Genomic DNA, 72089 nt, shown 5'->3' with positions numbered 1-72089 from the left:
CAAATTATCAGAAGCAACTCTTAACTAGGAAAGTGGGGCAATTCGATGATGAAGAGGAATCTACAGCATGTAAAACCAACAATAGAATGTCAAAAACATACGCAAAAAATGTCAACATGGTCCCACAAGTGATAGTCACACTCCGAGGACATGATATTCCTAGAGTCCTACTAGATGGAGTAAACATCGTCTTGGAATAGTAAAAGAGCTGGGTCTATAAATTGGCAAGTAGCACCATTCAACATAAGAATGGCTAATCGCAGAATAGTAAGAGCCCTCAACACAATAAAAAATCAAGACGGTGCTGAAGATGGAGTCAATTCAATGCTCATATCCCATGATTTTGGGTAAACCGTGGCTACGGCATGGCAAGATCAAACAAAATTGGAACAGGGACACCATATTCATTAAAGGGAAAAAAAGAAGATAAAAATTTGTACAAAGGGACACATTGAATCAAGCAAATGGTGTGACTACATGTAAAAGGACTAAATTTGAGGACAGAATAGATGACAATGAGGAAGAAAGAATCATAAGGGAAAACTTTCATCTAGTCCCACTGTTCATGGTGGATGTGGAAAAAATAACAACTCAATACACCACACCACGACACAAAGAAGTCTACAGAAGACAGTTAGTGTAAGATTCCTCCCCTAGCCCCTCAAGATGTCCAGTTTCTTCCCCTGTAATCAATCCCCTTTTTCAGAATAATAACAGATCTTCTTTCTATCTGTTTTGGCCTAGAGAGAGAAAATATTCTAGAGAGAGGTAATTCAGTTTCTAGATATCTTTGGATGAAAAAATATCCCTTCTTATTATTAAAATGATTTCCCCTAAAACAGAAATTCAAAAAGAACTTTCCAGTGTGCAATTGGAATAAATTGAAAATAGGTAAAAAGGACCTTAGCCTGAGGGTCCAGTTTTTCTAAAAATTTTGGATTAAGGTTCCTATGGACCAATAAGATTAATCCAAATGTAGGGAGGAGATAAATTGAAGAATAAAAGAAAAATCCCTCAAAAATTAGTAAATACTCACATAAGATGAAGAGTTGACTATAAGGACAAGGTTTATTAGTTAAAAAAGAAGAGATATTTAGAGAAAATGATGTATTTTTGACACATTAGTGTGGGGAATTCCCCTCATGAAGGAGGCGCCTATTTCACATGTGTGGATGAGTTTTAAACTCACAAATAATGAGATATTTTCATCTCTCCTCTCTCCTGTTTCAACTAGATCCAAAAAGTAAGCTAAACTGACCTAAAAATCGTCAAAAAGTGACCAAACTGATCTAGAAAATTCTAGAATCAGTTTGCTTGGTTAGAGGCTCATTTTTTGATAATTCAATTGTTTTTTCCTAAATCTTCTCCAAAAGAACTGATGGCCACTCTTGTTGCAAACAAGAGTAGAACCCTCAATCCCTCAAGCCGCCAAAGGAAAGCTTACAAGTTCCATGTAAGCTTAATTCTTACCTATTGTGAATTTTAAATCTATGGTTTTCTTAAATTTTATGCTTTGTAAATGTTTGAATTAAAATCTGATGCTATGCCTTGATGGAAAGGCCACCCCCTTCTCTTGTTTACAATTCAGCCCTTCTTAATCCTAGAAAGTTTAATTAAAAGATTAATTAAACTCTTTTCATTGTTTACTCTCTTGATTTTTAGAAAATGGAGTAGTTTAGAGATATTAGAATTCAAATTGGATTAATTCAAGTCATAAATTGAATGTTAAAATTGAGAAATGGTCAGCCATACAAAGGAGGTTATGGCAAAATTTTCTTAAATTTTTTGGAACTAAAGTTTATCATTAGGTTATTCTAAAAGAGTAATTCCTTCCGGTTGTGCATTCTAAAAGATTTATTTTTATTTCAAAAGTGTCATTCCCATTAAAATTGAATTTATGCATAGAAAGATGCATAAAAGAATTATTATTTTTATTTCAAAAGTGTTATTCCCATTAAAATTAAATTTATGCATAGAAAGATGCATAAAAGAATTATTTTTTTATTTTAAAAGTGTTATTCCCATTAAAATTGAATTTATGCATAGAAAGATGCATAAAAGAATTATTTTTATTTCAAAAGTGTTATTCCCATTAAAATTGAATTTATGTATAGAAAGATGCATAAAGGAATTTATTTTTATTTCAAAAGATTTACTCTTATTAATTTTGATTTTATGCATAAAAAATTGCATAAAGGAATTTATTTTTGAGTTATTCTCATTAATTTTGATTTTATGCATAGAAAGATGCATAAAGGAATTTATTTTTATTTCAAAAGAGTTATTCTCATTAATTTTGATTTTATGCATAGAAAGATGCATAAAGGAATTTATTTTTATTTCAAAAGAGTTATTCTCATTTATTTTGATTTTATGCATAGAAAGATGCATAAAGGAATTCATTTTTATTTCAAAAGAGTTATTCTCATTAATTTTGATTTTATGCATAGAAAGATGCATAAAAGATTTATTTTTATTCCAAAAGTGTTATTTTCATTAAAATTGATTTTATGCATAGAAAGATGCATAAAGGATTTATTTTTATTCCAAAAGTGTTAATTTCATTAAAATTGATTTTATGCATAGAAAGATGCATAAAGGAATTATTTTTATTTTAAAAGTGTTATTTTTCTTAAAATTAAATTTATGCATAAATAGATGCATAAAAGGATTTTGTTAAAATTGTTATTCCCACTGAAGTTGATTTTATGCATAAATAGATGCGTAAAGAATCTTTATATAAAAAATGAAAATTCTCTTAAATTCTATGTTTAAACGAATGTGATGAGATGAGATGAGATGAGATGAGATGTGATGTGATGAGAATCAGATAGATGTGAATGAATGGATGGATGGATGTGATATGAATAGAAGTGATGAGAATGTGATGTGGATAGATGTGATGAGATGTGATGAGAATGTGATGTGGATAGATGTGATGAGATGTGATATGAATCAGATAGATGGGAATGAATGGATGGATGGATGTGATATGAATAGAAGTGATGAGAATGTGATGTGGATAGATGTGATGAGATGTGATGTGAATCAAATAGATGGGAATGGATGGATGGATGGATGTGATGTGAATAGAGTTGATGAGATGCGATGTGAATCAGATAAATGTGAATGAATGGATGAGATGTGATGTTATGTGAATCAGAATGTAAATGAATATGGGATGTGAGTGAATATATGTGATGATAATGAATGTGAATGTGTATATGAGGAATGGATGTGACTGAGTATGTGAAAGAATGGATAAGGATGTGAAAGAATGGATAAGGATGTGTATGAGAAGAATGGATGTGAATGTGTATGAGAAGAATGGATGTGAATGTGTATGAGAAGAATGGATGTGAATGTGTATGTGAAGAATGGATGTGAATGTATGTGAAAGAACGGATATAGATGTATGTGAAAGAATGGATGTGAATGAGTATGTGAAAGAATGGATGTGGATGTATGTGAAAGAACGGATATAGATGTGTATGTGAAAGAATATATGTGGATGTGAATGTGATGGATATGAATTGAATGTGATGTGATGAATGTGAATGGATGGAGGTGATGTGATGTAAAATGGATAGATGTGAATGGATGTGATGTCATGTGAATCGGGATGTGAATGAATGATATGAGATGTGAATGGATGTGATGTCATGTGAATCGGGATGTGAATGAATGATATGAGATGTGAATGGATGTGATGTCATGTAGCGTACTAGTGGAAGATATTTTACGGTGCTCGGGCTCTGGGTCACCGGGCTCTGGGTCACCGACGATACCCACACGTGCATTGTGGAAGATATTGGAACCAGAAGTAAGAGTTATTTTCTGAATTCGGGCATGGATCTGGTTGATTGACCTTGCTGGTCCTCAACGGATGAGTCCATGGCCCTTTTGTATGGATCCGTTGGTTGATCTTGCTGATTTTCAACGGAGTTTCCATTTTGATATGTGAATATATTACCGGTTACTATGAGCTAGGAACTATCGAAAAGACCCCTGAGTGGTCAGCAGAGCAGGTGGTGAGCGTTCTAGTTGCCAATGATGCCATAGATACACCGATGAAGGAATGATTGGAAATAAGGATTCAACCGGAGATTTTGAAGATTATGATCAGTGAGATAATAATTTCATTAAATGATTATTTTTAAAGTTGCATGATGCTGAGAAAAAGGCAATTTCATATTGTGGTGTGACTAGTTTTAAGTTGCATGATTATCTGGCTAGGGGGCCTGGGAACCTTTTTCCCTGGTACCCGGGACAAAACCTAACCAAATTCTTAATTGGATCCCATCACTACACTGGTTGGGTGGTTGGCTAACCCATGGGACTGGATGGGGTTAGATGGATCCCTAAATTGAGACTCAATTCTGTTATGGTACGATAGATGAAGTAAATCCCGGATAAAAATTATTCTATGGAAAAGAATCAACGAATGTGCCTCTCAATGAGGAAAAAAGTGTTGGTCTCTATGATCTAAGTGCAATCTTTTCCCTGATCTGACTATGGGACTTACGAGTTCGGTCAGATCAGTTCAGTTAGTTAAGGCTTTTGACTATGTTAGAAAAAAGTTATCTTGGAGTATGGAAAAGAATCAACGAATGTGCCTCTCAATGAGGAAAAAAGTGTTGGTCTCTATGATCTAAGTGCAATCTTTTCCCTGATCTGACTATGGGACTTACGAGTTCGGTCAGATCAGTTCAGTTAGTTAAGGCTTTTGACTATGTTAGAAAAAAGTTTTGGAGGAATCGCCCATGCTTTATGGGCAAGGGAAGTTTTTTCGGGTTCGATTTTGGAAGAACCGATGGATTAGTCTCTTGTCTGGATATCCGTGGGGCGAGGCCTCGACCCTGCCCTGCACAAGAAGTGCTACTTCTGCTGCTAGCACCCCTGAATTCGTTGCACGGTGGGGTCAGGGATCTCACAGTTGGTATCAGAGCAATTTGGCTAAAGTGGATCAACCGAGAAGCCAAAAATGTCATAAATTTATGAAGTAGTAGTAAAAGGTTGGAATTGTGTGATGAAACTCATACAAATTGATATTCAGAATGAAATTCTTAAATTGATAATTGGGTCTTCAGATGGAAGTATTGCAATTGTATGGAATCCCTGACTTGCTTGAGGCCTAGACATGATGGTATTTACCTTATAGTTCCAAGGACCGTGACTACCCGTATATACCAAGGGTATAACTGCAGCTCTTTACTAACAGTATATACGAGTAAATCTAAGATCTTAAAATTATAAGCTAAAATGCTATCCAGATGATGAATTCGAATGTGGTTGATATGATTTTAAAATTCTGGTTGAGAACTGATGAGTTGAATCGGATTCTGATTGAAAAATGATGATTCCTGAATTTTTGGTTGAAAAGCGATAAATTGAGCAAAACCACAATGAGGATGAATGGGACGGTCCCTGTGTTGATGTTCGTAACTGGAATGACGTTAATCACTTCAGCAAATCACTATGAGATTAGTGGATTGTGCTGACAGATTGCTACTGTTAACTCTTGACCCAGTGGATCAAGTTAAGGGATGACAAATTAAAAATCTATAAAATTGAAATCCCCCATGGAGGACTGTTCAGATGGAAATTTCGGTCTAATAGACCATTATTGTGTTAAAGATATGAATGATATGTTCTGAATGAATTGTTATCTGATAATGCGAATATCTTTATCCCACGATTTTGTGGGGAGCCAACCTATCTAAAGAACCCCAGAATCAGATGAATCAAAAATCAAAATTGAATCATAAATAAAGGGACTTAACAAGATTTTTCGTATTGATAAGAACATGGATCGAGGTCGTCTCGTGGTGGAAATGAAAACCCCCAACTCGATGAGGAAGAGCTCGACTTGGATGTTCGTAAAACTCTTCATAGTTCGCAGCCTAGACCTTTCAAGGGTGAAGGGGAAAACTTGGGCGAGGCTATGGAGAAGTGGATCGAAGCAATGGAAGGGTAATTTGATGTCATCGGGTACAATGAGAAGAGAAAAATGGCTCTTGCAAGGCTGAAGATAGTAGAAACAGCCAGAGTGGCATGGAAAAACCATTGCGAAACAAACCGTCTCGATCGGAATACCCAGACATGGAATGATCTCAAAATTTACTTAAGGACGAGGTTCTGTCCTCCCGGCTTTTTGGAAACAAAGATGAACGAATTCTTAAAGTTAACCCGGGGGAGCGAAACTATTGAAGTATATCAACAAACGTTCGCTCTCCTCCTCAAATACTCACCACCGCCGCTGAATGAAGAACAGCTGATGGCCAAGTTCATTCGGGGATTGAACGAACCTTTGAATATTTTGGTGAAGAACGCCAAGCCAATTTCCATGGCCGAAGCAGATGGCGAAGGATTTCTCCAAGGCCTTTGATGTCAAGGTCCCACCAAAGCCAGCACCATCACCTTTCAAAAGGTTTTTAGTTCCAGAAGGTGATTCTAACCTTCCACCACCTAAGAGATATCAGGGTCAAGCCCAAGATATGGGAAGTTTCATAATGGAAGAAATGTCCTTTTCTCGAAACTCAATCCCCTGGAATTCAACTTCAGAAGTTCCACCCTTGAACAAGGGAGTGAAATGCTATAACTGTCAAGGATTTGGACATCGCAGTATGGATTGTCCAACTTCTTTTGGATCAAGGTTTTCAGGGCAGGGAAATCAAGGATCAAGATTCCAGACTCCAGCTCCTTCCTTCCAGAGTAATCAGGTTTCTATCCGCCAAAATTTGAGAAATCCCAGAGGTAGACCCTCTAAAAACCCCGCAGTTTCAATCCAAAGTAATGCAAGACCTCTGCCTCAGAATAGGGGATGTCAAAGAGAGTTGTTCCCAAATCGGTCGTCCACTTCCAAGGCAGTAACGCTGGAAGTGATTGAAGAAGAAGAAGAAGATGAAAGAGAGTTGTTCCCAAATCGGTCGTCCACTTCCAAGGCAGTAACGCTGGAAGTGATTGAAGAAGAAGAAGAAGATGAAAGAGATCATACTCCACCTGCGCTGCTGCGAGATGAGGACATCTCACGTTTTTTAAGTGGGGTAAGATGTAAGATTCCTCCCCCAATCCCTCAAGATGTCTAGTTTCTCCCCCTGTAATCAGTCCCTCAAGATGTCTAGTTTCTCCCCCTGTAATCAGTCCCTCAAGATGTCCAGTTTCTCCCCCTGTAATCAATTCCCTTTTTCATAATAATAACAGATGTTCTTTCTATCTGTTTTAACCTAGAGAGAGAAAATATTCTAGAGAGAGATAATTCAATTTCTAGATATCTTTGGATGGAAAAATATCCCTTCTTATTAAAATGATTTCCCCTGAAACAGAAATTTAGAAAGAACTTTCCAGTGTGCAATTGGAATAAATTGAAAATAGGTAAAAAGGACCTTTAGCCTGAGGGTCCAGTTTTTCTGAAAATTTTGGATTAAGGTTCCTATGGACCAATAAGATTAATCCAAATGTAGGGAGGAGATAAATTGAAGAATAAAAGAAAAATCCCTCAAAAATGAGTAAATACTCACATAAGATGAAGAGTTGACTAAGGACAAGGTTTATTAGTTAAAAAAGAAGAGATATTTAGAGGAAATGATGCATTTTTGACACCTCAGTGTGGGGAATTCCCCTCATAAAGGAGGCGCCTATTTCACATGTGTGGATGAGTTTTAAACTCACAAATAATGAGATATTTTCATCTCTCCTCTCTCCTGTTTCAACTAGATCCAAAAAGTAAGCTAAACTCACCTAAAAATGGTCAAAAAGTGACCAAACTGATCTGAAAAATTCTAGAATCAGTTTGCTTGGTTAGAGGCTCAATTTTTCCTATAAATAGAAACCTCCCCCTTTGTAAAAGATTAATAGTGTTTATGCACTGTTACTCTACTCCTCCCCTGAGTCAAATACATTGAATTCAATTGATAATTCAATTGTTTTTTACTAAATCCTCTCCAAAAGAACTAATGGCCACTCTTGTTTTTTGCAAACAAGAGTAGAACCCTCAATCCCTCAAGCCAAAGGAAAGCTTACAAGTTCCATGTAAGCTTAATTCTTACCTATTATGAATTTTAAATCTATGGTTTTCTTAAATTTTATGCTTTGTAAATGTTTGAATTAAATTTTATGCTTTGTAAATGTTTGAATTAAATTTTATGCTTTGTAAATGTTTGAATTAAAATCTGATGCTATGCCTTGATGGAAAGGCCACCCCCTTCTCTTCTTTACAATTCAACCCTTCTAGTTAAGAACTGATGAGTTGAATTGGATTCTGATTGAAAAATGATGATTCTTGAATTTTTGGTTGAAAAGCGATAAACTGAGCAAAACCACAATGAGGTGAATGGGACGAGTCCCTGTGTTGATGTTCGTAACTGGAATGACGTTAATGATTTCAGTAAATCACTATGAGATTAGTGGATTGTGCTGACAGATTGCTATTGTTAACTCTTGACCCAGTGGATCAAGTTAAGGGATAACAAATTAAAAATCTATAAAATTGAAATCCCCCAAGGAGGACTGTTCAGATGGAAATTTCGGTCTAATAGACCATTGTGTTAAAGATATGAATGATATGTTCTGAATGAATTGTTATCTCATAATGCGAGTATCTTTATCCCACGATTTTGTGGGGAGCCGACCTATCTAAAGAACCCCAGAATCAGATAATTCAAAAATCGGAATTGAATCATAAATAAAGGGACTTAACAAGATTTTTTGTATTGATAGGAACATGGATCGAGGTCGTCTCTCGTGGTAGAAATGAAAACCCCCAACTCGATGAGGAAGAGCTCGACTTGGATGTTCGTAAAACTCTTCATAGTTCGCAACCTGGACCTTTCAAGGGTGAAGGGGAAAACTTGGGCGAGGCTATGGAGAAGTGGATCGAAGCAATGGAAGAGTACTTTGATGTCACCGGGTACAATGAGAAGAGAAAAATGGCTCTTGCAAGGCTAAAGATAGTAGAAACAGCCAGAGTGGCATGGAAAAACCACTGTGAGACAAACCGTCTCGATCGGAATACCCAGACATGGAATGATCTCAGAATTTACCTAAGGACGAGGTTTTGTCCTCCCGGCTTTTTGGAAACAAAGATGAACGAATTCTTAGAGTTATCCCGTGGGAGCGAAACTATTGAAGTATATCAACAAACGTTTGCTCTCCTCAAATACTCGCCACCGCTAAATGAAGAACAGGTGATGGCCAGGTTCATTCGAGGATTGAACGAACCTTTGAATATTTTGGTGAAGAACGCCAAGCCAATTTCCATGGCCGAAGCAGTGCCGCCAATGGCGAAGGATTTCTCCAAGGCCTTTAATATCAAGGCCTTTAATATCAAGGTCCCACCAAAGCCAGCACCATCACCTTTCAAAAGGTTTTTAGTTCCAGAAGGTGATTCCAACCTTCCACCGCCTAAGAGATATCAGGGTCAGCCCAAGATATGGGAAGTTTCATAATGGAAGAAATGTCCTTTTCCTGAAACTCAATCCCCTTGAATTCAACTTCAGAAGTTTCACCCTTGAACAAGGGAGTGAAATGCTATAACTGTCAAGGATTTGGACAACATTGCAGTATGGATTGTCCAACTCCTTTTGGATCAAGGTTTTCAGGGCAAGGAAATCAGGGATCAAGATTCCAGACTCGAGCTCCTTCCTTCCAGAGTAATCAGGTTTCTATCAGCCAAAATTCGAGAAATCCCAGAGGTAGACCCTCTAACCAACCCGCAGTTTCCATCCAAAGTAATGCAAGACCTCTACCTCAGAATAGGGGAAGTCAAAGAGAGTTGTTCCCAAATCGGCCGTCCACTTCCAAGGCAATAACGCTGGAAGTGATTGAAGAAGAAGAAGAAGATGAAAGAGATCATACTCCACCTGCTGCTGCGAGATGAGGACATCTCGCATTTTTTAAGTGGGGTAAGATGTAAGATTCCTCCCCCAGCCCCTCAAGATGTCCAGTTTCTCCCATCGACGATACCCACACGTGCGTCGTGGAAGATTTAAATCTAAGATCTTGAAATTATAAGCTAAAATGCTATCCAGATGATGAATTCGAATGTGGTTGATATGATTTTAAAATTATGGTTGAGAACTGATGAGTTGAATTGGATTCTGATTGAAAATTGATGATTCCTGAATTTTTGGTTGAAAAGCGATAAACTGAGCAAAACCACAATGAGGATGAATGGGACGAGTCCCTGTGTTGATGTTCGTAACTGGAATGACGTTAATGACTTCAGCAAATCACTATGAGATTAGTGGATTGTGCTGACAGATTGCTACTGTTAACTCTTGACCCAGTGGATCAAGTTAAGGGATGACAAATTAAAAATCTATAAAATTGAAATCCCCCATGGAGGACTGTTCAGATGGAAATTTCGGTCTAATAGACCATTATTGTGTTAAAGATATGAATGATATGTTCTGAATGAATTGTTATCTGATAATGCGAATATCTTTATCCCACGATTTTGTGGGGAGCCGACCTATCTAAAGAACCCCAGAATCAGATGAATCAAAAATCGAAATTGAATCATAAATAAAGAGACTTAACAAGATTTTTCGTATTGATAGGAACATGGATCGTCGTCTCGTGGTAGAAATAAAAACCCCCAACTCGATGAGGAAGAGCTCGACTTGGTTGTTCGTAAAACTCTTCATAGTTCGCAGCCTGGACCTTTCAAGGGTGAAGGGGAAAACTTGGGCGAGGCTGTGGAGAAGTGGATCGAAGCAATGGAAGAGTACTTTGATGTCACCGGGTATAATGAGAAGGGAAAAATGGCTCTTGCAAGGCTGAAGATAGTAGAAACAGCCAGAGTGGCATGGAAAAACCACTGCGAGACAAACCGTCTCGATCGGAATACCCAGACATGGAATGATCTCAAAATTTACATAAAGATGGACATAATAATGGGGAGAATCGTAAGAGCTCACCAAAGGATTTGTTGTACATCCATCAAGTAGCATCAAGCAGCCCCATCAGCACCATTAGGATAAAGCCGCAGGATCGTGGTGGGAACACTCAAAAATAACAAACTATAAGTGAAAGCCAAGCACTACAAGAGATGTTATAGCTGGGCACCACAGTGAGGGCGGAGCTTCCTTTGCGCCTTCTTTCGGCCATAGCCTTCATATGCTACAACCAGGCACCACAATGAGGGCATCCTCTATAGCCGCTTCGTCGAGAGAGAGAGAGAGAGAGAGAGAGAGAGAGAGAGAGAGAGAGAGAGGTGATGGGAGGGGTGTGCAGAGAGAAGGTTTTGATACTCTCTCTCTCTCTCTCTCTCTCTCTCTCTCTCTCTCATATAATGTGTTTTATTTTGCAAGGCCATAGAAAGTGACCAAAACTGATGAGGTGGCCACTCGGTGGGTGGCCAGAACTGTGTGCACAAGTAGATGCGGCGGTCAGCATGAGGTTGGCGGTGATTAGATAGGCGACACACGTAAAGTGGGTGCACAAAGGGCAAGAGTGGTGGCCGGGAAAGGTGGTTTGCATTAGGCAAACCACCTTAGGCAAAGGTGGTTTGCATTACGCAAAGGTCAGGTGCCATTACAACAACAATAACCACTTGGAGTGTGTCGAGATAGTGGACCGCCAGCAACAACAATTGGTGCGCAAAGATAATGTCACAATGCTGAAGGAGAGAGAGAAAGAGAGAGGGGGGAGGATTGAAGCGTGTACACACAGAAAAAGAGAGATAGCCTTAGCACATGGGGCGATCGGCCACCTCCGGTTGATTCCGGGAATATTCTCCGACTGGTCAGCTATCTTGAGCACATGTGCGCCAGCCGCGGCGCATAGTTCGGGTGTTGGAACAGGAGAGCAAGCTAACTCTAGGTGCAAAAAGGAAAGATGGCAAACATAATGAAATGGAAATGAAAGCAATGAACAAGTACTTACATGTAAACCAAGATAGCTTGATTTGATTGATGTGACACACAAGAAAGTACATCACTCTTACAGAGTGAACACACACACTCAAGTACCATATGCTTATGGGATAACTCCCAAAGTGACACATGGCACTCTCTCACACAAAGACTCATAAACTAGTTCCTAGTACACACTAGAACACACTCTTTGACTATGATTTCTCCAACATCCTCCCTCAGAGCAAAGAGTGTGAGACCCAATACGCAACGAGTAAATCGATCCCTCCTCCATCGTAATACTACAAAGAGCCAGTCCAACTGACCAACACCTCCCATGTGTTACTACTCAGTCAGCTTGCGCGACCGAGAGTGAGAACCATCACTCGTCACCCCCCACTTACTCTGAACTGGGTGTCAATACTTCATATCAAAGTAAAATAATACACATTTTTGGGGGACAACCCAGGGCAGAGGACCCTTATTGACCATCACACTGTTTATTTCATTCATTTTATGCATAATGCAAGGGTAGAGCACCCATACACACATAGAAGAAATCAGAAACAATAATCTTTGTCATTCTCATCGAGGGTGACAAGGGCAGAAAGTGCATGATCTTCGAGAAGCTATCCTAGTGGTTCATCAGCAACAAGATTAGCATGGTGTTGTTCTTGTTCTTTCTCCTTCTTCTTGAAGAAATTGGCTTCAATATGACCTTTCCGCTTACAGTATCTTTCTCATTGTTGGGAGGACGAGAGTGTAGCGTGCACTCAATTGTACCAAAACAAATCGTTCACCGCAATGTTAAGTGAACCTTGGGAGGGGCTTACGAATGAGACACAATCCCAAATACAAGAGGAACGCTCTCCCATGTTAGGCACCATAGGCATGAGTGGAAATGATGCTTAAACACCAGTACATGGTCAAGAGAGGGGGGCAAGAAAAACTAGTTAGGTTACAAAAAGGCCTCGAGCCACCGCCAGTCTCATGTGGGATGAGGTTTCAACATCAACACTACTAAAACTATATGAGGAGAGACAGTCCCATGTTAGAAAGGGGAAAGAAATACAAAAAGGAGAAGGCGAAAACATCTGAACAAGTGAACAAGTCTTAAATAGGCTCGACACACTTAGAAAGAAATACAAAAAGGAGAAGGCGAAAACATCTGAAATGGGAGGGGTGCGCTCTACTTGGGAGTACTTTGAGGTGATTGATTCATTATGGTCGACCACCCCAAGGTGTGTGGGAATACCAGGGGGTGTTGATAGTGGGTCGCCTCATGTCAAGACTGTTGAGGTTGAGGGAGATGAAGAAGGTGGTGAGCCTCGAGAGGCATGCAGCTGGGGCAGTGACTTGCTGGGACGTTCAGCGCGACCTTGCTTGTCATATTTCTTCAAGCTAATTGCAACCTACAGAAGCTGCGTGTAGAGGCGTTTCTGTGAATATCAAGAGAGGGATTTGCTGACTGCTACTAGGCCATTTGGTGGTTCCGTTGCCTTCAAGTCACCATTGCTGAAGTAAGACTGTTGCCCAACCTGATCAAGAAGGTCGAGACCCAGATCTGATTTTCTACTCCTCTTCACCGACTTCACAGCCACCCGGAGCCATGACATCACTCCATTCCACATCTGTTATGGTCGAAAAGTTTAAGGGGGAAGGCTTTCCTACCTGGCAAACCAAGATGCAGCTGCTCCTTATGAAAGAAGGAGTATGGGACGTGATTGACGACAAGCAGATGCTAGTGAGACGATCTTCAGCAACCCAAAGTGTGGAAGCAACGCAATGCCCGAGCCCTTGCTATCATTGGGCTTTGCTTTTTTGGTGGATTCCTTAATTCATCATGTGGATTTCAAATCGACAACCAAGGAGATCTGGAAGAGCCTGGAGGCCCTCTTTGGTAACAAAATTACAAACTCCAAAGTTCTTCTGAAGTTGCAATTTTATAAGTTGAAAAAGGAGGACAATAATGACTTTCGTGATCATTTAGCAAAACTGCAATCTCTTGTGCAACAACTGTCAAAAAATTACAAACTCCAAAGTTCTTCTGAAGTTGCAATTTTATAAGTTGAAAAAGGAGGACAATGATGACTTTCGTGATCATTTAGCAAAACTGCAACAACTGTCAAGCTTAAAATGCCCTCCAGACGATGAGGATAAAATGGCAGTCCTTATGAAGAGTATGGAAGGGATCCCTCGTTTTGAGAACACCCTTGAAGTACTTAGGTTGGCTACCACCACATTTGATGATTTGGTGGCTCTTCTTCTTGAAAAAGATCGCCGGAACAAGGATTCTACTTTTTCCGCCAGGCACTAAAGAAGCTCTCATCTCCCACAGTTACAAAAATTGCAAAATGTATTGCATGCATTAGAATGGGAACTATATCGAAAATTGCAAAAATGGGAATTGACTGGCGTATTGTTTTCTAATGTATTTATGCATTAGAATGGGAACTCTATCGAAAATCGCAAACTAACCTGCAGTGCAACCGTGTGTGGAAGTGCTCCTGTGTGCAGCGAGCAGAAGACAACATGTGCGAGGAGGAGAAGACCGAGCCAGGAGAGGGGAAAGGAGGGCATTTGCCCGTTGAATCTCGCTTGAAGATGATTGGAGGCCGTCAGAGAAGCTCGGTTGGCTGGAGAAATTTGTCTTGAATTCCTCCAACCGTTCGGCATATGCACGCTTTCCTTTTTTGGTAGCCACGTCACCCAACGCCCCTGCACATGCATGATTTGGTTCCTCCCATGTGCTAAGCGCAAGAGAAACGCTGACCACACGAGCTCGAGACAGAATTCTGTTCGAAGAGACGTGAGAAACCCTTTCCTTTTTTGGCTGCCACGTCACCCAATGCTGATTTGGCTGGTTCCTCCCATGTGCTAAGCGCAAGAGAAACGCTGACTACGAGCTCCGGACAGAATTCTGTTCGAAGAGACGTGAGAAACCCAAGGAATACCAAAATGGAGATCTTCCAGAAAACTCTTAGACTACCTTGCATGTAATGAAAAGAGAGGACATTTATTCCTAAAGCGCTCTTTCTCTTTCTCATTCAGCTTCTATGCACAAGGGGTTTCTCACACCGAGGTATCACTGTCCCTCTGCGCGCTGTATTGTTGCTGCGCGGAAGCGCGTTTAGACGTAGGGTCTCTTCTCGCCATTGCCATGACTCGGAGGTCCATGCGCTACGTTTCTTCAATTCTGCGGCCCCTGGCCTCAGACATCACGCGCCTCGACAGAGATGCTGCTATCAAGGTATGATTGTTGTCCAAGAGCTATTGAAGACATAGCCGACACACAGTTCTTGTCTCGCCATGGCCGAAGCACTGTTGTTCTCATGGACAGAAGCACTTATTGTTCTCATGGACAGAAGCACTTATTGTTCTAGCTGTGGCTGCTTACCAACCTCGCATTTTGCACTCATAACATGCATCTTGATTGTTTCTTAGGGTTCGCGATACTCCAGGCGAATATCTACTCTGTGTTCCTTTAGGACACCAACCTCGCAATCCCTCGTTCCTATTTCACTGCAGCCTCAGTTCTTGCCCTTGAACAGCACCAGCGCATGGCCGAGATTGAATTCTTGGGGAGTCAGAAGGGAGGCCACTGCAGCCGAGAATGCCTCTAGTAGTGCCGCTGAGAGTGCTACTCCTGGAGCAGCTGCTCTTGCTTCAGATCATTCCACACCTCAGGAAAATGAAGCAACATCCGTTCCAATAGGTGCTGAAAAGCACACATATCAGGCCGAGGTACAGAAGTTGCATTTTGGCGTTAACATTCTAATAAACCAACAGCATGCATAACTGTGGGGATAGAGAAATGAAATGAATAAAATGTGATATTAACGTCTTCAAAAGGCCAGAATGACCTATGAGACAAAAGTTACAATCAAAGGTCCGATACAAGCAGTCTGTGGAACGAGAAAGATAATATAAAGAGGGGTATAATCAGATGAGTGATAGCATGGGGGGGGGGAGGTGGGTGGGGGGGGAGAGAGAGAGAGAGAGAGAGAGAGAGAGAGAGAGAGAGATTACGTTGGGGGGGACCTGCGTACTATGCAAGCTGTGTATATATAATGAAATGGGCATAGATCATTCTATGCCACCCTCATGAATGGAGTATAAACCATTAATGTTGACTCCCTATGGTGGTGTATGTCTATGTCACGAAGGATGTCCTGGACCTCATAGAGTTCTCGAGGGTTCAAGTGTCACGTGCACACCCATGCCATGTCATAAATCTCAGCATATTTAGCATATTCCCTGGTTTAGACAGCATTTAGGGCATTAGCAAGGCTGGTATATGGTCTTGTGAGCGATCGGCAGCATCATGGGCATTGTCGGCAGCATGAACAACATCAAGGCAACATGTGTGAACATCAGACAGCATTTAATACTGATTTACAGCAAGTCGTGGGCATATAAACAGGCTGACAGCCCTTCATCTGGCCGACTTGCTCTCCCAAGGCCTATATAAGCGGTAGGCATCATTTGTACAATCCATCTATTCCCTCTTTTGGATTAGGTCATCATGTAGGTAGGAGAAATGCATTAGCCACCTTTTGGGCAGGCCAAAGGCCTCATGAATTTGTAAAGTCATACATCTTTTTGTAACATAGTAATGTACTGAATACCAACAACCATCTCTCTCTCTTCTTTGTCTAATCATTTCATTAAGCATCTACAAGTGTTCCATAATCAGGCTGAGGGCTGGTGTGTGAAAACAGTGTTCTCTCATGGTCTCCTTTTTGGCCTGAGAGGGGGGGTGTGAAAACAGTATTTTATCCAGCCCTAAAAAAGTGAATGCTTCAGGTTTCTTTTGTGGAAAATCCTTGTTCACACCTTGGTTCCGCTTAGTGTGTGAAACATTGGTCAAGACTGGTGAAGGGACCAAACATTCCCTTATAAAGCAGTTGTCCGCAACTGTATAAACCTGATACCATTGAGATATCCTTCAAGAACAGTAGATGCATTGCTAATCCATAATATTTCAGCCATAAATCCAGATCCACGATCCAAGGTGAGATACGGTCACAAGAGCCAACCGTATCAAGAAACAAACTGTATCCATATCCTGAGTCAACAACTCTGATAAAAACCAGACATAGGCACAAGAGCCAACTGTGTCCAAAATATCCATAAATCCATAAGCTAGATAATAAGTAGACACAGTCACAAGAGGCAACTGTGTCCTGAATATCCATAGATCCATAAATCCATACGTAGCTTTAAGTACCCGCAAAAGAAAAGTAAGCAGAATACATAGCCACAAAACATCTTGCCATGCCATTGGGCTGCATAAGGACATCACCCCTATGATCCATATGCATGCCCAAGTCATATGGTTCACTAGGGTAACGACCCTTCCATGAAACCATACATGCTCGCCAGGGTTTTCCCTTCCACGAGGCTTCACTCACCAGGGCAACTGCCCTTCCATGAGTTCATACGACACTCACTAGGGTTACCACCCTTCCATGAATGAATCCATCGACAGTTGGCGTAGACATAGTCCCCTGCCAACGAGATGTTAGATAACATGACCCTTGACGTAGACATAAGTCCCAAGCCAACAAGGCGTCATGTCCACTCTACCACATGCACTCCGTGTCCATACTGAGAGCATACACTTTAGAGGAGAGATGGGCTCAAGTTCACTCTACCACATGCACTCTGTCACGACCCTGTGTTTATCTCTGGACAGTATGCAGGTGTGCACGGGGACATGGTGGACAATGTGAATGGCATCAGTTTGGAGTTGAAAAGGAAACCCATGTGTGGACAACCCCAAGTGTGAAGGGGACAAAGAGATTTTAATTTATAAGGTATTATAACCTTTGATGGTTCAAAAAGCTATTTTGGGAGACACGCCTTTTTCTATTGCTCTTGCTTTTTAGGAGAAAAGCGGGCTGTTTTCAAGCGCCTCCCTATTGGTGAAAAGGGGGGAGGGTTGAAGAGCAGACAAGGGGGTGCTTCTTCTTGGATGGCTGGTCACCAGGGAGCACAGCGGCACACAGAGTTGTAGCACAGGGCTTGGCTTGTTCTCTCTCTCTCTCTCTCTCTCTCTCTTTCTGTAACACGCAGAAGCTTTGGGGGTCTTCTTTTAGCCCTAAACACCACTAGAACATGTTGATGCAAAACGCAGACATGAAGAGAGAGTAGAGAGAGAGAGAGATGGCTGGAAATTCAGTATATATCATATAGTACAAAAAGGTACTTTTCTACAGCCCTAGACTGCCTCATACAAAAGTTGATAAAACACCCAAAATCTAGTCCCTACTTGGACCCTAAGGACCCAACTCATAAAGAGTTGAATGAATGAAACAATGAGCACACTTGCTATTTATATGCTTCTTGGACACTTGGCATACTGGCCAACTGCTGGTCGGCCAGTCAAAAATGCATTAAATGCTCTTCAATGTTGCCCAACTGGACTTCTTCACTTGTCATGATGCGCCTGTAGCCCGCCCTGTCCTCTGGTTCAGCCGACCACCTCTGTGAGCAACCGACAATCTTCCTTTCTTCTAACGCAGCCGTCAGGACCTCCTCTTCAAACCCTCTAGGCCTTGCTTCAAGTCCACACTGTCCACTTCTGTATCTTGTGCTCCCATTCCTAGCTCTAATGGTCTTTTTCTGGCTGCCCCTTTTGGATTAGCCCTGAGAATGTACATGAGCATGTCGTGCACATGACATCCCCCTCTCCTAAACTTGATGACGGGAATCCAACCCGTTCTTGGATGACTGTCATCATCCCAATCTTTTCCAGAAGTCCCTCTGTCATCCATCCATCTTTGGCAACCCTTTTCTCGGAAAACCCAGCCTGGTCTCCAAAACCACTCTGACTCTGAATAAGATCTATGCATCTGTTCCCTCCAGTCTCCAATCCATTCCTGCCCTGACTCTGAACACTGTCTTGGTCTTCATTCCTGAGAAATGAGTCTGGCACTCACATCACCCCTTGGAGGATAATCCTCCCTTGGGACCGTTGCCCCAGAACCTATCTGGCTCACAGGACTGCCATCCCCTCCCATCCCCTTTGGCTTTGTGGAACACCACCAACAAACCTCCTGGGAGCTCTTCCCGATTCTGTGCTCCTTGCCTTGGGCTTCGTATCCGTGTACTTTCTTGTACCTTGGACCTAGACACCATCATATGAGACTGATTCAGTATTTAGCTTTGCTTGAGCCTGATGCTCTGATACCAATGTAACACGCGGAAGCTCTGGGGGGTCTTCTTTCAGCCCTAAACACCATTGGAACATGCTGATGCAAAACGTAGACATGAAGAGAGAGTAGAGAGAGAGATATGGCTGGAAATTCAGTATATATCATATAGTACAAAAAGGTACTTTTCTACAGCCCTAGGCTGCCTCATACAAAAGGTGATAAAACACCCAAAATCTAGTCCCTACTTGGACCCTAAGGACCCAACTCATAAAGAGTTGAATGAATGAAACAATGAGCACACTTGCTATTTATATGCTTCCTGGACACTTGGCATACTGGCCAACTGCTGGTTGGCCAGTCAAAAATGCATTAAATGCTCTTGAACGCTGCCCAACTGGACTTCTTCACTTGTCATGATGCGCCTGCAGCCTGCCCTGTACTCTGGTGCCCTGTACTCTGGTTCAACCGACCACCTCTGTGAGCAGCCGACAGCAGTCTTGTACAACCGACAGTCTTCCTTTCTTCTAACGCAGCAGTCAGGACGACCTCTTCATGCCCTCTAGGCCTTGCTCCAAGTCCACACTGTCCACTTCTGTATCTTGTGCGCCAATTCCTAGCTCTAATGGTCTTTTTCTGGCTGCCCCTTTTGGATTAGCCCTGAGAGTGTACATGAGCATGTCTTGCACATGACACTTTCTCGCTTGGCACATGGGCAGGCTAGACTGCGTTGGCCTTTTTCTCTCTCGTGAAAAGTGGCGCAGAACTGCAGGAAATGCAGCGCTGTCCATGCCTTTGGGAAGGAGGTCAGGCTGCAGCACGTGTACTTTCCTCTCTTGGCTATTGGCGAGCTGCAGACGGTTGTGGATGGGAGGCGCAGGTCTGCACCTTCTCTCTCTCTTGTGGAAGGCTGTGCAGGACTGTAGGTCTCTCTCTCTCTCTCTCTCTCTTCGAGGGCAGCTGCAGCCAGGAAGAGGTGTTTTTCTGTGTTTTCTCTCTCTTTTGGAAGGGGGGTGGCCAGACTACAGGCAGTGCACAGAGATGAACAGGCTTATCTCTCTCTCTCTCTCTCTCTCTCTCTCTCTCTCTCTCTCTCGTTTGGAAGAGGGATGGGCAGAACCGCAGGAGGACTAGAGGATAGTTTTGAGACGGTTTATGGGCTGTTTTTGGTTGGCTGCAAATTCAGCTATGTGCTTGGGTTTCCGGCTGCAAGTACAGGTCACTTGAATGTGTTTCTTGGCATGGGAGTGATGCAAGCTCGCATGGCTGCATGCTCATGGGGCAGATTGTTTTCTTCCTGCTAGAAAGGAATAGAGGGACCTACAATTATGGGCATCTCTATGTTTCCAGATGTTCCACGAGGGAACATGTAACTAGATGTATGCCGTTATTGGCACTGTTGTTGAATGGTGCTGTGAATGGTTCGTATGGAAACAGGACAAAGGTTTCAAAGGGAAACAGGCCTAAGGGTTTCACGTGGAAACAGGTCGTAGGTTGCTAGAGGAAACATGTTTATGGTTCTCCACGAGATAGGTCACATGCAGGCAGAAGGTACAAGAATGGACACATGTTTGGTACAACCTTGCTACTGATTGGACAGGGGACAAGGAATCCATGACAGAGATGGATAGTATCCTTGGAAGGTAGAGAGGGTTGGTACAGGTGTGTCGATTGTATTATACAGAAGCACTGGATGTGTCAGGGTGTGATGCTGTTCATAGGGTGAGGCTATGGATGGTTGTGGCAGCCCTGATCATGGAAGAAAGCTTCTGTACTCAATGTGTGAGAGTCTTTTGATGTGAACAATGGCTGGACTTGTTTGTGGATGCCGAGTGGATATGAAGCCAAGATGCAGAGTCTTTGTAGGCTTCGGGAGTTCTCCTGTGATGGCTGAGTTTCTAGCCTTATTGTAATCAAATCTCTTATAATCAATTAAAGAAATACCGTAAGGGACGCCACTGCGTTTTGGGGCCAATCAGTGTCCGTGTACTATTTGTAGGAGCACTCTAGCTCCCCCTATTTGTTTTCCTTTTCCTGGTTCTCAAAGGTGTTGAAGTGTTTTGTGTGCAAGTTTGTTTTTGCACCGCCCTTTAGTTTCGTCTGAAGGCTCGAGGCTGGTTCACACACTCCGTTTTGGTACTCTGACCACACACCTTAGAGGAGAGTTTGCACTCTGTGGTGGTATCCAAGTATACATACGTTGAACACATACAAATACATTTATGCATCAATCCACTAATATCAATCCTTTTCTGAAACACAATGTAGTTTCTAGAATTCCAGATTTCCCATAGACAACAGCACCTGATAATATTAAAGATCACATCAACATGTTCATCATTAGCTAATCATCTACCGAACAACTAGTCCCCCCATTGACCATGCACCCCTAAACAACTCTGGACCCATTTCCCAATCTTAACCCAAGCTACTCTAATAGCAGGGCAATCCCAAAATGTATGTTTCACATCTTCCAAGGCAGTCTTGCATCTGGGGAGATTTAGTAGGTATTTTCACTTCCCATATTGCCTTCCACTCTCTTCTCCAATAATTAGAGCTCCAATTCACTTTTCATATTCTGTTACAGTATCTCTGGATCCATTTTCCAATCTTAACCCAAGCTCGTCTAATAGCAAGTCAATCCCAAAATGTATGTTTCACATCTTCCAAGGGAGTCTTGCATCTGGGGCAGCCTCCACTTTGTGAAGTTCCTATGAACCAATTTAAAGCCAATGGGCAAAGCTCCCATATAAACTCTCCACATAAAAACCTGAGATTTAGTAGGTATTTTCATTTCCCATATTGCCTTCCACTTCCTTCTCCAATAATTGGAGCTCCAATTCACTTTTCATATTCTGTTATAGTATCTTGATCACAGACTTGGAAGGCTCAAGTGTAGAACATAAGATAAGAATGAGTCACATGCATAAATATGCTGGTTCTCCATAAACATGTCTGCGTATAAAGGAGCCAAAGAGCTGTGTATAAAGCCCATGAATCATTGAGTCAATAATAACCATATAGATGTGTCGAATCATTGTATATGTATAAATCCTTGAGCAAAGATATGCCATAAACTTTGTCCATAGTCCTTGGACATATCTGTAAGAAAAACCATATAAACCAAGCTTTTCAACCATAATGTTTACCTGAAACAAGTCAAGGCAAACAAACAACACACAATTCTCCATGTACAGGCATACAAGGGTTAAGTGTCAAAAAACACTTACAAAAATTTGCAAAAAGTAGCAACTTTGCAAAACTCAAAGTATACTTAGCTTTTCTTGCCAAGTTCATCACGAAGCCAAAAGAAATATCTCCTCAGCATACGCATAAGAATCTTGAGAGATAGCTATCAGAATATGCAGCGGAAATGATAACCAAACTTGGGTAGACAAGAGCAAGTAGACTGCAGAAAATAAACAGCACAAGAAACACAGAGAGATAGGTGTGTAAACTCTTCTCTATACACAAGATCCCGGAAAAACTGAATGAGAAAGTGGTGGGAGCTGAGGGGCTATATATACATCCCAGATAGGGCAGTCGGCCAGCAGAAATAGTGCCCACGACTGAAGAAAAAATCCCACGACTGCATAAATGCAGTCGGCCAGCATACAGATGCCCACGACTGATGAAAACCAGTCGGCCAGCAGCCCTGAAGCCCACGACTGATGAACATCCAGTCGGCCAGCACTGGGGTGCTCCTGGCATCATCTGGCAGCCCTCCCACCACTAGGAAAAATGGAAAAAAAAAGGGAAAAATACGGGGAGTGTAGAAAAATGATAAAACACCTCATAAGGGCGGGCACACCCACAACAAAGGCCCTGGTGTATACAAATAGACAGGAGATGACTTGTAACACCCCCTCTCAGCTCCTGGCTGTGAAACCAACCCGAGGGAGCTGGAGTGCCGCCTAAGCGTAGCCTGAGGTAGAGACTTCGTGAAGAGGTCCGCCGCATTGTCCTCCGTCGAACAATAAAGTAGCAAGATGTCACCAGCCAAGATCTTCTCACGTACAAAGTGATACTGTATCTCTATATGCTTGGTCCGGGCATGGAAAACCGGGTTCCGAGCAATAGCTATACAACTCTGGTTATCGCACTGGATGACTGTGGGCTCCCTCTGTGGAAACCCAATCTCGCCTAGCAGCCTCCGCAGCCATACAACCTCACAAGCAGCCCGATACTCTGCCTCTGTCGAAGAAAGGGCAATAGTTGGTTGCCTCTTGCTGCTCCAGGAAACTGCTCTTGAGCCGAGGGTAAAACTGTATCCTGAAGTAGATCTCCTCGTGTCTGGATCTCCTCCCCAATCTGAGTCACTCCAACCTTGGAGCTTGACTCCATTCCCTCATGTGTAAAAGAGTCCCAGATCCTTCGTACTCTGCAGATACCGCAAGATCCGCAATCCTGCGTCCCAATGAGTCTTCAATGACGTCTGCATAAAAGAGCTCAACAGCCCCACGGAGAAGCTAGTCCAATCTGGTGTTCAGCAACCAAATCAATGAACCAACCAACTTCCGGTACTGCGAGGCATCAACTGGCTCACAAGGATCTGTAACGGTTAACTTTGTGTTCGGGTCCATCGGCGAAGTAATAGGCTTGCAGTTCTCCATCCCAAAGGCCTCAAGCAACTCATGAACATACCGCTGCTGAGAGACGAAAAACCCCCTCTGGGTCTGCCAGATCTCCAATCCCAAGAAGAAGTGGAGTAAGCCTAAGTCGGTCATCACGGCGGAGCTTCTTCAGGTGAACTATGCTTTGATGTCTCGTATCATGTGGAACAAAGAGCCCACTTCCGTAAAGGAAGCCCTTTCACAGGATACTTGGAGGAAAGCCATGCAGGTGGAACTTGATGCCATCGAGAAGAAGAACACTTGGGAGTTGGTACCAAGGCCGTCGAAGCGGTCAGTCATTGGTGTCAAATGGGTCTTTAAGACCAAATACGCGTCTGATGGGTCGGTGGACAAACACAAAGCCAGGCTTGTGGCTAAAGGTTATGCTCAGCGGCCAGGCAGCGACTACGAGGATACCTTTGCACCGACAACGCAGATGACCACGATTTGGACTGTTCTTGCCCTTGCTTCTTCTCAGAGGTGGCCTGTGTACCAGATGGACGTAAAATCTACGTTCCTTAATGGTGACCTGCAGGAGGAGGTGTACGTTGAGCAGCCTCCAGGCTTTATTGATGGTTAACAGGTTACGTAAGGCCTTGTATGGTCTTAAGCAGGCTCCCAGGGCTTGGAATCAGAAGATTGATTCCTTCTTTATTCGGACTGGATTTCAGAGATCGGTTGCAGATCCGAACCTGTATCTCTTTCGTGAACGCGGCATGTTCACACTTATCATCCTTTATGTGGATGATCTCATTCTCACCGGCGGTCAAGTGGAGCACATTGGAGCGACGAAGGCTGCCTTGTCAAAGGAGTATCTCGGTCTCGATGTGATCTTCGAGGGCCGTCCTCTGTGGTCCACTCGGAGGGTAGCTCCGTGACACCTGACTCTCGAAGGGTGTCTAATAACCACCTAGGTACTCGAACAGATCGTGGAGCCTCCTGTGATCGCGGGGGCTCAACTCCAGCTGCGGGCTCAACCTCCTGTGATGACTATGACTGAGGTGGATCAACTGGAGTGATAGCCTGGGAATCATCATCAGACTCCTCTGGATCTCCAAGAAGTGGCGGCTCCTCGACAGTGGATGCTGGAACATGCTCGTCAAAGACCACATCCCGGCTGACAACAATCTCGTTCCTCTCTGGATCATACAACCTGTATCCCTTGGAAAGAGAGTTATATCCCACAAATACCAACTTGCGGGACTTGGAGTCAAGCTTCCCCCTCTGCTTCTTCGGAACATGTACGTACGCGTCACTCCCAAAGACACGGAAGTGCGAGACATCGGGTTTCCTGCCAAAATATGCCTCAAATGGAGTCATATGGGGTACAGAAGTCGTCGGAGAGCGGTTAATGGTATGGACAGCCGTTGCCACAGCCTCACCCCAAAGTGGACGAGGAAGATCACGATGCTCCAGCATGGTCCTCGCCATCTCCACCACAGTCCTGTTCTTACGTTCAACAACTCCATTCTCCGAAGGCGATCCGGTATCAGCCAATTCCCTTTTGATGCCATGGTCTGCACAAAACCTGAAAAATACAGTCGAGGAGAATTCACCTCCTTTATCAGCCCTGAGAGTCTTAACCTGATATCCAGACTCTTTCTCCACCATCACGTGCCAATCCTTGAACCGAGCAAAAGCCTGGTCCTTCTGGGAAAGAAAGTAGACCCACGTGAATCTGGTACAATCATCAACAAGCAGCATGAAGTAGAGAGATCCTCCCAAGGATGGAATCTGCTGTGGTCCACACAAGTCAGTGTGAATCAACTCCAATGGTTTCGAAGCCCGCTTGGAAGCCTGCTTCGGAAAGGATTCCCTGTGCTACTTACCATGTATGCAAGAACTGCAGCGTCCTTGCCTATTACCAACATCTGGCAAGCCAACCACCATTTGGTCCCGGAAGGCGCGCCGCAAAGCATCCACATTTAAGTGGCTAAAACGAAAGTGCCACAAATCTCCGACCTGAGAGCTTGTCAATGAGGAGAGTGCAGAGAGCTTGTAGATGCCATTCTCCACACCGCCTTCCCAAACAACTTTGCCTGTCTCACGGTCCCTTAGAGCAACTGAATGCTCCTCAAATTCCACCCGAAAGCCAGTCTTGCATACCTCATGCACTGACAGAAGATGAAAACCCAGAGCAGGGACATAAAGAACACGGGAAGCATGCTTGCCCCCCTTGCCGTCGGGAATAATCTCCATCCGGCCCTCACTATGTATCGGAATAGTGGAGTTATCGCCAATAAAGATACGACCTGACTGTCGTTTTAGATCCAGAAAGAAGTCACGGGATGGAGTCGTGTGCCTGGAAGCACCACTGTCGAGAATCCATTCTCGGGTATCCTTCGCGGTGAAGCCAACTGCCTCCTCGCTCGAAGATGATGAATCATCGGAGTCCACCATCTCTAAGTGCACAAATGCCAGAGTCTTTGCAGCTGAGGCTGAGGAATCAACACTCTTCCCTAGGGCACTTCCTCCAGTAGTGGCCTTTCTCGCCACAATCATTACAAGATCTTTCGGCCTTCAGCTTCTCTCGTTCTAGATCAGGCTTCTTCTCAGAAGACTTCTCCGGTGAAGCCTTCCCTTTGCCCTTGTTGGTATTACGGCCTTTCGACCGCCGGCCAGTTAAGGCCTCCGAACCTCTGCCGTGGGGAGGGTTCGTGAAACGTTCCTCCTGGTCCAAGACCATTGGCACAAGCTCCTCCCAAGTAATGGTGCTAAGCCTGCCACTCGTGATCAATGAGGAATAGAATGCAGAATACTGACCAGGCAAGTGGGAAAGTAACGTGATGGCCATATCTTCGGATGATATCTCTTTCCCAGCTTGAAGGACTTCCTGCTGAAGGGCCTGCAGCTTGTTAATGTGTTCCCGCATCGTCGAGGACTTTGCAGGGTTCATAACCCGCATCTGCACTTCCAAGGATATCCGCTTCATGGGTGACACCCTCTTATACAAAGAAGCCAAGTGTTTCCATATGCCTCTCGCCAACGTCATGTGCTTCACATGGTTGATCACCTGTGGTGTGCAATTGAGGAAAATAAACGACCGGACCCTGGCGTTGACACGATCCCACATGTGTGCCTATGCCTCGCGGTCCTTCCTCGTCGATAATAACTCCCCTTCCTCAGCTTCCGGCTGTGGCACCCCAATGATAATAAAATCAGCAAGGTCATATGACTCCAAAACTGACTCCATCATGACCTTCCAGATGCCGTAATTGGACCCGTCCAACTGACGATCCACTGGGAACGTGGGGAGAGTCGGAATCTTCACGTGCTTCTCAGCCATCTCTAGTAAATCTGCCATCGCGGAGAGTAACCTGAAAGGGTGGGTGGGTGGGAAAAAAAATCTGAAAATCTGCAAGTGGCTGTCCAGCACCTTTGCCCGCCTTCCTCTTGCACCTTCTCTTCCCGTTCAGCCCGAAACAGTCCACCAATCAGCAACCTGTTGCTCCCCCTCTTGCTCAGAAAAAACGCCCAAGATCTCCTAGAGCCTAGGGCTCTGATACCATGTCAGAATATGCAACGGAAATGATAACCAAACTTGGGTAGACAAGAGCAAGTAGACTGCAGAAAATAAACAGCACAAGAAACACAGAGAGATAGGTGTGTAAACTCTTCTCTATACACAAGATCCTGGAAAAACTGAATGAGAAAGTGGTGGGAGCTGAGGGGCTATATATACATCCCAGATAGGGCAGTCGGCCAGCAGAAATAGTGCCCACGACTGAAGAAAAAATCCGCATAAATGCAGTCGGCCAGCATACAGATGCCCACGATTGATGAAAACCAGTCGGGCCAGCAGCCCTGAAGCCCACGACTGATGAACATCCAGTCGGCCAGCACTGGGGTGCTCCTGGCATCATCTAGCAGCCCTCCCACCACTAGGAAAAATGGGAAAAAATACGGGGAGTGTAGAAAAATGATAAAACACCTCATAAGGGCGGGCACACCCACAACAAAGGCCTTGGTGTATACAAATAGACAGGAGATGACTTCTAACAATAGCTCCATATAGCTTGCTCATAAACTTGATTTATAATCCACAATAATTCATATGGAAGAAGTGTTGAACACAGGCACATAAAAACCAACTCCATATTCCGAGGATAAAATCTGTGAATCCTTAAATTCTTAGACCAAGCTGTCTACTGCACATGATTGCTTCCATAGGCTCAATAGCAAAACTGTTGGTCAGTGTAGTCTCCACTTTTGATCTTTTCTCTTTTTCATTATTGGAAGAAAGCCTCTTGCTTCAGAGAAAGCCTATCCTCTGATACCAATGTCACAAGCAAGGGACTCCTGGAACAATAATAGACCTACACTTCAAATACCAGACAGAGCATGGATAACACAGCGGAAGAACCATAAACAATACAATAACACCGCATTGAGCCGGAACGGCCGGCCCCCTAGGAACTTCTTTATTCACATAGAAGCTTTTAAAAGATACCAAGGTGCGGGTGCATACATCACCAGATTTTCCACAAAGCATCAGCACATCTCTTGCCTAGATTGAAACCGGGTTATGGACACATAACGCAGTAATTCTTTCAATTAAATACCTGGACTTTATGACACACACACAAACAGAATCCTCGCTCCCTCGCTCAACACCAGATTGGCCCCGAAGTCCGGCGCCCCTTTTGGTATTTATTTATCAATTAATTCAAAGGAAATTACAAGGGTATGGTATCTGTAGTTACAAGAGCAATTCACAGCCAAGAAACCCCTGTTCTTAGGAAATTTCGGCAGCATTTCGGTACATAAACCTTCCCTGAACAAAATCCCAAGTCCCGGCTCCTCTTCCTTGGCCTTCTACAGCTGAATATAGGTTAAGAGAGGCTGTGGGGAGCAAGCTCAACCCTCAGTGCATAGAGAACAGGGAAGGGGAAGCTCCAATAGCTCTTAACTTGCAACAATCCACCTGCTCCCCACAAAAATGAGCCCAGGGGGGAAGATAATGAGGCGCCCAGCCTCATGTACTTAGAAACTGGCCTAAAAGCTGCCACATGGCAGTCATGCAGCTCGTTTCCCGTTCCAGCAGTCCGGTCTAAAAATCTCCCAATTTGCTAACATTTGACATCAGTCCTTTGGTGATTATTGATCCTTGCAACATTCCGAAGAGATTGACGCGAAGAGATTTCAAATCTGATGACTGTCCAAAAATAGCAGTTTCCCTAAAATTTAGGAGATATGCCCAAAGCATTCCTTTAGGTCGTCTGACCAACATTCTCTTTCGTGACCACATCAGAAAACGTAATGTGGTCATGATACAGTGACTTTTTCATTTCATGGACATTCACAAATGTGTATCTACATTTATGGCCAGGCACACTGTCCTGCACCATTCTCAGTGGCCAAGTACACTGTCGTTCGTCAAGTTTTCAGTGCCCAATCTTTTGGGATTTCAGGGTCCCAAGGCTCAAGTAAACCATCAGTCGCACGAAGTCCCAATGGTCCACCTTCTCTGGTCATGCAATGTCGAAGCTTGATTCAAGAGATATCTGAGGGTAGAAATCAACAGCAACTAAAGAACAAAAAGAAAAAGAAAATATATGTATTTACTTAGGTAAATACAAGGAAAGCAACTGCAAAAGTTCACCACCTGGTGACATAGATATCCATCCAGTGCCAAGATACAAACACAGCACCCAAAAGGCATCTGAAGACTGTCTCAAAACAGTCCCATAATCAGCTGATAATCAGCCCATAGACTGTCCATAAAACAGCCCGGTACAGAGCCCAAAACAGCCCCGAATTTGATGCCGAATCAGCCCCAAAACAGAGCTATAAATCAGCCCCAGAGGAGCTCTCAAATCAGCCCCAAAAACAGTCCATAAACAATCCATAAATCAGCCCCAGAAGAGCTCTCAAAACTGTCCCAGATTCCTCCCAAAAACAGTCCCACAAAGGAGTCAACTAGCCATGTCAGGCTTTGGGAGAAAGCGGCCAGCCATGTGGCTGCCCTGAAAGAAATCGACCAGCTCTATGGCTATCCTGGAAGAAGTTGACCAGCCATGTGGGAGGTTTGGAAGAAGTCGACCAGCCCAGTAGAGGGTATGGAGCAAGTCGGCCAGCCATGTAGAAGGTAGAAAGCAAGTCAACCAGCCCTGTAGGAGCCATGCAAGAAGTCGACCAGCATAGAAGAGAGAGAGAAGGCTCCAGAGGGATGTGCATCAAATCAGCCCCAAAGACCTGCTTTAATGGAGTCGATTAGCTCAAAAATAGCATGTGCTTTTCCTCTTGGCCCAAAATAGTTGAATTTGCCCAAATATATCAACTTTATGCTTTTCTTGGCTTGTACTCCAAGTTTTAGCCCAAGAATATCAACTTCTATGCTTTTCGTGGCTTGATGCCCAAGTTTCATCCAGTTGCCTCCTTCTGTCCACCTGTCCATGCCCAAAATAATAATGTGTCTAGCCTAATGATATGTGAACATACCGACTTATAAACATTATGTGTCACTTTGATGAATAAAATCCCATGCTGCTTTTGTTGTGTGGCCATCTTTCAGGTCAAATCCATGCCAGTGAATGCTTCAGCTTTCTTCTGTGGAAAATCCCCGTTCACAGCTTGGTTCCGCTCATTATGTGAAACATTGGTCAAGACTAGTGAAGGGACCAAATGGTGACACTATAAGAGGTCACATGCTCCACTGGCTCCCCACTATATGTAAACTGTTGTGCAGATCTGCGTATCCACTGTGAGGAGGTGTTAAAGATCATAACCTTGTCTTCCCAAGGTTTACGGTGAGGTCTCGATCCTCGCAAAAGGCCTCTAATGCATCCAAGTGTCTCTGCACCCCCTCTGGTGAGTCAGAAATGAGGACAATGTCATCTGCATACAATAGGATGGGTATCAAAATGTTAGATATCCGTAACGCCGCTACGGGCGTTACCACAAGAGGGGACGGCCTCTGGCTCACCACCCAGCCATAGAGGAAGAATGAGGATTGCCTCTCATCCCCCAAGCTATATAGTGTGTGACCTGTCGTCCACACTAGCCTGGCCGCCCATGACTCCGCACGGGCGTCCTCTCCCACTGAACCCCGGACATGGCCATCCGGTCTGCCGTCGGTCACAGGCGTTACAGCCTACGTGACATTACCCCCCCCTTAAGAAGAGTTTTCGTCCTCGAAAACAAACTGGGGAAACCTTTTGGAAATTGCACTACGGCGTTCCCAGGTTGCCACCTCCTCATCCCTATCTGTCCATTTAACAAGTACCTCCTGGTACACTTTATGTCGGGTTTGTCTGTCACGATATTGTAGAATCTTTTCAGGTTCATGTGGTATCTTTGGTGGCTCTATCAAGTCCACCAAAATCTCAGGAGAAACTGCGTTCTCTAACCCGTGAACTGATTTTTCAGTTTACTGACATGGAAGACAGGATGGACTTGAGAACTCTCCGGTAACTCAAGTTTATATGCTACGTCCCCAATCTTCTTAAGGATTTTAAAAGGACCACAATATCTCGGAGAAAGTTTATCACACTTTCCCGTTTTCATGGTTTCTGACTGCGCAGGAATCTTGAGGAATACAAAGTCACCTTCTGCAAAGGTCACCTTTCTTCGTCCTTTATCCGCATAAGTTTTAGCGCGATCCTGAGCGCTACGAATGCTCTCACGTGCGGCTCTGAGTGTCACCAGGAGGTGAAACTTTTTGCAGTTGTTTTCCTTATTTACATTTCTTTATAAATACATATATTTTTCTTTTCTTTCTCTTTGGTTACTGTTGCTTTCCCCCGGTATCTCTTGGAAGGGCTTGGGCCATTGCAATGTCAGATTGGGTCAGCCAGTGGGACTTTGGACCAGTGGTTGGCTAAGCCTGAGAACTGCACTGAAAGATGAATGACAGTGTCCAGGACATGGGCACTGAAAGATGAATGACAGTGTCCAGGACATGGGCACTGAAAGATGAAGGACAGTGTCTAGGACATGGCCACTGAATGAGGGTATAGGCCAGTTTACATTAGTAAGTGGCCGTCACCGAAATGTGAATGTATCTTGAATTCTAAGCAAATTCTGAAGTGACCATAGTGGTCAAAGATGGTCAGGAGACCAAAAGGAATGCAGATGACATCATCCCTAAAATTTAGGGAACTGCTATTTTTGGCAGTGTCGGAATTGAAAAGTGTTCGCGTCAGTTTGTGCGGAATGTCAAGGGGACCAAAAGCTGACAAAGGACTGTTGTGAGAATGTGAACCAGTCAGGAGATTTTTAGCCTGGAAGATTGCATGTGGAAAAGGCTTAAAAATGTGCCAAGTGTCAAATTTTGGTGCATTTTCCTCATAGAGAAGAGGGAAGCGTGGGAATTTGGGAAGAGGAGGCTCATTTGCAGCCATCGTGTGGTACAACTCATGAATTGAGGGTTGAGCTTGCTCCCCACAGCCTCTCTCTCTCTCTTTCTCTCTCTTGCAGACTATGGAAATGCTTTCATCAGATAAAATCAGGTACAATTGTGTGAATTTCATGCTTATATGCAAAGGCTAGTTGCCTCTTTGAACAGGAACCGGTGTAGTTGGTTCCTACACCAAAGCAGGGACGGAAGAGGGTAATAACCTCTTCAATACAATGCTATTTCAGCACTGTTTAGGTGCTGTTTTTGGGCTGTTATGTTGCCCGGTTGATGCCAAAATGCAGTAGGACCTTGCTTTAGTCCTCCAGGACAGTACAAGGGTTATTGTGGGCTGAAAACAGAGCTGAAAACAGGTCTGTGCAGAAAATTACAGCAAGCTGAATTGTGATGTTTTGGACTCTATTGGGTAGCTTGATGCCTATGGAAGTGAGCCTGTCAGTTGGGATTCATTCTGAGATGTTATGGAACAGTTTTAGTGCAGTTATGCTGGCAAATTTCTTCTAAAATTTGTAAAATTCAGCTGATGTAAGTAGAGTGCTTTGTTGCACTTGTGCTTTGTAATTTCCAACCTTTTAACAATAAAGAAATACCGCAAGGGGCGCCGGACTTCGGGGCCAATGTGTTGTTGAGCGAGGGAGCGAGGATTCTGTGAATGTGTCTTAGTAAGTCCAGGTTATTTGTGAATGAATTACCGCTTTATGTGTCCATAGACCGGTTTTATGGTTCCATTGCCGGGATAGGGTCCTCTTTTCTGCAAGAGCCCGGACACGGATTGGATTGGGTGAACAAGAGACACACACAGAGAGGTACAGCTGATTACAGGTGAGAAAGAGTACGGTCTCTTTCTTTGGATACAGGTTCCCTTAAACTTTCAGTTGACAGTATGACAGACAAAGGAAAAGGCAAGCTTCCTGCCGAAGAGAGTTCCTCTTCTACTGGCAGACAGCATATAGAGGTGACAGGTGCCCAGGTGTCAGCCTCTGCTCGGATGGAGCCAGTAGTACAGCCAGCCTTGTTAGAGGAAGAACAGGAACAAGAGGATTTATTTCATGTGCAGCTCCTGAGCATGGTTGGTACCTTTGAACAGTTGGTGAAGAATCCCAGGATGAAGAGGTATTTGCAGTCAAGGACAGGGGATTCCCAGGCTGAATCATCTCAGCATGCAGTTGAGAGGGCACAGGAACAAATGCCAAGGATGCCACAGCATGTAGAGCAGATACCAGCAGTGGCAGCTGATCCAGTGCAGCATGTTACACAGGCACAGGTACATGCATTTAATGGCCAGGAAAGTAATGTGCAAAGGGTCATGCCGACCATTCCTCCATTCCTTGCTTCCCAGCCTGGCTATTTTGGTGGTGGATCTGTTTTCCAGGCCATGGCTAGACCACCCACAGTTTTGCCAGGATTGATGTCAAGAGGGTCACCAGGAATGATGCCTATGGAAGCTGTGAACCCTCTTTATGCCAATATAGGTGTGCAGCCCGGATTTCAAACTTATTTTAGTCCAGCTTTGGGGCCCGCAGCACCTGTCAGTGTGGCTGAATTTTCTCAACCTAGTGGACAAAGAGCAGTAAGGACTGATGCAGAAAAGGTGCAAAAGGATTACAAAGAAGGAGGTCAAGCAGTAAAGTTTGAGACTTTCAGTGGGATGCAGGACAAATTGAAAGCGCTGACTTTCATTCAGCAGTTTGATGCAGCATACACTGGGGGTAACTTTACGGAGTCTTCTAAGGTGCGGAAGGCTGCTACTTTCTTGAAAGGTAATGCATTACAGTGGTGGACCTCATTGTTGATGCAAGGACAAGCACCTGCTACATGGGTTCAGTTTAAGCAGCAGTTCTCTTTTGCCTGGCTTACAAATACTTTTGAAGTGGATGTTATGACAGCATGGCACAAACTTGATGCAGCCAACTGTGTAAATTTGGAAGAGTATAATAAGAAGTTTTGGGATGCACTCTTGCCAGTAACTTCTTACAGGACAGTGCCATTGTCAGAGCAAATAGAAAAGTATTGTTGTGGTTTACCCAAAGAAATAAGGGATTATTGCATTAAGACCAATGTTTCTAATATGACTCAGCTCATTGAGAATGCAAACATGGCTAATGCATTGCTACAGGGAGGTTCACGTGGCTTTAAGAGCACAGTAAACAAGGAACCTCAGGGCAAACAGGAACCACTTATGAAGAGGGATTTCTCACCTAGACCATTCTATAGAAAGAAGCCATTTGAGAAGAAGACTTGGCAGTCACAACCTCAGAAAAGTGTTGGTCAAGGCAAAGGACAGAAGAGGCCACTATATGGCAAGTCATTTGAAGAGAGAAAGGCATTGATGCAAGCTGGGAAATGTTTCATCTGTGAACAAAAAGGGCATATGGCTGCAAAATGTCCACAACAGCCAGCAAAAGATGCCGAGGATAAAGAAGGGCCACCCAAGAAGAAGACAATGCCGAGTGCAGGATTGGTACCTGACATGGTTGGTGACCAGCCATGTGATAATGCTACAGAATTGTGCAGAGCATGGGGTAAAATCAGAGATGCTACAGTGCTGATTTTCTTTGACCCTGGTGCTCGAGCCAACTTTATTTCACCGGCATTGGCAGCCAAGTTGGGAATTCGTGCTGAAGAGATGGGACCAGTTGGACAGGCTGATTTGGCATGCCCTGGGCATTCAGTTCCTGTCACTCCTATACTTGGCAAACTTCGTATGCATATACAGAGTTATGTGGACACAGAGGAGTTTCTTATCATGCCCTTGGAAGGATGTGATGTCTTGTTGGGAATTCCATGGTGTCATAGGAAACATGCAGTGTTGGATGCTTTCAACAGGAAAATCACAATTGTACATAGGGACAAGACTCATGTTTTGGATGTGAAGCTGAAAGGAGAGTCTGTCCCAGTTATTTCTGCTTCTGCTATAACTTCAGTAATGAAAAATCATCTTTCTGCGTACTTGGTTTTTGCAAAGCAAGTGAATGAAGTTGAAACTGATTTGTCTACACTAGACGAAGATAGAAAAGCTTTCTTGGATATGTTCAAAGATTGTTTTTCAGAATCTTTACCAGGAGAGTTACCCCCTGAGAGGCCAGAGGATCATGCCATAGATCTTATTCCAGGGTCTAGTCCGCCCAATAGGCCACCGTACAGGGTTAGTGCAGCCCAGCAGAAAGAGATTATGACACAGGTTAATGAGCTGTTAGAGAAGGGACTAATTCAGCCCAGTAGTTCCCCGTTTTGTTCACCTGTGTTACTAGTACAGAAGAAAGACAGTTCATGGCGAATGTGTATTGACTACAGAGCCTTGAACAAGAACACGATCAAGAATAGATTTCCGATTCCGCGCAGAGATGATATTCTTGACCGTTTGCAAGGAGCAGAAATGTTTAGCAGGATAGATTTGAAGAGTGGGTACCATCAGATTAGAATCAGACCCGAGGATGTGCACAAGACCGCATTTCGCACTACATTTGGTCTCTATGAGTTCTTAGTCATGCCCTTTGGATTGTCAAATGCTCCTGCCACATTTAACAGAATGATGGATAGAATTTTCCGTCCTTACAGAAGCTTTGTGGGCACATTCTTTGATGACATGATAGTCTATTCAAAGAGTGAAGAGGAGCACAGAGACCATCTGACAGCAGTCTTTAATGAGCTGAAACACAACAGATTGCTCATTAATGGCAAGAAGAGTGAATTCTTTCTGAAAGAAATTCACTTCCTTGGGCACATTGTATCAAAGGATGGTGTCACAATGGATCCTGCTAAGATTGAAGCAATCGTTTCATGGCCAGATTTACAGACTGTGCATGATGTTCGCAGTTTTCTTGGCCTATGCTCTTACTACCGTAGATTTGTAAGGCATTTTGCAGAGATTGCTTCACCGTTACATGCGCTTGAAAAGAAGGCCATTAAATGGCAATGGACAGATAAAGAGAAATCAGCATTTAGATGCCTGAAACAGAAAATGACTACAGATCCTGTGTTGACATTGCCAGATTTGTCTAAGTCATTTGTTGTGCAGTGTGATGCATGTGGGAACAGCATTGGTGCTGTCTTGATGCAGAATGGCCGAGTCGTGGCATATGAGAGTAGAATACTCTCTGACACTGAGAAGAACTATCAGATTTATGAGAAAGAGCTGCTAGCTGTGATCCATGCACTTACTAGTTGGAAACACTATTTGTTTGGTGCTGATTTTGTTGTGCAAACGGATCATCAGACGCTCAGATACTTTCTCACATAGGCAAAGTTGTCAGAGAAACACATGCGTTGGGCAAATTTTCTGTCAATGTTCCATTTTCAGATAGTGCATGTGGAAGGCAAGAAGAATGTGGTTGCAGATGCATTGTCTCGCAAACCACAAGTGTCAGCTGTTTCTATTTCTTATCACCAGGAATTGGATGATATGAAAGAGCAGTATGCCAGTGATGAAGATTTTTCCAGAATCTATGAGCAGCTAATGAATAATCAACATCATGATCACTATTTTCTGAAAGACGGCTTTCTCATGATGCATGGAAAGCTATGTGTGACTAAGGAGTTAAGGCCGAAGGTAATGCTAGAAAGTCATGCTCCACCGTATGCTGGACATCGAGGCATTGATGCTACAGTGAAAGCGGTTGAGACTTTCTTTTATTGGCCAGCTTTGAGACGTGATCTTGATGCTTATGTCAGATCTTGCCGAGTATGTCAGAAGGTCAAGTTTGATAGACAGAAGGCACCTGGGTTATTGCAACCACTGCCTATTCTAGAGAGACCATGGGAAAGTATTGCCATGGACTTCATTTTTGATCTTCCAAGGACAACGACAGGGAATGATGGAATCTGGACTATAATATGTAGATTCAGTAAGCAGGCACACTTCATTCCTGTTAGAAAGAAGATAAAGCCCGAGCACATGGTAAAGGTTTTCATGCAGAATATCTTTAAATACCATGGTATGCCACAGTCTATTGTCAGTGATAGAGACCCAAGGATGACTAGCTTGTTTTGGAAAGCATTGTCTGAGAATATGGGCACGACCTTGAAATTCTCATCTTCTTTTCATCCTCAAACTGATGGGCAGTCTGAAGAGGCTAACTCTACTGTCTTGGATCTGCTGAAATGTTATGTCTCAGAACATAAGGCAACTTGGGAGCATTATTTGCCATTAGTAGAGTATGCTTACAACAATACAGTGCATTCCTCTACTGGCAAGGCGCCTTTTGAAATTGTTGAAGGTGGCAAGAAAGTACCTCCCATTCTGCAGACAAAGGATAAGATATTTGAAGCAGATCGGTATATTGAGGGATGGCAAGAAGCGTATAAGAAGGTCAAATATGCCTTGGAAAAGTCACAAGCTAAGCAGAAAAGAGCTGCTGACATGCATCGTCGAGAGAATGACTGGGTCTTATTGCGCTTTGAAAAGGCACGACTGAGAAAAAGAAAGGGCAAGGAACGTCTGTTTCCTAAGCTGAGTATGCGATATTATGGTCCTTTCCAAGTCTCAGAGAAGATAAGTGATGTGGCATACAGGCTGAAATTGCCAGAAACCTGGAAGATACATAATGCATTTCATGTGAGCCTTTTGAGGCCTTTTATTGGCAATGTGTCAGAAGATATGGTGCCAGAGAAACAGCCTGAAGTGGAGGAATTGGATGAAATTCTGGTTCCTGAGCAGATTCTGGCCCATAAAGACAGAAAAGTGAAAGGACAAGTTGCAAGAAGGTACTTGGTGAAATTCAGAAATTATTCACCAATGGATGCTAAATGGATGGATGAGGTTGAACTGGCTGATTCACCTCAGTTGATGCAACTTTACAAGGAAGCCTTCCTGTTAGAACCTGCAATGGTTTAATATGCTTTTTGAAGCTGAATTCTGAATGACCTGTACATTTGTATTATATATTTGGCAATGTACAGTTTTGACATTTGTTGTCAATGACTTAATCAATGAATGAACTTTCAGTGCTTTAAAGTTGTATCTATTACGCTTCAAATGAATGATTTACATGTTGTGACACTAATAGTACAACATATATGCTATCGCCCTGTGTTGCATCCGGAAACATGTATTTGAAAGGCTTGAACCTGCGATGGCACAAATGGTAGTGGGGAATTCCTATCATCGCCCCGTGTCATCCGTTGGCAGGAGATACATGCGATGACACTAATCACCTGGGGAATCTGGTGATCGTCCTGTGTCATCCGTTTGCATGTGGACTTGCAATCGAGGTCGCTTGCTTCTTTCAAGAGGGGGGTGTGTCACCAGGAGGTGAAACTTTTTGCAGTTGTTTTCCTTATTTACATTTCTTTATAAATACATATATTTTTCTTTTCTTTCTCTTTGGTTACTGTTGCTTTCCCCCGGTATCTCTTGGAAGGGCTTGGGCCATTGCAATGTCAGATTGGGTCAGCCAGTGGGACTTTGGACCAGTGGTTGGCTAAGCCTGAGAACTGCACTGAAAGATGAATGACAGTGTCCAGGACATGGGCACTGAAAGATGAATGACAGTGTCCAGGACATGGGCACTGAAAGATGAAGGACAGTGTCTAGGACATGGCCACTGAATGAGGGTATAGGCCAGTTTACATTAGTAAGTGGCCGTCACCGAAATGTGAATGTATCTTGAATTCTAAGCAAATTCTGAAGTGACCATAGTGGTCAAAGATGGTCAGGAGACCAAAAGGAATGCAGATGACATCATCCCTAAAATTTAGGGAACTGCTATTTTTGGCAGTGTCGGAATTGAAAAGTGTTCGCGTCAGTTTGTGCGGAATGTCAAGGGGACCAAAAGCTGACAAAGGACTGTTGTGAGAATGTGAACCAGTCAGGAGATTTTTAGCCTGGAAGATTGCATGTGGAAAAGGCTTAAAAATGTGCCAAGTGTCAAATTTTGGTGCATTTTCCTCATAGAGAAGAGGGAAGCGTGGGAATTTGGGAAGAGGAGGCTCATTTGCAGCCATCGTGTGGTTTTGTTGCAGGAAAAACAGCTATGGTGGTGTACTCCCTTGCCCTACAACTCATGAATTGAGGGTTGAGCTTGCTCCCCACAGCCTCTCTCTCTCTCTTTCTCTCTCTTGCAGACTATGGAAATGCTTTCATCAGATAAAATCAGGTACAATTGTGTGAATTTCATGCTTATATGCAAAGGCTAGTTGCCTCTTTGAACAGGAACCGGTGTAGTTGGTTCCTACACCAAAGCAGGGACGGAAGAGGGTAATAACCTCTTCAATACAATGCTATTTCAGCACTGTTTAGGTGCTGTTTTTGGGCTGTTATGTTGCCCGGTTGATGCCAAAATGCAGTAGGACCTTGCTTTAGTCCTCCAGGACAGTACAAGGGTTATTGTGGGCTGAAAACAGAGCTGAAAACAGGTCTGTGCAGAAAATTACAGCAAGCTGAATTGTGATGTTTTGGACTCTATTGGGTAGCTTGATGCCTATGGAAGTGAGCCTGTCAGTTGGGATTCATTCTGAGATGTTATGGAACAGTTTTAGTGCAGTTATGCTGGCAAATTTCTTCTAAAATTTGTAAAATTCAGCTGATGTAAGTAGAGTGCTTTGTTGCACTTGTGCTTTGTAATTTCCAACCTTTTAACAATAAAGAAATACCGCAAGGGGCGCCGGACTTCGGGGCCAATGTGTTGTTGAGCGAGGGAGCGAGGATTCTGTGAATGTGTGTCTCAGTAAGTCCAGGTTATTTGTGAATGAATTACCGCTTTATGTGTCTATAGACCGGTTTTACTGAGCATATCATTCATATCTTCAAGGAAATCCTTGACAGATTGAATCTTCTCCTTTTCTAGGCCTACAGCCATCGGAGATCTCGGGTGGAATCCATACATTAACATGAATGGTGTAAATCCAGTCGCTGAGTGTTTGGAGCTGTTATAGGCAAACTCCAATAAGGGCAAGTACTCTTCCCAATTAGATTGCTTCTTACTATTATAAGAACGCAACATATCCTCTAGAATTTGGTTAACTCTTTCAGTTTGACCATCAGACTCCGGATGATCTGCCGTACTCATACTCAGAGTAGTATCCAACTTTTTGAAGACTTCCCTCCAAAAATGACTGTTGAACTTTCTATCTCTATCCGACACTATATCTGCGGGCAGGCCATATAGCTTGTAGAGATGTTCAATAAAGAGTTTTGCCAACTCTGGCGTTTTTACAGTTTTCTTCGTGGCAATAAACTTTGCCATTTTAGTTAACCTGTCCACTACTACCCACACCGAGTCATTCCCTCGACTCGTCTTGGGTAAACCGGTAATGAAATCCATGGTTGTGGCAGCCCTGATCATGGGAGAAAGCTTCTGTATGCAAGGACTCAATGTGAAAGAGTCTTTTGATGCGAACGATGGTTGGATTTCTTTGTGGATGCCGAGTGGATATGAAGCCATGATGCGGGGTCTTTGCAGGCTTCAGGAGTTCTACTGTGACGGCTGAGTTTCCAGCCTTATTGTAATCAAAGCTCTTATATTCAATTAAAGAAATACCGCAAGGGGCACCACTGCGATTTGGGGCCAATCGGTGTCCGTGTACTGTTTGTAGGAGCACTCTAGCTGTCACGAGCCTGTGGCAATGACTAACTTTGTTTTTGCTTTCTTTATCGGATTGGTTTCCTGTTTAGAAACCCCTTTTGGAATCCAAAATGTCTGCATTGCTCAGTCGGAGTGGACAGCATTAAAGTTCAGTGAGAGAGTCTAAGTTTGGATGGCCTAAGGTTTACAGGCACTGAATATTGACATTAGATTAAGGCTAAGAGAAGGGTGGGTCGAAAGAAGAAGAAGACAGATAAATATCTCTGCTAGAGGGCAGTGCACTTGGAATTTGTCAGTGCTCTAGAGATAGAAGAGCATCCAGAAGATCAGAGGGACGCGATTCTGACATCTCCTAAATTTTAGGGGAACCTGCTATTTTTGGCCTATGTCGGAATTGAAATGTGTTCGCGTCAAAAGGAGGGCAATTAAATGGGGAACAATAGTCCCCAAAGACCTGCAGTGAGCTGATGAGCTGGCCAGGATATTTTTAGGCTGGAAGTCCAAAGCAGGAAATTGCTTATTAAGGTGCCATTTGTCACATTTTACAAAAACTTTCCACTCGTGGGAGGCTGAGCACTCGTTTTCTCTCTGTGGGAGCTCATTTGGTGAGTTTGCAGGTGGATTGAAGCAGGTTAAGGGCTATTGAGAGCTGCCTACTCCCTTTGCCTTGATGCAGTGAGCCATACGTGGCTGTAAACCACTCCTCTACTCTCTCAGAATGATTATGCTTGCAAGAGGCTTTCTTATGTGTATGTACAGCTGTGAGGAATTCATGCTTCCTGGCTGAGGCAAGAGCCTCCTTTGATAGGAACAGGCGCGGTTAACCACCGTACCATAGCAGGTACCTGTGGGGGTCATAACCCCACAAAGCAGGTGTCAAATTCAGCAATTTATTGTTGCTGTTTATGACTGTTTTTGGGCTGTTTCGGAGCCCGAGAAGGTACCGGATTGCAATAAGGTCAAGCCAGATGGATTCCAGAGTGAACAGAGGGCCATATGTGTGCAAAACAGAGTAAATTTCAGTGCTGTGCAGAAATTACAGCAAGCTGAATTACTGGTTTTTATGCTCTGTTGAGAGGGTTTCGACGTACTGAAGAGGTCAGAAGTGGTTTGGAATGATTCTGACATATTTTGGGTCAGTTTTGGGACAGTTATGCTGGCGAAATTTTCAGGAATGTGCAGAAAATTCAGCAAACTCAATACCTTGTAAAAATCTCTTTTTCTAAAGAATAAATAAATACCGAAAGGGGCGCCAAGCTTTGGGGCCTATTTGGTGTTGGTGTCAGCTCCTGGGGACATTCTAGTTCACAGGATTTTGTTGTTTTTGCTCTGTGTTTAAGCTAAGGTATTAAGTGACGACATAAACTGGTGAAAGCCGTGTGTATTGAAGAAGATCTACCGCCCAGTCAGTAGTACAGGCCGGTTTCATGGTTCCATTGCCGGGATAAACATCACTTTGTTTTATTGAAGTGAGCCTGGGCCTGCTGGGTAGAAGCACAGAGCACTGATGGCTGACCGACGTGAAGAAGCTAGAGAGGAGTTCTCTTCCTCCCAGGAAAGAAGAGAGGTTCTAGTGGTTTCAGAGGCTGGAGAGCCGACTAGGCCGTCTCATGCAGTGCCACCTCCTGTCATGCCTATACCACAGGGAGCCAGAGCAGATGAGGATGCTGCTTTCAGAGCTCAGTTGCTAGCAGCAGTGGGTATGTTTTCCCAGGTCATGCAGAATCCACGTTTCTTGGAGTTTCTGCAACCTCCTCAATCTACTCAGCCCATTGGGGCTACAGAGTTAGTGCAAGAACCTGTTGAGGTTCAGACACTCAGTGTACATCCTGCCGACTCACGAGAAAGGGCAAGGCAGCTTGTGGGGTCAGTGGAAAGAGCACCAGTACTTCCTTCTGTTCACGAACAGGTGGCTGAAACGCCAGTTGTGCCGGCTTTTGTTGAGCAGCCCGCCACCTTACAGCAGCCATTAGTTGGCCAGTTTGGACAGGGAAGTCAGTTCCAGGCACCGCCGCAGGTATTTCCACCACCTACCTTGCATCCAGGCTATTTTGGAGGCGGTTCTGTGTTTCAGAGCATGGCTGGTTATGCGCCAGGAACAGTGGATTACCAGCAGAGAACTGTGTTTGGGGGTTCACAGAGTTTTATGCCAAACCCCATGTATGGCAATATTGGCATGCAGCCAGGTTTTCAGGGTGTTCAGAGCAGTTTTGGAATGCCACAGGGCACTTTTGGCATGGCTGCTTTTCAGAATCAGCCACCACCTCTTGTACAGTCAAACCCGTTTGTGGGTGACAGAGGGATGATGATGCCATCGGATAGTGTCCTAATGATGCCAGCACCTACTGTTGATAAACCGAAGCCATACAAGGAAGGTGGAGCAGCTGTACAGTTTGACACTTTTAGAGGCTTTGAAGACAGGACTAAAGCACTTTCCTTCATACAGCAGTTTGATGCTGCCTTTGCTGGAGGGAACTTCACAGAAGTTTCTAAAGTGAGAAAGGCTGCCACTTTTCTGAAAGGCAATGCTAGCCAATGGTGGACCACTTTGTTGATGCAAGGTCAGGCACCGTCCACTTGGGTTGGCTTTAAGCAAGTGTTTGCTGCAGCTTGGTTAACCAATGAGTTTGAGGTTGATGTGATGTCAGCCTGGCACAGTTTGGATGCCTCAAAGTGTAAGGATCTCGAGGATTATAATAAGAAGTTCTGGAAAGCTTTGTTGCCAGTCACTTCTTATAGAATTGTGCCGTTAACTGAGCAGATAGAGAAGTACTGTTGTGGCCTGCCAAAAGAATTGCGCAATTATTGCACAAAGACCAAGGTTACCACATTGACTCAGCTGATTGAGAATGCAAACACAGGGAATGCACTGTTGCTGGGTCAGACTAGTGGTTTTGGGGGCAGCAGCAAAGAGGGTAAATCAGCCAGAATTTCAGCAGCCAAACAGGTTGAAAAGGTTGATGAGCAGGGCCCTCAGAAGACAGGTAAAGCTGGATCAGCAAAGAAGAAATTAGCCAAGGCTTTTTGGCGTCAGTCGAAGAGCAGCAAGCCTCAGTTTAAGCAGAGAACTGAAGAGGAAACACAGGCTTTAAGGACTGAGGGTAAATGCTTTATCTGTGAGAAAGCTGGTCACATATCAAGGTTTTGTCCTGACAAGAAAAGGCCAGCTGACTCAGAAGAGAAAGAAGACAAGAAAGGAAAGAAGGTCACCCCTTCGGCAGGTTTAGTGCCAGATATGCTAGGGGATAGACCTCAGACAGATGCCAGTGAGTTGTGTAGAGCCTGGGGAAAGGTCAGAGATCAGCATGTTCTCATTTTCTTTGACCCTGGGGCAAAGGCAAACTTCATTTCCCCACAGTTGGCTGCACAGTTGGGCATCAGAGCTGATGAGATGGGATACACAGCTGAGGCAGGTTTGGCATGTCCTGGCCATTCAGAGTCTGTGACACCCATCCTTGGAAAGTTACGTCTGCATATACAGTCTTATGTGGATGCAGAAGACTTTTATATCATGCCGCTTGAGGGATGCGATGTATTGCTTGGTATGCCGTGGTTGTACAGAGTGCATGGCATCTTGGATTCCTTCAAGAAGACTGTGACCTTGGAAAGTAGAGGGAAGACTCATGTGCTAGATGTTAAGCTCAAAGGAGAGTCTGTACCTATAATTTCAGCTTCTGCTATTACCTCGGTAATAAAGAATCATCTTTCTGCGTATTTGATATTTGCACGTGATTTGAATGAAGTAAGTGAGTCAAATTTGTCAGTACTTGAGAAAGACAGATCTGAATTTTTGTCACAATTTAGTGATGTCTTTTCTGACTCATTACCGTCTGAGTTACCACCAGAGAGGTCAGAGGATCATGGTATAGATCTGATTCCAGGCAGTAGTCCACCGAATCGACCTCCGTACAGGGTTAGTGCAGCGCAGCAGAAAGAGATTATGAGCCAGGTGAATGAGCTGCTGGAAAAAGGGTTGATACAGCCAAGTTCATCTCCCTTTTGCTCTCCTGTGCTCTTAGTGCAGAAGAAGGATGGCTCATGGCGCATGTGTATAGATTACCGCGCTTTGAATAAGGCCACCATAAAGAACAGGTTCCCTATTCCAAGGATTGATGACATCTTAGACCGCTTGGAAGGCGCGTCTATGTTTAGCAGGATAGATCTGAAAAGTGGCTACCATCAGATCAGGATTAGAACTGAAGATGTGTATAAGACTGCGTTCAGGACGACCTTTGGCCTGTATGAATTCCTTGTGATGCCATTTGGTCTGACGAATGCTCCTGCCACATTTAATCGGATGATGGATCGGATATTCCGACCGTTTAGACAGTTTGTTGGCACCTTCTTGGATGACATGATTGTCTTTTCAAAGTCGGAAGAGGAGCATAGAGACCACTTGTCAGAGGTGTTCAATGAATTACGTAGTCATAGACTGCTTGTGAATGGCAAGAAGAGTAAGTTCTTCTTGGAACAGATTCAGTTCTTGGGGCACATTGTGTCTAAGGATGGGGTCAGAATGGATCCTGCTAAGGTTGAGGCAATCAAGACATGGCCAGCCTTGAAGACTGTGCATGATGTCAGAAGTTTTCTTGGTTTATGCTCTTACTACAGGAGATTTATCAGAAATTTTGCTGAGATTGCTTCACCGTTGCATGCTCTGCAAAAGAAAGACGTCTCTTTCAGATGGACACAGAAAGAGATTTCAGCTTTTGAGCTACTGAAAGAAAAGATGACTTCTAGTCCACTGATTATATTGCCAGACCTCAGGAAGTCATTTGTTGTCCAGTGTGATGCATGTGGCAGCAGTGTTGGTGCTGTCTTAATGCAAGAAGGAAGGGTAGTGGCATATGAGAGCAGAATATTACAAGGGCCAGAGAAGACTATGCAGGTCTATGAGAAAGAACTGCTGGCTGTAGTTCATGCTCTAGAAAGTTGGAAACACTACCTTTTAGGTGCTGATTTTGTTGTTCAGACAGATCATCAGACTTTACGCTATTTTCTGACTCAGACAAAATTGTCGGAGAAGCATATGAGATGGGCAAACTTTTTGTCTATGTTCCACTTTCAGATTGTGCATGTGGAAGGCAAGAAGAATGTTGTGGCAGATGCTTTATCAAGGAAGCCACAGATTTCAGCAGTGTCTATTCCTTATCATCATGAGTTAGATGACATGAAGGAGCAGTATGCTGTTGATGAGGATTTTGCCCGAGTCTATGATCACATTGTGAATGGACAACCTCATGACCACTATCTTCTCAAAGAGGGTTATATGTTGATGCATGGGAGACTGTGTGTCACTAGGCCACTGAGAGTGAAAGTGATGACAGAGAGTCATTCTCCTCCGTATGCTGGACATCGTGGTATAGATGCTACAGTTAAGGCGGTTGAGACTTTCTTTTACTGGCCTACTTTGAGAAGAGATGTTGAAGATTATGTACGGCAGTGTGTGATTTGCCAGAAGGTCAAGTTTGACAGGCAAAAAGCACCAGGGCTGTTACAGCCATTGCCTATTCCAGAGAAGCCATGGGAAAGCATAGCAATGGACTTTGTGTTTGATCTTCCTAGGACACAGACAGGGAATGATGGAATATGGACCATTATATGTAGGTTCAGTAAGCAGGCTCATTTCATTCCTGTTCGAAAGAAGATTAAGCCAGAGCAGATGGCACGATTGTTTATGTGCAACATTTTCAAGTACCATGGGATGCCACAGTCTGTGATTAGTGACCGTGATCCACGAATGACTAGTCTTTTCTGGAGAGGCATATTTGAGAACATGGGCAGCACGTTGAAGTTTTCTTCTTCGTTTCATCCGCAAACTGATGGGCAGTCTGAAGAGGCAAATTCTACTGTCCTTGATCTGCTAAAGTGTTATGTATCAGAGCAGAAAGCAAAGTGGGAGCAGTATTTGCCATTGGTTGAGTATGCATATAATAATACAGTGCACTCTTCAACTGGCAAAGCACCTTTTGAGATTGTAGAAGGTGGCAAGAAAGTGCCCCCCATTTTGCATACAAAAGATAAGATTTTTGAGGCAGATCAGTTTGTGCAGAATATGGATGAGACATACAAGAAGATTAAGCATGCCCTTGAGAAGACTCAGGCTAAGCAGAAAAGAGCAGCAGATATGCATCGCCGAGAGCTCATGTTTAAAGAGCATGATTGGGTCTTGTTACGCTTTGAAAAGGCACGGCTTAAGAAACGTAAGGGCAAGGAAAGCCTGTTTACTAAGCTGAGTATGCGGTATTATGGGCCTTTTCAAGTAACAGAGAAGATCAGCGATGTATGCTATCGGCTGAAATTGCCTGAGCAGTGGAAGATTCACAATGCGTTCCATGTGAGTCTTCTTAGACCCTTTGTGGGTGATGTGCCAGTGGATATGCCACCTCAAGATCAACCTGAAGTTGAAGAACTTGATGAAATTCTTGTTCCAGAACAGATCTTGGCACATAAGGAACGGAAAGTAAAAGGCAAGGCTGCTAGACGCTATTTGGTGAAGTTCAGAAACTATCCACCTTTGGATGCTAAGTGGATGGAAGAGGGTGAACTCGCTGAGTCACCTAATGTATTGGGACTTTACCTTGAGGCATTTAGTCTGCAGCCTACCTTGACCCATTGATTGAGGAGCTGTATAGATTGTTATAATACAATTGCTCCATCGATCATGTACAGCTAGTCTATCTTTTGTCTTGTGGATTATTCAGTTAATAGATACATGTAGTCACCAATTTTGGCATATGTTTCAGTACTATGGTTTTGGTTTTGTCAACATGTATTTCTGAATTTAGACTCTACGTGAACTATGTTGCAGTGTGACTGAATGTCACTGTTAGTGTTGGGTTCATCGACAGAGCAATGACCATGCTTGTAGTATACATGTCTTAACTTGATGTTGGTTCATCTCGTTAACTGGAAACATGTATACGACGCATGCAAATGAGGACATTTGCGATTTCAAGAGAGGGGTATGTCACGAGCCTGTGGCAATGACTAACTTTGTTTTTGCTTTCTTTATCGGATTGGTTTCCTGTTTAGAAACCCCTTTTGGAATCCAAAATGTCTGCATTGCTCAGTCGGAGTGGACAGCATTAAAGTTCAGTGAGAGAGTCTAAGTTTGGATGGCCTAAGGTTTACAGGCACTGAATATTGACATTAGATTAAGGCTAAGAGAAGGGTGGGTCGAAAGAAGAAGAAGACAGATAAATATCTCTGCTAGAGGGCAGTGCACTTGGAATTTGTCAGCGCTCTAGAGATAGAAGAGCATCCAGAAGATCAGAGGGACGCGATTCTGACATCTCCTAAATTTTAGGGGAACCTGCTATTTTTGGCCTATGTCGGAATTGAAATGTGTTCGCGTCAAAAGGAGGGCAATTAAATGGGGAACAATAGTCCCCAAAGACCTGCAGTGAGCTGATGAGCTGGCCAGGATATTTTTAGGCTGGAAGTCCAAAGCAGGAAATTGCTTATTAAGGTGCCATTTGTCACATTTTACAAAAACTTTCCACTCGTGGGAGGCTGAGCACTCGTTTTCTCTCTGTGGGAGCTCATTTGGTGAGTTTGCAGGTGGATTGAAGCAGGTTAAGGGCTATTGAGAGCTGCCTACTCCCTTTGCCTTGATGCAGTGAGCCATACGTGGCTGTAAACCACTCCTCTACTCTCTCAGAATGATTATGCTTGCAAGAGGCTTTCTTATGTGTATGTACAGCTGTGAGGAATTCATGCTTCCTGGCTGAGGCAAGAGCCTCCTTTGATAGGAACAGGCGCGGTTAACCACCGTACCATAGCAGGTACCTGTGGGGGTCATAACCCCACAAAGCAGGTGTCAAATTCAGCAATTTATTGTTGCTGTTTATGACTGTTTTTGGGCTGTTTCGGAGCCCGAGAAGGTACCGGATTGCAATAAGGTCAAGCCAGATGGATTCCAGAGTGAACAGAGGGCCATATGTGTGCAAAACAGAGTAAATTTCAGTGCTGTGCAGAAATTACAGCAAGCTGAATTACTGGTTTTTATGCTCTGTTGAGAGGGTTTCGACGTACTGAAGAGGTCAGAAGTGGTTTGGAATGATTCTGACATATTTTGGGTCAGTTTTGGGACAGTTATGCTGGCGAAATTTTCAGGAATGTGCAGAAAATTCAGCAAACTCAATACCTTGTAAAAATCTCTTTTTCTAAAGAATAAATAAATACCGAAAGGGGCGCCAAGCTTTGGGGCCTATTTGGTGTCGGTGTCAGCTCCTGGGGACATTCTAGTTCACAGGATTTTGTTGTTTTTGCTCTGTGTTTAAGCTAAGGTATTAAGTGACGACATAAACTGGTGAAAGCCGTGTGTATTGAAGAAGATCTACCGCCCAGTCAGTAGTACAGGCCGGTTTCACTAGCTCCTCCTGTTTGTTTTCCTTTTCTAGGTCCTCGATGGTGTTGAAGTGTTTTGTGTGCAAGTTTGTTTTTGCACCGCCCTTTGGTTTTGTCTGAAGACTGAGGCCGGTTTACACCATCCATCAATCCCCCTTCTGTGTAGAAGAGTCCAAGATCCTTCGTACCCTACAGATACCGCAAGATCCGCAATCTTGCGTCCTAATGAGACTTCAACGGCGTCTGCATGAATGAGCTCAACAGTCCCACAGAAAAGCTCAAATCCAATCTAGTGTTCAGCAACCAGATCAATGAACCAACCAACTTTCCGTACAGAGAGGCATCAACTGGCTCACAAGGATCATTCACCGTCAGCTTTGTGTTTGGGTCCATCGGTGATGTAATAGGCTTGTAGTCGTCAGGCTTCTTCTCAGAAGACTTCTCCGATGAAGCCTTCCCTTTGCCCTTGTTATTATTTCGGCCTTTCGACCGTTGGCCAGTTAAGGCCTCCGAACCTTTGCCCTGTGGAGGCTTCGTGAATCTTTCCTCCTGGTCCAAGACCATGGACACAAGCTCCTCCCATGTGATGGTGCTGAGCCTGCCACTGGTAATCAAAAAAGAGTAAAATGCTGAGTACTGAGAGGGTAAATGCAATAGCAACGTGATGGCCATATCCTCTGATGATATCTCTTTCCCAGCCTGGAGAATTTCCTGCTGAAGAGCTTGCAACTTGTTGATGTGCTCCCGCATCGTCGACGACTTTGCAGGATTCATCACCCGCATTTGTACTTCCAAGGAGATCCTCTTCATGGGCGATACCCTGTTATAGAGAGAAGCCAAATGCTGCCATATACCTCTGGCCAACGTCATATGCTTGATATGATGCGGTGTGCAATTGAGGAAAATGAAAGAATGGATCCTGGCATTGACACGATCCCACAATTGTGCTTGTGCCTCACGTTCCTTCCGAATCGAGGGTAACTCCCCTTCCTTTATCTCCGGCCGTGGAACCCCAACAACAATGAAAACAGCAAGGTCGTAAGACTCCAAAAGAGATTCCATCATTACCTTCCATATGCCGTAGTTGTTCCCGTCCAACTGACGGTCCACTGGGAACGTGGGGAGTGTCGGGATCTTCACATGCTTCTCAGCCATCTCAAGTAAATCTGCCATTGCAGGGGTGTAACGGAAAAGGGTGGGTGGGAAAAAAGAACTTCTTAAACCTGCAAGTGGCTGTCCAGCAAATCAGCCCGCCTTCCTCTTGCTTCTCCTCTTCCCAGACGGTCCAAAACAGTCCACCAATTAGCAACAAAGCAGCCCCCCTCTTGCTCACACAGTTCCCAAGATTTATCAAGAGCCTAGAGCTCTGATACCATGTCAGAATATACAGCGGAGATGAAGACAAAATCTGAAAACTCAAGAGCAAGTGCATTGTAGAAAAACACAGCAATAGAGAAGGAGAGAGAGAGGCGTGTAACTCTACTATATATACACAAGAAAATCCCAGAAACTGAATACGTGTGTGGGGGCAAGGATGGGGAAAAATGAGAGAGCACCTAAATCGGGCGGGCACACCCACAACAGAGGCGTTGGTGTAAACATACAGACAGGAGATGACTGCTAACAGCCATATGTCGGGTGAGGTGATCGGGGTCGGTGGGCGACAACCTTGGAAGAGCCTCCAGGCCTCCTTACAGTCGCGTCTCAAAAACAACTGGTACAACTCTTGCTCGAGGTGAGCTAGGTAGGCTTGCTTCTTCCTCTGTATGAGACAACGGATGATCTGTCATGCGTGCTGGTGAGTGGTGGAGCCCAGAGCGACCTCCCACTATAGGTAGGCATGGGTCTCGTGGCACTCCTCATCATACCAACTATTCTGTGGAACAGTCCCTCCAGGTGGCTTGGGGGTGGCTCTAGTGTGAGGGAAAGTGGCTGCGGCATTTGTGAAGGGTGGAAGCAAGCTGCATGGTAAGCTCATCAAGTGGGATGTGTGGGTCGAGGTTCGAGAGTGTCATGTGCACAGTGTGTCTACCGTGTGCTACACGCACACAAGACTAGCTTCGAGGTTTGGGGAAGCTTGGAGCTAGGCAGGCTGATTGGCGAGCTGAGTTAGGGATAGACTAATGGGCGGGCACCCAAGTATGGACGGGCGGGCGTCCAAGTGTGGACGCCCGATGACCGACCAAGAGCTTATAAAAGGGTGGCCAAGGTTAGTCATTATTTCATATAGAGTCTCGCTTGTCTTTGTGAGAGCTCTATGGTCAGGAGCCTGGATCTAGTGTGCAGACGTGCACCTGCTTTATGCAGCCGAGGCCGATAGTAGTCTCGAGGCTCGTGAGGGTAGCTTCGTGGCGGTATGGGACGTCACGAGGTAGAGATTGGTCGATACGTCCATCTAGTTAGCTCAGCTCGTGGCTCGGTGGGGACAACCAAGACTTGTGGGCTTGCCCACGGCTGTCAAGGTTGGGAGGTGAGTCAGGCCTGCACCCCCTTCACGTTTGCTTGGTTTTGTTTGCAAGTTTCGAGTCTTGTACCAGGAGCATTCTACGAGGTGATCCTATGGGGATTTGACAATGGTATTAGAGCAAGCCTCGTGAACGAGCAAGTCGGTAGGTAGAGAAGATGAGGTCTAAGAAAAGGTATGAGTTCGAGAAGATTGCTGTTTTTCTGAGTATACTGCTGTTTTTTCATTATGTTGCTTTTGCATCGTAGGAATCCGTGATGAAGGTTTGGTCTTGTATGGGTTGTTTGCTTTGCAAGAAGAAGGGTTGGATATGTTTTTCAACTGTATGAACAGTTTGTGGAAGAGAGAGAAGTAGAAAAGCCAATCGGCTATATGTTTGTAAGAGAGAGAGAGAGAGAGAGAGAGAGAGAGAGAGAGAGAGAGAGAGAGAGCAACGCCTATGTGGTTGTTCCAATCGCAGCCGGGCTGGTATGTGTAGGTAGGTAGGCACGTGTATGCTAGTAGCCTGGACACGCAGCGAGGCAAGTAATCTTGCACGCAGGCTAGTATGCACAGGCAGCACAGCTAGCCAATTGTATGAGCAGGCGATCGAAGGAACAAGCTCCAATACACAGGCGGCCGACTGTATGTGCAGCAGGCGCGCAGGCTGCCAAGAACGTGCGCAGGCGATAGCAGATTGCAGGCGGCCAGGTACATGTGTAGGCGGCGCACGTAGGCAGGTGAACAGGTGGCGCAGAAAATAGAGAGAAGCAAATTCGGGTGGTTTATTTTTAGCTTTTGTTTTTTTAAAAAAGAAAAAATCACCTCTGCTTTTAGTGTTTTCACATGCGCTTACGGGTTTTAATAAACCCATACCTTAGAGAGGGGTTTTAAAAATTCATGCTTTGCTTATAAATGTTTTTTTAAAGAAAAGCCGAATATATATATATATATATATAACCAAAAAAAAAACACAAAAGCAAAAGCTAAGTAAGCTTTTGGGAAAGCCTATAAATTTCCCTTAAGCGGGCTTCTTGCCACACATCTCTCAAGCTCTCAAGCTCTCTAGCACTCTCCTTGTGCAAGATAAATATTTTCTCTAATCTTGCCCTCTTCAAGATGTTGACCCAAGAATCACAGTTGGAGCCCATTCTCGAACCTGAAGACCTACCGGCTACGGAAGCCACCGATGGCAATCTTTTCGACGATTTTGTTTCAAAATTAGATTTCCAAGAGTTTAAAGTTGCTCTCAAAGCTTCTTCCTCGGAACGTCAAGCACAAATTGCCACGCAGATGCAGGCTTTATAGAACTCCATCTCTTTGTTGACCACTATCTTATCTACTCTTTCGGGTATGGATACCTTGGCATTTGCTTTAGGCTCCAATATTACTCCGGAACAGTTTGGGGGCGAGCAAAAGCAGCGTACTAAGGAGATAGTGGACACTTGGCTACATAAGTGGCAAGTCCATTTTTAGTTTCATCCATATGACGATGGCAAAAAGATCCAATCAGCAGCAGGTTTCCTCTTAGGCAAAGCTTTGCTTTGGTGGAAAGAACTCAACCCTATGTCCATCTAGTTAGCTCAGCTCGTGGCTCGGTGGGGACAACCAAGACTTGTGGGCTTACCCACGGCTGTTAAGGTTGGGAGGTGAGTCAGGCCTGCACCCGTTTGCTTGGTTTTGTTTGTAGGTTTCGAGTCTTGTACCAGGAGCGTTCTACGAGGTGATTCTATGGGGATTTGACAGAGAGGGTGTGGAAAAAGTGGCCAGAGCAGATGGAAGCAGTATCCCTGGTGAAGTGGTATCTCGAGTGACGGTGGTGTGGTAAGGTTGGATGGTGTATTGGTATGTGAGAGAGAAAGCAAAGTATGCATGATTAGCCCCAACATTAATGGGGCGGGGCGAAATGGTAAAATCTGAGATGAGGGGTATCAAGGCGAGAGAGCCCACCAAGTAGTCCACTGTACTAGCTCCATGGCCGAAGGGGTAGCAAGTGAAGGCGCTGGAGCTAGGCCACCGGGCGAGGTCATTATAAAAATGGCTAATCCATGTGAAACGGGACCCTTTAATCTTTTTGAAGAGAATAATCAAAAACTCATTAAATATATCAAATATTAAAACAACTACTTGAATTAAATTGAAAATTAAAGCATAAAACAAAACATAAGGCAAGAGAAAGAAAAACATCACCATCAACACAATCAACACAAGGCTGGGTGCAATCTTCCTCCCCCTTGTGCGTGGCCTTCTCCCACACAAGAGTATTTTTATTAGCTTTCTTGCAAAAATAGACCATAGCTCCCAAAAATATACAAAGTGTGCTGACACTCTTCCACAATAAAAATAGAGTGTCCCAAAAATTGGGGCTAGGGTAAAGCCTTTAGGCTTTATTAAATTCAACATTATAAATGTATTTTTTCCAATGTATCAAAATGGAAAAATCAACTACTAAGGTTACTAAATATGATGCGCATATGAAACATTCTCCTCAACATTATTCATCAATCCTCGTAATCTTCTTGACGTGAAAATATAAGCCCAATTAATAATTAAATTAATCCCACAAATATTAAACAGGCACAAACCATAACCAACTCATGACTACCAGACGTAAGTACTTCCAGGGATCATCCTGCCAATACAAACCTAACTGAAATAATCATAGACGGTTCCAAGTATACGTCATATATCGCACGTATTAATATTTATAGTGGTGTCACCCACGATATTAACCTAGCCGGCATGACGCAAGAGTAATCTAGGCGTTCCCAAATTACTCAAGAGAGAAAAATAATATTCTTAAAGAGAACTTAAAATATATTCTCATGACATCCCTCTTGCTTGAGTTTGCAATTGCCCTCAATTGCAGGTTTGCTGGGTTTGAAAAGAACGAAGGATCTCAGGATAAGCTCGGAAAAATTTCTCGGGCATCCATTTTGCATCTTCTTAAGGATGGTTTTTGAATGTCAAAAGATATTTAATTAACATGGATCATAACAGTCCCCCTTGTTGGGAATCAACTGTCCTCAGTTGTGCAATCAATGAGTGGATGGTTTCATGGAACAAGTGGAGGACAAGATCATCACATCAAACAATTTCTGAAAAATAAAACCAAACAAGTGAACGCATGTAAAAGGGATCTAAGTGTCCCATACCACAGAGGTACCTTCCACATACAAACACTCGTTGGTGAAAGATGGAAGACATAGATACGTCTGGTGTAGCCATGTAAAACCAATCTAATGTCCCATACCATAGATTAATTCCACACGATACTACCTTAAGAACAGAAGTTTGAGACGGAGTAGCTAATTCCCTCTGAAACTTTCATTCTGACATAACTTTTCTCTATCTTTAAAATTAGACTACAAGTCTTATTCCAAAAATGAATTAGGTCGAAATGGAAATTCTTATCAATTTAAGATTGAAAAATAATCACTTACATTACTGTCAATAACTTGATGAATTTGTGGAGATTTGTTCTTGATCTTAATCTTGTAATCGTCTAACTAAATTCAAAAAATTATAATCTTTGAATAGGTTTATAATTCTTGAATTTGTGAATCTTACTTGTAAACAATGAAATCTAAAGGAGATCTTGATGTTAAACTTAATCTTAAACTTGAAATCAAAACTTGAAGAAAGATAGATATCTTGTACCCTAGTTGATAGAAAGAACTTGATATACTAGTAATGAATGTTGGCTTAGATTAAAAATACTTGAATGGACGAAAAATTGAGAGATTAGTCTTTAATTAATCATAATTGCAATTCTTGAATAAATCTTGTTCTTAAGGGGTTTAAATCTTGTGGTTGAATATATCTTTGACTTAGAGCAATTCTTGGTCTAGAAAGAATCTTGTACTTGGATAGATCTTAAACTAGAACACTTGAAAATTTAAACAAAACTTTACTTGAATTGGTATAAACTTCGTAATTGTGATTGGTATACAACTTAAGCTTGGTTTCTAGTCACTTGAGAGCTATTTCTTTACTTTTCTTATCATCACTAAATTCGATGGTGAAGCAATTGATAACTTGAATCAAAGACTGAAGAAACTTGCTTGGTTCTTGAATCTTCAAATTGGTCTTAATCTTCTATGAAATGTCTAACAATCATTTTTACTTGAATTTGGGTAACTAGATCTTGAAGATAACTTTTGCTAATCTTGTCTCGATCTTTCTAGTTAGATTACGGTATCTAAAATTCTTTTCAGGAGCTAAAGTTTTCTAACTAGGTCTAGAAGGAAAGAATATTCAGAAAACAGATACAAAAGCAAACAAGAAATTGTATACAATAAATAATTTTTTTTAACACATACCTCCACCTTTGGTTAATGTGTTGAGTGCGTTAACCTCTTCGGTATCAAGCATGTCCTTTGCTGCAATTTGGTTCTTCTTTTTAGTTGGGCAATATTTAGCATAATGTCCCATCTGCTTACCCTGAAACACTTGACAATAGACAGCTTGGATACGATGTTATTGGTCGGGCTATGCATGTCAGATGCTTCCACAGTTTTAATATATTTGCTCATTCTAGATAGATGTCGTTCAATCTTTCTTTGAAAGTTGTCTCGATGCTCTCGTTCTTGATTCAAAAGAATATGGAGAGAAACAAGCTGTTCCTGCGGATATTCACCCATTTCTTGACAATTAAAAGGAATAAGAAAAATTTAAAACAAGAGAAAAGATAGGGTTTCTTATCTCATATGGAACGTCGAGCTAGATGTGAGTTCTGCCAAGTTAGCTCAATACACAAATGCATAATTTTTCAAGAAATAATCCATGTACTCTTTAAAATTAGAAAACTAGCCGTAGGTTAAAGCAATATTTTAATGATATCTTCACTAACAAGCTGTTTATATTATTCGGACTTCATGAGGATTTAGAAAACAACATTATTCACAAGAATTTGACAACTCTCAAAATTTCTCTTGAGGTAAGTTCTAAAAATCTGTAGAAGAAATCCAAACTAACTATATGTACATGGGATCCTTTTTCATAAAATATGATGGGAATAGTCAAAAAAATATTTTTCTTTTTGTAAAACATTTTACTGATCTCATTTGTAAAGCTTTAAGCTTATTTGAAAAAAAAACTTAACAAAGCTTTATAATAAAAGCTTTTTCAAGCATTTCTCAGCTTGAAACTATTAGCTCAGCTAACCCAAATTTAGAGAAGAGGTGATATATTTGTAGATATGGTCCCCTTTAAAAAAATTCAAAGCTTCATACTAAGCTTTATCTCATAAAGCTTTTAATATTAAACTTATTAAGCTTATTAAAAAGCTTATGAAAGCTTTATAACCTGGCCAATTTGCCCAACGTCAAACGCTCCAGCGCAAAAAGGAAACAGCCCACGAAAAAATTCACAGCATCTAATAAAAAAAAGTAAAAATTAAACATTTTAAGCCTATAAAGCTTTTAGCTAATATAAGCTTTGTATTAACAGAGCTTTTAAGCTAAATCAGGGTCTTAAAATTCCTTCCCCCCCCTGAATTCGCAGCTCTTGCCCCCGCCGGCGAGATGAAGACAAAAGCGCGCTGCCGCCCGGGGAGAGAGAGAGAAAGATAAAAGGAAAAATAAAATAAAATCCCAAGCTTCTAAAATTTTCTTGGCCGTGATTTTGGTGAAAGAAGATATAAAAATTTTATTCTCAAAAGATTAATTTCCGAATTTTTCTCACAGAGAGCTTATTTCTCTATAAATTAGCTCCTGGTGAATTATACACCGTCCATTATAGAGCTTTCTCCCTCAATGGTTTAGCAATTAGAAAGCTAAGCAGAATTGGCTATCAATTTTGAAACCCATCCATACAGACAGATTAAGAAGAGGATTAGTGAAGAGGAAGGTGGTTTTATGGTTTTGGGAAACCTACTAATGGTTTTCCACCTAGTTTTACCCTTTGGGCAATAGATCGATGGAGATTGATTATCCAATGGTTAAAAACAAGCTTTATTTCATCCACACATAAACAAAAATCCCTAAACGTGTTCTTCTTTCATTTAAATTCAAGAAAATTACCAAAATCACCTCTGTTTTTGTCTCTTTCACCTCTTTTGACCGCCTTCAAGAAAATTAAATTACACCAAAGCTCTGATACCACTGAAACGGGACCCTTTAATCTTCTTGAAGAGAATAATAAAAAACTCATTAAATATATCAAATATTAAAACAACTACTTGAATTAAATTGAAAATTAAAGCATAAAACAAAACATAAGGCAAGAGAAAGAAAAACATCACCATCAACATAATCAACACAAGGCTGGGTGCAATCTTCCCCCCCCTTGTGCGTGGCCTTTCCCCACACAAGAGTATTTTTATTAGCTTTCTTGCAAAAATAGGCCATAGCTCCCAAAAATATACAAAGTGTGCTTTTAGAGAGCATGGCACTCTTCCACAATAAAAATAGAGTGTCCCAAAAATTGGGGCTAGGGTAAAGCCTTTAGGCTTTATTAAATTCAACATTATAAATGTATTTTTTCCAATGTATCAAAATAGAAAAATCAACTACTAAGGTTACTAAATATGATGCGCATATGAAACATTCTCCTCAACATTATTCATTAATCCTCGTAATCTTCTTGATCTGAAAATATAAGCCCAATTAATAATTAAATTAATCCCACAAATATTAAACAGGCACAAACCATAACCAACTCATGACTACCAGGCGTAAGTACTTCCAGGGATCACCCTGCCAATACAAACCTAATTGAAATAATCATAGATGGTCCCAAGCATACGTCATATACCGCACGTATTAATATTTCTAGTGGTGTCACCCACGATATTAACCTAGCCGGCATGACGCAAGAGCAACCTAGGCGTCCCCAAATTACTCAAGAGAGAAAAATAATATTCTTAAAGAGAACTTAAAATATATTCTCATGACACCATGAGCTCCTCCAAGGGCTAGGAGGTACTCCCCATAGTCTATGTGGGCTTTCATGGAGAGAGAGAGAGAGAGAGAGAGAGAGAGAGAGAGAGATTTTATTAACGTCTTCTAAAGGCCAAAAAACGGCCTATGAGACAAAACCTGTGTACATCATCATCATGTCTCAATGGATATCAAATGGATACAAAAGAAAAAAAAGTACAAAGTACTCTATAATGTGGAGATAAATCACATACAGGGCTTTGGTTAACTATTGTGGGCTGTGTGGGAGGAAGGGGGAGTAAATACATCCAATAAAGCATCTAGCTCCAATCGGTGCCAATGACTGGGTGGAGGATGTCATACATCGGGTTAGGGGCAAGATATCTCCCAATCTGTGCTAGATCAATCTAGGATCTGTCCTCTCTGCTATGTCTCCTCAAGATCTCATCAATCTGTGTTTGGTGGAGACTTGGGGGGCGAGGGCCTGGTGGGCGGGGGCATCTCCTGGATCGTAGCTCTCTCGCTTGGGCTGATGTCACTCCGCTACTAGTAGATGTAGAGAGAGAGTTGTTGGAAATAAGTGCACACTAGGTGTACTATTTCTCTAGTCTAAATTTCAGTTCAATCTTTGTGTCTTGAGTCTAGTGCCATGTGGCACCTCTACATTTATCCCATAAGTGAGTCTACTCAATCTTGTACTTCTCACCTATAAAATTGTAGGTGTCACATCAATGAAAGTATCAATCTTGTGTCTTGTCTACACTCATCTCAAGGTATGTTTAAGCTTTGTGTCTTGCTCTCATTTCAGTTTCAGTTTTTAGCTTTGTCTCTCCCCCATTTTTCCTACATGGTATCAGAGCAGGTTTGTTCGCCCTCAAGCTTCCTGGTGCTCATTCTCGGGTTTCTGGCCTTCTTCTTCATCTCTGGCTTCCTCACCGATCGCATAGAGTCCAATCTGTTCACTTCGACACGCAAAACCAGTGTCCTGAAGCTCCAAAAACTGTCCTTGCGCTGTTGAGGCACCCTGACTACTGCATCTCTGGCTACTCCTCGGCGGATGTCAAAAGGGACTCCGAGGCTGGAGAGAAGTTTTTCAATGAGCTTTCAAGCTTCCTTTGCATCTACGCTTGCCCTCAGGCGCTTGGTTCGGTTCTCTTGCAATTGGCTCAACGGTTGACCACGTGGGTTCGCCTACATTATCGGCGCACTTCACGCCATTGCGACCCGTTCATCTGGCTTGGCCTGCTGATGGCTGCTGTGAGGGCTGCCGCTTTCACACCAATCGGGCTGTATCTCCTCCCTCCGCCACCTATGTATGGGCTCAACCGATGCAGATCCCTCTCACCTCTCTCCTGCGCTTATCCTCCACCCGCTTCAACTCGCCTCTCTCTGCTTCAACGTTTCTTTAGCTCGTGGTTTTTCAAGCTTCAGCTGGGCGACTCTTTCTCTCGATGGCATCTCTCTAGGTGCAGCCCGCGCTGCCCCTACCCTCATCGCTGCCCTGTTTGCCTCTGCTCCACCTATTGTTTCTGCTCCAGCTTGCAACTCAAGTTCTGCACCTCTGCTCTCTCCGGTCTCTCTGGGTATCGTGGTTTTGTACTTCATCTCTTTCTATTTGCAGAATTCTCTGTTTGCAGCAGTCTTTCTCTCGGGTTACCCCTGAAAGGGTGGAAGACCCGAGGTAAAACCAAAATGGATTATCTTTCTATGCTGCAATATTTTTAGTTCTAGTTTATTCTTCAAAATTAATTTTCAGAACTACTCTCTATCTTGTACGGGATTAGACACTGCCAAGTATGGTAAGACCTTCCCATCTCTCACATATCTGTCTATGCTTTCATGCTAACTACCACCAATGATCACCAATGATGTAGATCATGGGAGTAATGTCATGTCTATTTGGACTTATCTTTGTACCTACCCAAGAGGCATCCCTGCATTACTCACTCTAGCAGGAGGATTGCCCTTGAGGAGGGATTATTAGTCAAGGTCCATCTCTCTGTCTATCTACAATCAGTCAGTCTCTCTGTCTATGTGTCTATCTTGTGTGATCTTACAGTCATATGTCTCTGACACTCTGTCTATCAGTCTATATGCCTATCTTTTGTGGATTAGCTACCCACATTCTCTTTGGCATTTTGTCTATGTCCCCATTTATCTTCTATTTTGTCAGTCTCTCTCATGTCTATCTGAAAGTCTCTCTCTCTGTGGGACCACTTTACTGGCTGATTGTCTCTCTCTCTCTCTCTGTCTATGATCCACTCTTGTCCCTACCCTTGTGGACCCATATGAGGATATCACTTGAGGAGGGGTGTCTCAGGATCTTTTGTCTCTCAGTCTATCAGTCTTTATGTCTGTCTTCTAGTCTTGTCCATCTTGTCTTCTAGCTTGTCTCTCAACCCTTGTCTAGTCTCTCTGTCTTGGTCTTATCTTTTGTCATGTCATAGTCTTGTCTTTTTGTCTTCCTCCTAGTGTCCACTTAAGGAGGGTGTTGGAAATAAGTGCACACTAGGTGTACTATTTCTCTAGTCTAAATTTCAGTTCAATCTTTGTGTCTTGAGTCTAGTGCCATGTGGCACCTCTACATTTATCCCATAAGTGAGTCTACTCAATCTTGTACTTCTCACCTATAAAATTGTAGGTGTTACATCAATGAAAGTATCAATCTTGTGTCTTGTCTACACTCATCTCAAGGTATGTTTAAGCTTTGTGTCTTGCTCTCATTTCAGTTTCAGTTTTTAGCTTTGTCTCTCCCCCATTTTTCCTACAAGAGTGTCTCCGAGTGACCCGGGTTCGGACCGAAGGAGCTGTGGAGGATGTCCCACCACTGAGTGGCTGGAAGATAGTAGTGATCCGTGTCTGAGATGTAGTATCCCTCTACTGTGGGAGCTGTTGTAATAGCCGCTCTCTATGACGTCATAATTCCATAAAAAATCCCCCCAAGCATCTCTGATCATGAAACTACATAACTATGTTGAGTGGACCAAATCCCTCCCTGAAGAGACAGTGGTATCTCCCTCGAATCTCATAGTATACTGGGCAATGGCAAACATAATACTCCTTTGTCTCCACCTCTATGTGGCACAATCTGTAGATACATGTCTCCATCGGGGCTCCTATAGCTCTCCCTGCCTCTATCTCTACCTTGGTCTCTGCACAAACCCATCCTCTGTGAGCTGTAAGAAATGATCGTGGTAGTGCTGCCTCTTCACAGGAAGAGGTTGTGGAGGATCAATCCATGTATGACGTGTGTATAGCTGTATCAAATCCGAAGGTATCAATTGTTTCCTCTCCACACGGCAGAGTCTTGTGGTCAGATGGTCCTCATCATACCGAAACGGAGGGAGCCTGTCCATACTCATCCCATGTAGTGAAAACCACTATAAAACCTTTGCATACCATGACCGCGTCGCCTTGATGCTGCTACTCACTTTGATGACTCTAGGGCCTGTCTCGATAATCTATCTGGGGGCATATGCCTAACCCACTGAATAAAATGGCCTCCACTAGCATGGGCGACGACCCAAACTTTGCCAAAACTATCTCATGTGGCGTCGAGGTTTTACTATGAATCATCCGTGAGAACATAAGTATTTGTGGGCACTCTAAACCTCGCCATCTGCTCGCTGATAGTCCTGGAGCCCAGATAGGGGATGCATACATCAAGGCTGGTGTGACATTGGTATCAAAAAGCCATCCCTTTTTATGGGGTTCCTGAAAATGCGCTTGGTGACATTGCCTCTCAAGTTAAGCTAAAGCTGCATACCCTCTGGCTACCTTGTCTTGAACTGCTTGTCTCATGGAGAACCTCCCCGCCAAGCTAGTAAAGGTGACACCCAAATATACATATGAAGTCACTACATCCACACGTCTGTCCTGGTATATGATGTGGGTGGTCTCTCGCCCCTGCTTCGTGGTATTGAAAATTATAACCTTGGTTTTACCAAGATTGACCATCAGGCCCCTCTGATTACAAAACTCTCCCAAGGCATCCATGTGCCGTTGTAACCCCTGCTGTGTATTCGGGACAAGTACTACATGGTCTGCGTAAAGCATCAAAGAGAGTTGTATTAAATGTCTTCAAAAGATCCGATGGGTCTATGAGACCAAAAGTGATACAATAGTGTCACAGTCACAAGAAATGGCCGTTTCAGTCCCTTGAAATGCGTTTCTCCGTTTCAAGGCCCCATCCGTTTCCATGGCCGTTTCTCGTTTCCCAAGTGATATTGTCACAGGAAATGGCCGTTTCCACCCCTAAAAACTCGTTTCCTCGTTTCCATTCCATAACGTTTCCGTTCCCGTTTCTCATTTCTAGTGACTGTGAATAATGTCCATGTAATCTCATCATGGTAAGAGAGAGAGAGAGAGAGAGAGAGAGAGAGAGAGAGAGAGAGAGAGAATTCTATTAATGTCTACAAAATACTGAAGGGCCAATGAGATCAAAAGTGTTGCAATGTGTCCATGAAGTGACAGAAACAGGAAATGTGTGTGTGTGTGTGTGTGAGAGAGAGAGAGAGAGAGAGAGAGAGAGAGAGAGAGTAGCAATTTGAACAGCTTGGAATGGATTCTGATGGTCAAGCTCTTCCGAAAAGAACGTTTCTGCAGGTCAGTCGTCTCCTTGACCTTATCGTTCACAGCTTGTATAGCCACAAGGAGGTTTTCTTGCGAGAGTTGGTCAGGTTGGAACATTTCTTTTTTTGCAGTTATATAGTTTATATTCATTGTGTTGTGGTCCACCTTGTGTTTAATTGAATCTTTAGGATACCATAGTTATGAGACACGCCCAGAAATGGGGGTCTGGTATTAAAAAGCACCCCTTTGGAGGATCCTTGTGTTCGAACCGTGTCTCAGCTGTTTCCCCAATTCCATTTCCTAATTGGTGCCCTTCCCTGATTACATTTACCGCTTCCCTTTTGCAGCCTAGATTTTAACTTGGCTTGTATCTTCCCTCCCATCTGTCTGCCTCTCTTCTCTATTCCTTTCCTCTTCATTTTCATATTGGTGCATCTTTCCTACATCAGCCAGTTCGCCTCCCATTTCCCCAACAACACCTAACACTTCCCCTCTACACCCTAGATTTCAAGTTCAGTTCTGGTCATCAAGTGGCCATCACTCTTATTTCCTTTCCTCTCATTTCTCTCTTTTTCTCCCATCCCCCTTTGCTTGGGTCACCCTTGCTGAGGTGTGGTTTCCTATTTCAGCTCTCTCAAAAGCACTTGTGTTTCTGTTTATCTTTTTAGGCTTTCATTTCCCCATTCCCCATACCTATGTAGGACACTCCTTCATGCTGAAACGTGATGACACTATATTAACTTGATTTTGATATTTTCATGCATTGCAGTAATGCAAGTGATGCACTTGACAAGCTTCGCTTCCTGAGCACTACTGAGCCCAGCTTACTGGGCAGTCAAACTGAGCTTGCTATCAAAATAAGAGCTGACACCCAGAGAAGAATTCTTGTTATCACGTAGGTATTCAAGGCTTCCTTGCTTGAACACAACTCCTCTTCATTTGCCACATCACTGTTGACTTATCACTGCTTTTTCTTGGCTTGTCGCCAACTTAGGGACTCTGGTATTGGGATGACAAAAGAGGAGCTTATTGTTAGTCTCGGAACCATTGCACAAAGTGGCACTGCTAATTTTGTGAAGGCTTTGAAGGTCTGGGTCAAATTGTTGATAAAGTTTTTATCATTTCTTGTTGGCTCCTACTGGTGTTAAAAAGGTTAGTGTTAAAGGGTAGTGAGTGGTTTGTTTGTGCATCTTGTCATTGCAAACAGGAAAACAAGGAAGGTTTGGCCGGGAGTAGCAACTTGATTGGAAAGTTCGGAGTTGGTTTCTACTCAGCCTTTTTAGTCGCTGACAAGGTGTAACTGTATGGAGCCCATTATTTTGAATGGTGCTGTCTAAATTCTTACATGGTTTTAGAATGGGTTGGGCTTGTCATCTGCATTTCACATGGTAAGATTGGTTTGATGTTTCAGTCTGATCTTTTATGACGGTAAGGCTGATCTCAGCATGATTTGCTTGTTTATTTTTTCCGGAAAAGAGACTTCTATTAAGTATGAGAAAATTTACAAAAAGGGAGATTTTAGATCAAGCAGGGGGGGAAATCTCAACCAATCTGCCTTGTGCTGCCAGCAAGCTCCCATATGAGTGGTAGTGAAAAAGATGCCATGGTCCCACTCTCTCATGAACTGGCCACACTTTCTCTCTGCAGCCCTTGAGGATCCCTAAATCCTGGCCCAAGTGGCCATGAGCGTGTGGATAAATATCACACCAAATCCTGCAAATGAACTGTGTACCATAAACCGAAGTGCCCTCCATGGCCTGTGCATCTAGCCTTCCAAATGTGCCAGGCTGTGATGCTAGCAATGACCTTCCACGCAGAGTCCAACCTTTGTGCTGGTGATGCGTAGCCTGACTCTGGTAAGTCTTGAAAATGGCACTGCTGATCCACTCCCTGGTTAATCCTCATGACCATTTCTCTGTCGTTCCCCTCGAACCTGAGTTGAGGGCCTGACTGCATCAACCAAGCAATAGCACCAAAACAAATCTAGGCATTCCTCCTTGTCCTTCCAAAAAGGTGTGCTATTGCAATCCAAATCCTGTGTGCCTCCCCGCACTCCCATAAGCAATGGTAGACTGTCTGTGAAGCTCTTGCGCATTTCGGGCAAGCTGGGCTAGAGCCTAGCACTAACGACCGATCTCCATTGGTTGGTAGCAAGACCACCATGTAGAGAAAGCCAAATAAAAGAGGAAATCTTAATATCATGGATGGGCTTTGATATTGGCCAGCAAGTTGTTCAAAGACATGCTTTTAGTTATTCTTGGTCGTGTGTAGCTGGAAACATGTGTTCAACCTGAATGAACTGATTGCTAGTTGAAGTTCTTTGTTTTAAGGATGACTTGTTTTCATGTCTTGGTATCTGTGACTTTAAGGTTAGTGGTCTTTTATGTTCTACATCTGAAATGTATGTGAAACATGTGGCCAAGTGACTGCTGGAGTGATAGACATATTTATGTATGAGCATTTGGGCGCAACACATACAGGTATATGCACTAACCTGGGACCACTTTCAGGTGCTGATACTGGAGTAGAGTTGACTTAGCATCATGTACAGAGAGGTTTAAGTTTGTCTTTGATCCTTCTGTCCTCTGATGTTCTCAACTTTAATTTGGCACCACATTGGACCCACAGTTTTGAAGATAATATCTATTCTCACCATGCATGTAGATGTACATGCATGCACATCTTCCAACTGAGGTCTCATTCTGAGTATAATCTAGCATCTAAAATCTTTTGGTTTATGAAATACTGATCCAGAACCACAGTGGAAAATTTTAAGGTTCTTTTCTTCGTTTGTCATCGCACTGTGCACTCTGTTCTGAAAGTTTGTGATCTATAATTTATAGTGATATCATTACTTCTTTTTAACTATGTTTCTCTTGCCTATACATGATAGGTAACTGTCTCTACCAAGAATCCTAAGTCCGAGAAGCAGTACGTCTGGGAGGCTGAAGTTGACAGTAGCTCATTTGTCATTCGTGAAGAAACTGATCCAGAATTTCTCATCGTTAGAGGGACTTCTGTGATTTTACATCTGAAGGTGGGATATTCTGGAAGCCCTTGCTGTTGATGGCACTGTTCTAAACCATTTTGTCCTAAACCATTTCAAACTAACCCCTTGCATATGGGGCTATGCTGCAGGAGGAAGCAAAGCAGTATACTAGTTCAACAAAAATCCAAGACCTTGTGAAAAGCTATTCTCAATTCATATCATTCCCAATTTATGTGGGAACAGAGAAGACTCGTCAAGTAGAGGTTGGTCTCATTGGGAATTTACTTGGGTTTGTGCATGTTTACATTTTACATCCTGGTAACCTAACTTGGGGCTTTGTGATACAGGTTAAAGATGAGGCAGCGATCCAGGAAGGAAAAGAGGAGGCAACAAGGACAATATTAGAGAAATTCTACACGTATGATATAGTGAATGAGGCCAAACCTATTTGGGTAACGTGCAGTTTCCTGTCTTTTGTGTGAACCCTCAATACTATTTTCCTTCAAACTCCATTATAAGAAGTTCTCTTATATCTTTCTCTACTTGACACACTACACTATACTGTCCAGTTACGCAGCCCCAGGGAAGTTACCAAGGAGGAATATCATGCTTTCTACAAGAAGACGTATGACCAGTATCTTGAACCAATGGCATACACACATTTCAGCACAGAGGTATGCCATTTCTCCATGTAATGTAGCCTCTGAAAGTCCTTGAGCGAAAGTAGTTGGGGTTTTGGTTTTGAGATTCCTTCAACCCATGGGGCTGAGTAGTACTGCCTTGAAGAAGTCACACGAGCATGGCCATTAGGGAGAAGAGTTTCAGGAGGATTGGAAATTAAGTATTTTGAAACTTGGCTTTAATTTTAGTTGCCCTCTATGGTATGCAGGGTGAAGTAGAGTTCAAAACTCTGCTCTATGTTCCAGGAATGGCTCCTTTTGGATCAGAAGAAGCAGCCAAGCAGAAGAATATTAAAATGTATGTAAAGAGGGTGTTTATCTCCGACGACTTCCATGGCGAGCTGGTGAGTCTAGACCATAAGAAATCAGACTGTTGATTGTTATGCGTCGCAAGTTCCTATGAGGGTAAGGTTAATTTTATTTCTATGTGACTACACAGTTCCCTCGGTACCTGAGCTTCATGAAGGGTGTTGTAGATTCAGATGACCTCCCACTTAATGTATCCCGTGAGCTTCTGCAGGAGAGTCGTATCGTAAGTTGATGTGCCACCATAGTCTCCAATGACATGTTTGTCTTCTTTTGAATGGTTAAATATTCTGAAATATAGATTGATAATTGAGTGACTTCCTTCACAGGTTAGGTTAATGAGAAAACGGCTTATAAAGAAATCCTTTGATTTGTTTGAGTCACTTGCCAAGAGTGACAACAAAGAGGTGCGTGGGCATTGCAATTATGTAGCCTTTTCCCTTTCATGAGGTGAGGTAACCTTCTCATTTTCCTGAGTGGAGTGCACGTCAAGTAACATTGTCCTTGTCATGAAAAGCAGGACTACAAAAAGTTCTACAAGAACTTTGGGAAGTACATTAAGCTGGGTTGCACTGAGGACAGCGACAACAAGAAGCGTCTTGCCAGCTTTTTACGCTTCTATTCCTCAAAGCATCAGGAGGAAATGACGTCTCTGAGGGACTATGTGGACAATATGAAGCCTGATCAAAAGTCTATTTACTACTTTTCTTCAGAGTCAGTGAAAAGTGCAAGAAATGCTCCATTCTTGGAGCAGCTTTGCAACCAAGGATATGAGGTTTGTGTGGACATTTTGTGCCTTTGAATGGCGTTATCATAGTGAATTAGTCATTTAAAGTTTGTTTTGCTAGTTAGTCATTAAAATTTTGTTTAGCTTGTTTGTTAGAAATTCTTTTGTTGTGGTTCAATAAAGAATTTGTGTGTGTATGTGGGCGTGTGTCTATTTTTGCGAGTTATTATTACTGTTATTATTATTTTTTCTCGGGTGCCTTTTTTTTCTTCTTTCTTTTAAAATTACTCGTAAGTTTAGATTCATCTAGCCTTATGACGGTATATATATTATCATAGTGTAGTTTTTTGTGAATTGTCAGGCGTGGTTTTCTCAGGAAAATATCTGCAGGTGCTGTTCATGACAGAGCCTCTTGATGAAGTCGCTGCTCAACACCTCAAGTACTTTGAAGGGAAAAAGTTTGTAGATGTGAGCAAGGAAGGCTTTGATTTAGGTATGTATATAAGATGTCTTGTTTGTATTTAGATATATGTGCTTTTGTCTTCGTGAGTGTTAATACTGATAGACCAGATCTGTGTGTTTAGTTTATGTGCAAGGGATGCCCTCTTGTGAACCGTGTGTGTGAATCTGTATTCTGACCTTGCTTGTGGGCTGTAGACAAGTGGCAGGTGTGATCGTAAACCATATTCTGATGCAGGTAATCAATGAAATAGGATAGATTGTCCCAATTAAACGGGCTTATATGATTGGGTTGCTTCAAGAACCAGTAAACATAAACTCTTAGAAAACAAAAGTTACGATTGTAGTAGAAAACCATCACAATCCTCCACGATGATCTCCATTGTACATGCTTTTGTTCGAGTCTTATAAATGGCTTGAATAGGAGTGTTGCTTTCAATTTTTTTAAGTCTCTTAGTAAGTCCATTGTACATGGTTTTTCTCAAGTCTTATAAATGGCTTGAATAGGAGTGTTGCGTCAATTGTTGTCAAGTCTCTTAGTAAGTCCAAATCTTGTTCCTTATGGGCTAAGTAGGAAGAGCAGCCAAGTCTTGAAACATGGAGTGTTGCTTTCAATTGTTTTTAAGTCTCTTAGTAAGTCCATTGTACATGGTTTTTCTCAAGTCTTGTAAATGGCTTGAATAGGAGTGTTGCTGTCAATTGTTGTCAAGTCTCCTAGTAAGTCCAAATCTTGTTCCTTATGGGCTAAGTAGGAAGAGCAGCCAAGTCTTGAAACATGTTAGTGCACTTGCAATTTTTGATGCAGTTGCAAAAGGTAAGTGGTTCTCACAATGTGCTGCATTCAGGTGGTGATAATGAGCAGCTGCAGAAGTTGGCAAGCGAATACAGCTTGCTTTGTGACTGGATGAAGCAGAAGTTAGGTGACAAAATCGCCAGAGTTGAAGTCTCAAAACGCCTCAGTTCTTCTCCTTGTGTGCTCATCTCTGGCAAGGATGGATGGTCTGCCAACATGGAAAGGTACTGTATTTTTTGTGCAATAGAGAATGGGCGATTTGATTTTATCTAAGGTTTGAGGGAACTTGTGTGCAGAATAATGAGAGCCCAAAATTTAGGAGATACTCCAGGACTAAGAGAGTTCATGATGTCAACTCGAGTTTTGGAGATCAATCCAAATCATCCCATAATCCAAGACTTGGATGTGAGTACCCCGAGATCGCTCTTTCTGATGCTGAAGTCAGTGCTTTAGAATCGTAATCAGAGTACACTCTTATGTTCTTCTTCCATAATTGGTGTCTGCAGGCTGCTAGAAAATCTGGAAAGCCAGCCACCAATCAAACTGTAGAGATTTTGTACGAGACAGCACTGATGTCAAGTGGCTTTATTGTAAGTTGAAACCAAAGCATTGCTTGTTTTACGAGGTTTCAACTTAGTCTGGAGAATTTTCCTGCTAGTTGTATTGATACGGGCTGTTTGTGCTCGTGATCTTCCAGCCTGATGATCCTGCTGGATTTGGAATGAAGATCTATGAGTTGATGGCCTCAGGAGTGAGCAGCAATGAGACTGCAAACCATACTGAGGCTCCAAAAGCAGCCACTTCAGTTTTGAGTTCACCCTCAGTGACAGAAGCTGAGATTCTGGAACCAGAAGGCAGATCACAAACTGACTCTGCCTAATGCTTTATTAGTGCTGCTCCTGGGCTATAATTACCCTTTAAACTAGTTTCTTCATGATACTATCTGATAGGCATCCACATGCTGCAGCTTTAGGTCTTTTCCTTTGTCTAGTTGGTAGATTGTAGATATGTCTGAGATGGTGCAATTTTGATGATGCAAGGTGGGTCCGCAGGGAGACTCTCTCACTAGACTTGTGGAACTGCCTTATGTTGAAAGGGCAATTTCATCTGAAGAGTCCATGAAATTTCCTTGTAAATAGAGGCTTATAGTAAGTTTGTAATAGAGGACTATTGTTTATCATTGAAGTGATTTAGAGCTTGTTTGTTGGGGTGTGCATACATCTGGCTCTCATTGAGATGTGAGGTCATATTTGATGTTCCACATGCTGCTACAACTTTTTAGAGTACAGTAGTGTTCCTGTCTCATTTCCTGCCAAAGAGAGAGGCAAAGTGTGGATGCGAAAGAAATTTAGATGCATTGGTTGAGAGAGAGAGAGAGGCTTGCATGAGAAAGGCTTGCATACAATAGAAAGAAAGAAGAAAGCTTTGTTATATATTTTTTCTTTCTTTGTAATTCCATTTCATTGTGGAGTGTACTTGCATATAAACTATCATGCTCACTTAAATAGTTTATGAATTCATTGGAAAAATATTCTCACACACACTCTCCAGATTCCGCAAAAGTCCAAGCAGTCATAGATTGGCTTGAACCAAAGACAGTGAAAGAAGTCGGCGGATTCTTGGGATTGACTGGTTGGTATAGAATTTTTATACCAAAGTATGCTCTCATAGCTTCCCCCCTGACTAATCTTCTCAAGAAGAATATCCCACCGTTTCAATGGTCTGCCAGGTGCTAGAGTGCTTTTGATAAGCTGAAGATTGCCTTGGTAACCAATCTCGTCTTGAAGTTGTCCGATTTCTCTCTACCCTTTGAGGTAGTAATTGATGCCAGTGGTTTTGTCCTGGGAGGTGCACTCATGCAGGAAGGTCATGCAGTGGCCTATGAATCCCGAAAACTCAGAACGCATGAGAGGAATTATGTTGATCTTTTGAGTTACATGTCTATCGTGTGGAAATGTTTACTTAGCTTTGTTTGTCCAATTGGCATGTTTCACATACTTTGCATTCCATCCACGTTCAGCTTTGAAAAATCTGTAATAATATTCTTTAATGTTTGCAATCACATATGTACCATACGCAAGGATTTATTTTTAGTGATATAAGACTATAGTGAGAAATATTGATTCCAATTGCTCATTAACACTATATAGAAATGACTTCCATAGAATTCTTACATATTAATATATTAATATCTATTGTCAAAGAAGTTAGTCGTTCTAATTATAATAACACTTATTAATATATTATTAGAAGTCTTCCATAGAATCTTTATATATTAATATTTTAACCACCACTTGTTTTGTTGAAGAAGTCAAGCATTTTAATTTTGACAAAACTTACATCTTTGTGTGTGTCAAGGAGACTGCACACAAGTTATGGTAGGAGGTGGTATAAGTTATGGTGGGACTTATACAAATCTCTTTGTGTGAGTTGGGGGACTGTACACAAGATATGGTGGGAGGTGATACAAATCTCTCCTTTAAACTATAAGCATAGGAAAATGTGTCGTTTTTTCATTTAGATGTGTCAAGGATAGTAAACTGTTGCTAGTCATCTAACATGTGTGTATGGTCTTTATATAATGGCCACTCGCTTCGAAATTGTTTTGAAAGTGGATAAGAACGTGAAGTACTTATTAGTGCAGTCATTCTTTATAATATAAAGAAGCTCAAATCCAAAATCTCTTCTTTATCATACCCAGTATTCCTCTTTTTGTACAAAGGAATATATTCTAGCTTAAGGATTGTTGAGGAAGGTCTAGCCGGTGTGGCACACATTAATTAATTTATTTAAAAAAATGTATACGTGATTTGGAAAGAAAGAAAATATTGACTCTTAGGGACTTAGATCGTATATGTGCTCTCGATGGTGTGTGCTCAATGTTGAAGATGGCGCAAATATTACTGTGATGTTTAATGTTTTGTTTTATATTTAATGCTCAAATCATACAATTAATAAAAAAAAATACCGATTCTTAGGGACTTAGATCGCATGTGTGCTCTCAATGGTGTGTGCTCAATGTTGAAGATGGCTCAAATATTGCTGTGATGTTTAATGTTTTGTTTTATATTTGATGTTCAAATCATACAATTAATAAAACATTGAGGCTCAAATAATGTCCATCTGATGTAATCTAATTAATTAAATGAACACATGTGGATAGACTATTCCTTAAAACATTATCAGTTAGTGTTTTCTTTACTTTGATCAAACTTAAAGAGACCACATGGTTGATGTAATAAATTTATTAGAACGTCTTAGGCTTGGACTCCAGAAAAGTATGAGTCCTAAACCCACACTGCATGTAACCATCCTCTAGTGCAAGGCTTCATGTAAATAAGGTATCTTTTAGAACCTTAGAAGCTAGGGTTTTCTTCACTTTGG

The 72089-nt window shown here is 42.9% G+C and overlaps 2 protein-coding genes across 2 annotated transcripts; both read left to right on the top strand.

Moving 5' to 3' along the window:
- Window positions 1-14806: 14806 nt before the first annotated feature.
- LOC147617511 (heat shock protein 90-5, chloroplastic-like) lies at window positions 14807-69921 on the top strand. The gene is made up of 19 exons (XM_086775768.1): window positions 14807-15105; window positions 15300-15599; window positions 62785-62858; window positions 63521-63646; window positions 63746-63839; window positions 63959-64045; window positions 65645-65788; window positions 65890-66003; window positions 66088-66192; window positions 66310-66414; window positions 66630-66764; window positions 66860-66952; window positions 67056-67133; window positions 67247-67501; window positions 67844-67946; window positions 68758-68929; window positions 69002-69110; window positions 69212-69295; window positions 69403-69921. The coding sequence occupies exons 1-19, from the start codon at window positions 15016-15018 to the stop codon at window positions 69583-69585; spliced, it is 2451 nt and encodes an 816-aa protein (XP_086631894.1). The 5' UTR covers window positions 14807-15015; the 3' UTR covers window positions 69586-69921.
- Window positions 41788-44516, top strand: LOC147617512 (uncharacterized). The gene is made up of 2 exons (XM_086775767.1): window positions 41788-44191; window positions 44349-44516. The coding sequence occupies exons 1-2, from the start codon at window positions 42011-42013 to the stop codon at window positions 44370-44372; spliced, it is 2205 nt and encodes a 734-aa protein (XP_086631893.1). The 5' UTR covers window positions 41788-42010; the 3' UTR covers window positions 44373-44516.
- Window positions 69922-72089: the final 2168 nt, after the last annotated feature.

This window comes from Cibotium barometz, chromosome 36 (assembly GCF_041138505.1).
Source record: "Cibotium barometz isolate CiBa-2024 chromosome 36, ASM4113850v1, whole genome shotgun sequence".
NCBI lineage: Eukaryota > Viridiplantae > Streptophyta > Polypodiopsida > Cyatheales > Cibotiaceae > Cibotium > Cibotium barometz.
Note: the sequence above shows the minus strand (reverse complement) of the source record. Positions and strands in the feature narration are given on the sequence as shown.

Coding starts and splice junctions, on each gene's coding strand:
- LOC147617512 (XM_086775767.1), top strand. CDS start 42,011: ATGGCTGACCGACGTGAAGAAGCTAGAGAGGAGTTCTCTTCCTCCCAG. Junction 44,192..44,348: donor CAGCTTCTGCTATTACCTCG/GTAATAAAGAAT, acceptor AGTTACCACCAG/AGAGGTCAGAGGATCATGGT.
- LOC147617511 (XM_086775768.1), top strand. CDS start 15,016: ATGACTCGGAGGTCCATGCGCTACGTTTCTTCAATTCTGCGGCCCCTG. Junction 66,953..67,055: donor TTCTGCAGGAGAGTCGTATC/GTAAGTTGATGT, acceptor CTTCCTTCACAG/GTTAGGTTAATGAGAAAACG. Junction 67,502..67,843: donor TTTGCAACCAAGGATATGAG/GTTTGTGTGGAC, acceptor AAATATCTGCAG/GTGCTGTTCATGACAGAGCC.